General features: G+C 45.7%; 1 protein-coding gene across 1 annotated transcript; it reads right to left on the bottom strand.

Annotated features, from left to right (window-relative positions):
- Positions 1 to 18,184: 18,184 nt before the first annotated feature.
- On the bottom strand, positions 18,185 to 64,852 carry LOC309557322 (RING finger protein 112-like). The gene is made up of 14 exons (XM_082259985.1): positions 64,781 to 64,852; positions 53,645 to 53,699; positions 50,673 to 50,955; positions 42,757 to 42,951; positions 39,639 to 39,776; positions 37,084 to 37,188; positions 36,930 to 36,980; positions 35,492 to 35,548; positions 31,767 to 31,853; positions 30,613 to 30,742; positions 26,836 to 26,966; positions 25,889 to 25,942; positions 22,540 to 22,614; positions 18,185 to 19,008 (listed from the first exon to the last, which is right to left on the bottom strand). The coding sequence occupies exons 2-14, from the start codon at positions 53,665 to 53,667 to the stop codon at positions 18,484 to 18,486; spliced, it is 1,854 nt and encodes a 617-aa protein (XP_082116111.1). The 5' UTR covers positions 53,668 to 53,699; positions 64,781 to 64,852; the 3' UTR covers positions 18,185 to 18,483.
- Positions 64,853 to 72,089: the final 7,237 nt, after the last annotated feature.

Raw genomic sequence — 72,089 nt, 5'->3', positions numbered from 1 at the left:
TGAGCTGCAGTTTTACCCCAACCTGGCTGCCCACCTATATTTTAACATAACAGCTGAACAGGGCTGTACACCTACCATCACCTGTCAAAAGCCCACTGAAGTCAATAGAACCGCACTATAAATGTGCCATGCCTATTCCATCACCTGTGCCATGCCTGTACCATCTGTGCCATGCCTATTCCATCACCTGTGCCATGCATATACCATCATCTGTGCCATGCCTATTCTATCACCTGTGCCATGCCTGTACCATCTGTGCCATGCCTATTCCATCACCTGTGCCATGCATATACCATCACCTGTTCAATGCCTGTACCATCTGTGCCATGCCTATTCCATCACCTGTGCCATGCATATACCATCACCTGTGCCATGCCTATTCCATCACCTGCGCCATGCCTGTACCATCTGTGCCATGCCTATTCCATCACCTGTGCCATGACCTTACCATCACCTGTGCCATGCCTATTCCATCACCTGTGCCATGCCTGTACCATCTGTGCCATGCATATTCCATCACCTGTACCATGCCTATACCATCTTTTCCCAGCCTATTCCATCACCTGTGCCATGCCTGTACCATCTGTGCCATGCCTATACCATCACCTGTGCCATGCCTGTACCATCTGTGCCATGCCTATTCCATCACCTGTGCCATGCCTATACCATCATCTGTGCCATGCCTATTCTATCACCTGTGCCATGCCTGTACCATCTGTGCCATGCCTATTCCATCACCTGTGCCATGACCTTACCATCACCTGTGCCATGCCTATTCCATCACCTGTGCCATGCCTGTACCATCTGTGCCATGCATATTCCATCACCTGTGCCATGCCTATTCCATCACCTGTGCCATGCCTGTACCATCTCTGCCATGCCTATTCCATCACCTGTGCCATGCCTGTACCATCTGTGTAATGCCTATTCCATCACCTGTGCCATGCCTATACCATCTGTGCCATGCCTATTCCATCACCTGTGCCATGCCTGTACCATCTGTGCCCTGCCTATACCATCACCTGTGCCATGCCTGTACCATCACCTGTGCCATGCCTGTACCATCTGTGCCATGCCTATTCCATCACCTGTGCCATGCCTATACCATTTGTGCCATGCCTATTCCATCACCTGTGCCATGCCTGTACCATCACCTGTGCCATGCCTGTACCATCACTTGTGCCATGCCTGTACCATCACCTGTGCAATGCCTATTCCATCACTTGTGCCATGCCTATTCCATCACCTGTGCCATGCCTATACCATCACCTGTGCCATGCCTATTCCATCACCTGTGCCATGCCTATTCCATCATCTGTGCCATGCCTATACCATCATCTGTGCCATGCCTATTCCATCTCCTGTGCCATGCCTATACCATCTGTGCCATGCCTATACCATCACCTGTGCCATGCCTGTACCATCACCTGTGCCATGCCTGTACCATCACCTGTGCAATGCCTATTCCATCACTTTTGCCATGCCTATTCCATCACCTGTGCCATGCCTATACCATCACCGGTGCCATGCCTATTCCATCACCTGTGACATGCCTATTCCATCACCTGTGCCATGCCTATACCATCATCTGCGCCATGCCTATTCCATCACCTGTGCCATGCCTATACCATCTGTGCCATGCCTATTCCATCACCTGTGCCATGCATATACCATCATCTGTGCCATGCCTATTCTTTCACCTGTGCCATGCCTGTACCATCTGTGCCATGCCTATTCCATCACCTGTGCCATGACCTTACCATCACCTGTGCCATGCCTATTCCATCACCTGTGCCATGCCTGTACCATCTGTGCCATGCCTATTCCATCACCTGTGCCATGCCTATACCACCTGTGCCATGCCTATTCCATCACCTGTGCCATGCCTATACCATCACATGTGCCATGCCTATTCCATCACCTGTGCCATGCCTGTACCATCATCTGTGCCATGCCTATTCTATCACCTGTACCATGCCTATACCATCACATGTGCCATGCCTATTCCATCACCTGTGCCATGACCTTACCATCACCTGTGCCATGCCTATTCCATCACCTGTGCCATGCCTGTACCATCTGTGCTGTGCCTATTCCATCACCTGTGCCATGCCTATACCATCTGTGCCATGCCTATTCCATCACCTGTGCCATGCCTGTACCATCTGTGCCATGCCTATACCATCACCTGTGCCATGCCTGTACCATCTGTGCCATGCCTATTCCATCACCTGTGCCATGCCTGTACCATCACCTGTGCCATGCCTGTACCATCACCTGTGCAATGCCTATTCCATCACTTGTGCCATGCCTATTCCATCACCTGTGCCATGCCTATACCATCACCTGTACCATGCCTATTCCATCACCTGTGCCATGCCTATACCATCATCTGTGCCATGCCTAATCCATCACCTGTGCCATGCCTATACCATCTGTGCCATGCCTATACCATCACCTGTGCCATGCCTATACCATCACCTGTGCCATGCCTAATCCATCACCTGTGCCATGCCTATACCATCTGTGCCATGTCTATACCATCACCTGTGCCATACCTATACCATCACCTGTGCCATGCCTGTACCATCACCTGTGCCATGCTGTGCCATGCCTGTACCATCACCTGTGCAATGCCTATTCCATCACTTGTGCCATGCCTATTCCATCACCTGTGCCATGCCTATACCATCATCTGTGCCATGCCTGTACCATCACCTGTGCCATGCCTATACCATCTGTGCCATGCCTGTACCATGACCTCAAAGTCACGCAATTTTTTACTGCGTTTTTTGCCGCGAAGCAATACCTATTACATTTTTCTTTTTGCGCCCCCCCCCCAAAAAATTTTGAGTACCAGCCGCCACTGCCGCCCACCCCTGTGAAGGTGCAGTTATTCCTTCAGTGTTCATCTTGCCATGGCGGTTGGGGTCTTTGGAGCCGTTTTAAAATCTGCTGTGATTATTATATATGGGTACCCATCTGAAGTATGGAGTCCTCTGTGGAAGGACAGTTAACGGTGGGTTAACTGGTAAGCTACACTGAGAGGTATCTGCAAAATGTTGAGGTTGTCCCCGAGCCGGTGCGGTGCGGCTGGGGAACGTGGAAGTAGTTACGCAGATACCAAAGTGGATAATTGATAATTGGGGCCTCCAAAGATCAGCAACCTTATGTTTATTGTTATTTCTTATTGTTATTGGATTATTTAACCCCTTTACCACCGGAGGATTTTGCTGTCTTACGTCCAGGCCACTTTTTGCGATTCGGCGCTGTGCGACTTTAACTGACAATTGCGTGATCGTGCGACGCTGTACCCAAACGAAATTTACATTCTTTTTTTTCCCATAAACAGAGCTTTCTTTTGGTGGTATTTGATCACCTGTGCGATTTTTACTTTTTGCGCTATAAACAAAAATAGCGTTTATTTTGAAAAAATAACAATATTTTTCACATTTTTATATATGAAATTCCCCCCAAAAAAATGTAAAAATCAAATTTTTTAAAAAATTTTGGCCAATTTGTTTTCTGCTACCTATGTTTGGTAAAAAAAAATCACAATAAGCGTATTTTGATTGGTTTGCGCAAAAGTTATTGCGTTTACTAACTAAGGGAAAGATTTCTGTCATTTTTGGTGTTTTTTTTTTTTAACGGGTAATGGCGGCGATTTGCAATTTTTTTTTTTTTTTTTTTGAGGACTGCGACATTGGGGCGGACAGATCGGACCCTTGACTGGCATTTTTAACACTTTGGGGGGTACCAGTGACATTACTGCAGTAATCAGTGCTATATATATGCACTGTTACTGTAAAAATGACACTGGCAGGGAAGGGGTTAATTTTATTGGGGAGGAAGGGGTTAATGTATGCCTGGTGCTTACTGACGTGTGTGGGGGGAGGTGACTGAGTGACACAAGGACAGATCGCATGTTCAGCTATGCTGAACCCTGCAATCTGTCACTGTTTGTCACTTAGGAGATCCGCCCGCTTGTGTAAATCTCCAGACTCGATTCCTCGACGATCGGGGAAGAGCAGCGGCGATCGCCCCCGCTCCTCCCCTGGCCCGACTCTCGCTGTGACTGGAAACAGCGGGAGCACGCCTACAAGGGGAGGAGTCTAGCGACGTAGGTCTACGTCGCTGGACGGAATCGAGCCACTTTGCCGCAGTACAGTCAACATGACTGGTCGGCAAGTGGTTAATGTTGTTCCTGTTTTTAACCACTTACCGCAAAGTGATGTATCCCTAAGTCGGCAAACTTTGCGGTATTCTACCGGGGTGATGCCTCTAGCTAGAGGCACCATCCCGTTACCGTTGTTTAGAGCCGACGGTCAGCTTTCCGTCGGTAACGACCGATGCGGCTCGGGAGCCGCTCAATCGTTACCCGGGTGAGCGGGAGGGGATGCCCCTCCTGCCCCTTTCCGTGACTTCGCCCGGGCCTCCCGTCCCACCGGGACGCCGGCTGAATGGAGTCCCGATCAAAGCCGGAAATGGCTTAGATCGGGTCTCCGATGACGTCACTTCCGGGTTACTGTGCTGCAAAAGGCGGCAGATTTAAAAAACGGCTGTATACAAAAATTCAGTTTTCGGCGTTTTGCATACATGGAAGTGTAGTGGAGGGGTTTGGGGTCTTTTAGACCCTCGATCCCTCCATAAAGAGTACCTGTCACTGCATATTGGTGTCACAAGGGATGTTTACATTGCTTGTGACAGCAATAGAAATGATCAGATTTTTTTTTTTAAAACTGTAATAAAGTTAAAAAAAAAAATTAAATAAATAGGAAAAAAAAAAAATGTAGCCGCCCCGTCACTGTTAGCTTGCGCACGAAAGAAAACGTATGCGGAAGTCGAGCCGCGAATGAAACCACTGTTCAAACCACACATGTGAGGTATCGCCGCGATCGCCAGAGCGTGAGCAATAATTAAAAAAAAAGAGCTACACTCTAACTCTAAACTGGAAACCGTTTTAAAAATTTTAAAGCGTCGCCTATTGAGATTTCTATTGACCGTAGTTTGTCGCCATTCCACGGGTGTGCGCAATTTTAAACCGTAACATGTTTGGTATCTATTTACTCGGCGTGACATCATCTTTCACAATATACAAAAAAAATGGGCTAACTTTACTGTTTAGTATTTTTTAAATGCAGTGAAATGTGATTTTTCGTAATTTTTCCAAAAAAATGGCGTTTTAAAGACCTCTGCGCAAATACCGCGTGACAAAAAAATATTGCAATGACCGACATTTTATTCTCCAGAGTTTTTGATAAAAAAATATATATAATGTTTGGGGGTTCTAAGTAGTTTTCTAGGAAAAAATACTGATTTTAACTTGTTAACAAAAAGTGTCCGAAATAGGGCTGGGGCTTAAAGCGGAGTTCAACCCTAAAATAAAAGTTCTGTCCATCTTCTCGCTCTGGGTCACCTGAAAAACAAATGTATATTCGCAATTTTTTTTTTTTTTTACTTACCTTGTTTAGAAGATAATATACTTACCTTACTTCCTCCTTCTCCCCTCGGCGGCCACGGCGAGTCGTCACTTCCTGGCTTGCAATGATTTCTGGGAGCTGAACGTCATCGCTCCCAGGAATCAATGCGCCTGCATCGGCCCCGACGTCACTTCCGGTTCAGGCGCCGTCATACCTTGCTAAACAGCTTCTGACCTCAATCCAATAGCAAACCTCTGAGACATTATGTTTTGGTCCATCCGACGCTGCCAGGTTGCACTTCAGTCTGTATAGGAGTTCAGTGATGTCCTGATCCCTATCTGGAAGGAAATACCCCAGGACACCATTCGTCGTCTCATTAAGAGGACGCCCAACATTATCAGGCATGCATACAAGCACGCTGGGTCATACAAACTGCTGAGTACCATTTTGAGTTGCTGCAATGAAATTTCAGCAAAATGGACTAGTCTGCTGCATCATTTTATCACTTTGATTTTCAGGGTGTCTTTGAAATCAGCCCTCTGTAGGTTTATCATTTTCATTTCCATCAAACAATGTGGCATCCTTTCAATTCTAACACATTACCCAGTCCATATTAGTATAGATATCCAGCATGAGATTTTTCCCCATTGAGATCTGATGTGTTTTCAAAGTGTTCCTTTCATTTTTTTGAGCAGTGTATATGCATCATATGCTTGTTCTACCCTGTTATGTTCTCACATGTTTTTCTGATTTCTTTAACTCGCATGCAGATATTCTACAATCTGTTTCATTTCTGTAATGTTGGTTCTGGCATGTATGCAATTACATTGTACCTTACCCCTAAAACCCCTAATAAAAAAAAAATTAAAAAAAAGACTCAAACCAGAGCCAGTAATGGCCCTCCTCTTACTAGGGCCCCTTTCACACTGTGGGGTTTGTTAGTTTTTCAGGTGACCGGATCTGACCATCCATTGCTCTCTATGCAGCAGCAGGTGACAATGGACATATGTCGGTGGACATCTGCCGACATAGGACCTGATCCTGTCCGCTAAAAACAGACGGGTGGGGATCTGCTCCCCATCTGTTCGGTGGATCAGTTTGGAGGACTATCAGATGGAAACAGGCAGGCAGTCAGTTTCCACCCAACAACCCATAGAGGACAACAGGCCTTGTCTGCTCTGCATCAGTGAAGCAGACATGGACCGATCATCCACCTCCTCAACGGGGTTCAGCAGAGAGATCCCATCAGGGGAGGACTGGGCCAGGGGGGCAATTTCCCCCTGGGCCACTCTGATGCCCTGTAAAATGGCTGCGCTGCTTTTTCCACAGACATGCCTAAAGGATTTCTGGTGAAGAGAAGTAAAAGGTCCCTGCCGCTGCCCTACTGAGTGCGGATTGAAGACAAGGACAGAGCGCAGGCCTCCCTCCAGCATGGATGGTGTAAACTGTGTCTGAGCAGAGGCCGGTTCTATGCCCCACTGGAGACTCTTCTCCCACCCCCCCGCCAGCCCCAACCAAGCTGTCCAAGCTCCCCCCAACCGCCCCCTGCTGGCCAGGTCGGGAACCTGGATTCAGCCGGTAGGTAGAGAGTATCTGGAGCAGGGCTTCAGCTTGGAAAAGGGATCAGGAACAGGATGGGAAGAGGGAGAGTGGGAGGGGGGCTGAGTCGCTGCACCATGAGCCTCTGGTTTGTACTTGCCCCCTGGGCTGAAAATCCCCAGTCTGCCCCTGGATCCACTGGCTGACTCCACCAGTGTGAAAGTGCCCTAAATTATGAGTGTTGGCCTAAACAACATCTTCCTGTTATCATCCATTGCATGGTCGCAGCCTAGAAATCTATAACATCTAATTAGAAGCAGGTAGAGTCTCCTGATTTTACATCTTTTATAGTCAACCTCAACACCAAGATCCAATTTGAACTTTTATTTTTCAATGAACACGGCAAAGGCCAATCCTTTTGGGCACAATGGGCAGCTTGGTTACAACATTCGTCCTGCACAGCACGTCCGTAATGATGGCACAACACCACCCATCGTCTTTCTCTGGGAAGCCATCCTTTATGTTACACAGGATTTTCTCTTCCCTCACTATTTAGGAGCTTCCAGCTGGGTTTTTCTTCTTCTTAATTTCAGTAAGACGCATATCCTTATTTGCATACCAGCATATTTTATGCATCCTATTTCTTAGCACACATGAGCAGCCTTATTAAGCTGTGAATTCTTTTTCTTTATATAGTACCTTTCACTAGCGTGGCTTATTTTTACATCCTGACCACTCCACATTCTATAACAATTGATACCCTTTGTATGGGTCACTGTTCCCATTGCCTTGTTGATATTCTGCCATTTATCTGGCTCTCAAGTCTTGGTATACAATCTTTGTTATCTCTTGGGATCTTTGTTAATGCTTAATTTAAGTGAAAATATTCACTTTGCTCATTTTTGTATCTGTAGTAGTTTTAAAGAGGAGTTCCAGTTCCCCTAGTCAATTTTCTTTTTTTTTTTTTTTAATACTCCGCTGTAATTTGGCCCACTTTATATGCAACATTCAGATAGTATTATTAATGTAGTCCTTTTCATTTAGGTTTAAATAGAGTAAAGCTCCCTGGATCTCAGAAGCAGGCAGGGTCCATGTCCACTGTGGCCATCTGAAGCCCTCTTGTATCGATTTCTGGGATTCGGTGCAGCTGGCTACCCAGCATGCACCTACCGATCTCACGCCTGCGCAGTATTGCCTGCATCACCTATTTCGTGCCCGCATCATCTCCTGCCATTGTCCCAAACTGAGAGACTCTTTTTCCTGCCTTTAGATACTCCTTGAAAATTTCGTCAAACTCCTCCCATTTGTGACTTCTTGGATACATGACGCCAATATCCCAGGTGTCCATGGAAAGCGCCTAATTATGCCATTGACTATTTACCAACGAAATAAGGCATGGGTATTGGATTTATTGAAGTGAATAAAACCTAATAAAAACAATCAAAATTAAAAAAAAAAAAAAAATGTATATACTGTATAACTGTGTATGAAAGTATTCGGCCCCCTTTAACTTTGCGACCTTTTGCCACATTTCAGGCTTCAAACAAAGATATAAAACTGTATTTTTTTTATGAAGAATCAACAACAAGTGGGACACAATCATGAAGTGGAACGAAATTTATTGAATATTTCAAACTTTTTTAACAAATAAAAAACTGAAAAATTGGGCGTGCAAAATTATTCAGCTCCCTTACGTTAATACTTTGTAGCGCCACCTTTTGCTGCGATTACAGCTGTAAGTCACTTGGGGTATGTCTCTATCAGTTTTGCACATCGAGAGACTGAAATTTTTGCCCATTCCTCCTTGCAAAACAGCTCGAGCTCAGTGAGGTTGGATGGAGAGCGTTTGTGAACAGCAGTTTTCAGTAGGGATGATCGAACTTTTGAAAAGTTCGGTTCGACCAGAACACCCGAACTTCACGAAAGTTCGGTTCGGATTTCAGAACCCCATTGAAATCAATGGGACCCGAACTTCTGTAATCAAAAAACACCATTTTTAAGCCCTAAAACCCAATAAATGCCCCTAAAAAGTGCCTAGGGTTCTGGGTCATGCCCCAGGGACTATTAATCACACAAAAAAAAGTTCTTAAAAATTGTCGTTTTTGATAGATAGCCAATTATTGAAAAAATTAAAAAAAAAAAAAAAAAAGAGATTTCTTTGGATTTAGTGTCTGGGGGGTCTAAAAGTTGTACCTGTGAAGTTTCAGCTCTGTAGCATGTCCAGAACCAGAATTACAGCATACCAAACCTTCAAAAATGACTTTTTTGCTTAACCGCACCTTTCTTTTGCTCCTAATCAACGGCTCAGCCAATGTGTATGATGGGGACATAATGCAGTGCACTGGGAACAAGATTAGAGGTTTTTTTGGAAAAAGGTGCTGTCTCTTTAAATGTGCATATAATTAACGGGTGTATTTCCACAATGGGGCTTTTATTACCAAATGTTTCAAGAAGTCCAAAGATGTATGTAATTGCACTTTATTTCATGTAAAATGGTGTTTGGTGCACTTTAACTTGAAATCTCACAAGAAACAGACATATATGCACGGATACATTGAGGGTTAGGGGTAGGGGCCACAATGTAGTGCAGAGTGAACAAGATTAGAGATGTTTTGGATGAATACTGTTGTCTCTTGACTTTGAATAGAAGTAAAGGATGCTTAAAAATTGGGCATTTGGTGGTGCGGACGATGCCTTGACACCATATCCCTATGAAAGTGCTGGTAATGAAAGCAATAATTGCCTTTGTAAGGAAAAAAATTACAATGATATGCATCTGTGTGACAGGTGCGCAAAAATTGTTGTTTGGGTGTTGGAGGAGCCATACCACTGTAAGCCCAAAGAGCTGGTGTTGAAGAAGGCGTAAAAATTATGAAGGTGTGCACCTGTGGAACAGGTGCGCAAACATGGTAGTTTTGGTGTTGGCGGAGCCTCCCCACCATAACCCCAAAGAGCTGGCTTTGAAGGAGGCCCAAAAATTGTAAAGGTGTGCACCTGTGGAACAGGTTCGCAAACATGGTAGTTTTTGTTTAGCATAGCCTCCCCACCTTAACCCCAAAGAGCTGGTGTTGAAGGAGGCCCAAAAATTGTAAAGGTGTGCACCTGTGGAACAGGTTCGCAAACATGGTAGTTTTTGTTTAGCATAGCCTCCCCACCTTAACCCCAAAGAGCTGGTGTTGAAGGAGGCCCAAAAATTGTAAAGGTGTGCACCTGTGGAACAGGTGCGCAAACATTGTCGTTTTTGTTTTAGCATAGCCTCCCCACCTTAACCCCAAAGAGCTGGTGTTGAAGGAGGCCCAAAAATTGTAAAGGTGTGCACCTGTGGAACAGGTTCGCAAACATGGTAGTTTTTGTTTAGCATAGCCTCCCCACCTTAACCCCAAAGAGCTGGTGTTGAAGGAGGCCCAAAAATTGTAAAGGTGTGCACCTGTGGAACAGGTGCGCAAACATTGTCGTTTTTGTGTTAGCATAGCCTCCCCACCTTAACCCCAAAGAGCTGGTGTTGAAGGAGGCCCAAAAATTGTAAAGGTGTGCACCTGTGGAACAGGTTCGCAAACATGGTAGTTTTTGTTTAGCATAGCCTCCCCACCTTAACCCCAAAGAGCTGGTGTTGAAGGAGGCCCAAAAATTGTAAAGGTGTGCACCTGTGGAACAGGTGCGCAAACATTGTCGTTTTTGTTTTAGCATAGCCTCCCCACCTTAACCCCAAAGAGCTGGTGTTGAAGGAGGCCCAAAAATTGTAAAGGTGTGCACCTGTGGAACAGGTTCGCAAACATGGTAGTTTTTGTTTAGCATAGCCTCCCCACCTTAACCCCAAAGAGCTGGTGTTGAAGGAGGCCCAAAAATTGTAAAGGTGTGCACCTGTGGAACAGGTGCGCAAACATTGTCGTTTTTGTGTTAGCATAGCCTCCCCACCTTAACCCCAAAGAGCTGGTGTTGAAGGAGGCCCAAAAATTGTAAAGGTGTGCACCTGTGGAACAGGTTCGCAAACATGGTAGTTTTTGTTTAGCATAGCCTCCCCACCTTAACCCCAAAGAGCTGGTGTTGAAGGAGGCCCAAAAATTGTAAAGGTGTGCACCTGTGGAACAGGTTCGCAAACATGGTAGTTTTTGTTTAGCATAGCCTCCCCACCTTAACCCCAAAGAGCTGGTGTTGAAGGAGGCCCAAAAATTGTAAAGGTGTGCACCTGTGGAACAGGTTCGCAAACATGGTAGTTTTTGTTTAGCATAGCCTCCCCACCTTAACCCCAAAGAGCTGGTGTTGAAGGAGGCCCAAAAATTGTAAAGGTGTGCACCTGTGGAACAGGTGCGCAAACATTGTCGTTTTTGTTTAGCATAGCCTCCCCACCTTAACCCCAAAGAGCTGGTGTTGAAGGAGGCCCAAAAATTGTAAAGGTGTGCACCTGTGGAACAGGTGCGCAAACATTGTCGTTTTTGTTTTAGCATAGCCTCCCCACCTTAACCCCAAAGAGCTGGTGTTGAAGGAGGCCCAAAAATTGTAAAGGTGTGCACCTGTGGAACAGGTGCGCAAACATTGTTGTTTTTGTTTTAGCATAGCCTCCCCACCTTAACCCCAAAGAGCTGGTGTTGAAGGAGGCCCAAAAATTGTAAAGGTGTGCACCTGTGGAACAGGTGCGCAAACATTGTCGTTTTTGTCATAACCAAAATGAGGTTCTGTGAACGTAAAGAGAATGAGAGGAGGGTTTGAGGGTGGCACCATGGTCCAGGCTTAAACTGAGGCTCAACTGCCACATCACAACGATAGCCTAGTCTACAAGGTCTGCATCAGGTGCATCAAAGCTTGATATCCACGACTGATTCATCTTAATGAATGTCAAACGGTCGACTGAGTCGGTGGAGAGTCTAGTTCGATGGTCTGTGACGAATCCTCCTGCTGCGCTGAATGCCCGTTCCGATAGGACACTGGAAGCAGGGCAGGCCAACAACTCCATGGCATACTGGGCCAGTTCTGGCCAGTGGTCTAATCTTAAGACCCAGTATGCCAGTGGATCGGATTCGTCACATGAAAAGCCCTCTGTGTCACTTTGTGCCCTCACGTAATCGTCCACCATGTGATGCAGACGCTGTCGATGCGATGTGGCAGCTGAGAGGCCTGGGCGGTGAGGACTAAAAAAAGACCGAAAGGCATCCGTCAACCGCACGCCTTCTCCAACGCTCCTCTCGTGACCACCAGTAGAATCCATGGTAGGTTGTCCCCGCCCCTGCACCCTACGGGAGTCGGGGAACATGTTCACCAGATTCCTCTTGAGACTGTCCTCAAGGGATTTGATCCTGTGGACTCTATGGGTGGATGGGAAAAGCTCCGAGACTTTACACTTGTACCGGGGGTCGGTCAAGTAGGGTGGCCAACCAATAGTGGTTAGTCTCTTTAATGGCCTTGATTCTGGGGTCCTTTCGCAGGCTCTGGAGCATGATGTTTCCCATGCGTCGCAAATTAGCGAAGGCCTGAGAAGCTGACTCCTCGGGGTCACTCATAACGACATTATCTTCAACGGGCTCCTCCTCCTCCCAGCCACGTACTACTCCAAAGTGTCCCGAGGGAGTCAAACTAGGCCTTGCAGATTGCCGCATGTCTTCCTCCTCCTCCTCCTCAAACCCTGCAAAAGTTCCCGCAGAATCGTCCTCCTCCTCCTCTTCCATCCCTGGATCCTGCTCGGGCCTCTGGGAGCTAGGCATAATGGGGTCAGGATTCTCAGGATAAAGGGGGCCTTGAGAGGCAAGGAAGTCCTCCTCTTCCTCCTGCTGCTCTGCCTCCAGTGCCCTGTCCATAATGCCACGCAGAGTGTGCTCCAACAAAAACAGTACCGGTAGGGTGTCACTGATGCATGCGCTGTCCCGGCTGACCATCCTTGTGGCCTCCTCAAATGGCGAGAGGACAGCGCATGCATCCTTAATCAAAAGCCACTGCCGTGGTGAAAAGAAGCCCAGGCGCGCAGAGCCAGTGCTGGTGCCGTACTCGCATAGGTATTCATTGAGGGCCCTCTGCTGCGTGTACAGGCGCTGCAGCATAGCCAAGGTGGAGTTCCAGCGGGTGGGCATGTCACAGATGAGGCGGTGTACCGGCAGGTGAAACTCGCGCTGCACTTCGGCCAAACGTGCAGTGGCACTGTACGACCGCCTGAAGTGACTGCACACCCTTCTTGCCATCCTTAGCACATCCTGCATTCCCGGGTACGAGTTCAAAAACCGCTGTACCACGAGATTCAGGACATGCGCCAGGCATGGCACATGGGTTAACTTTCCCTGACGAAGGGCGGCCAGGAGGTTTGACCCATTATCAGTAACCACCATCCCTGGCTGCAGCTGGCGTGGCGTCAACCACCTCTGGGCCTGTGCCTGCAGAGCCCCAAGAATCTGAGGGGCAGTGTGCTGCCTGTCCCCTAGACACACAAGCTGCAGCACTGCGTGACACCTTTTGGCCTGAGACATAGAATAGCCCTTTGAACGTTTACGTGGTATCTCATCATATTCAAAGGACCATTCTGCAGAGGAGGGCATGGAGGAGGTAGAGGAGAAGGAGCAGGAGGGGGTAGAAGTGATCGATCTACCCGGATCAGCGACACCACCAGCTGTTTGCAGACGTGGGGGCAACACTGGCTGCAGCACCGAGCCCTGGCTACAATCCCTTCCACTGGCAAGCAGTGTCACCCAGTGAGCAGTGACAGAAATGTACCGTCCCTGCCCATGTTTGCTTGACCAAGTGTCAGCCGTCAAGTGTATCTTACGGCTGACTGACTTGGCCAGGGATGACACTACATTGCCTTCCACATGTTGGTATAGGGATGGCAGGGCCTTACGGGAAAAGTAATGCCGACTTGGCACCTGCCACTGTGGAACTGCACATTTTGCGAAGTCACGGAAGGGAGCAGACTCTACCAGGTTAAATGGTAATAGTTGCAGAGCCAGTAGTTTAGCCAAACTACTGTTTAGACGCTGGGCATGTGGGTGGCGGGGAGTATAAATTTTTTTTCGTTCCAGCATGTGTGGAATCGAAATTTGGCGTCTAGATGATACAGCTGGTGGTGTGCTGGAGGTAGATGCGACACTGCCTGCTATATTATCATCCCTGCCAGTGGAGGCTGCCAACAGGTGACGAGTGACTATAGCAGGGCCAGGAACAGACTGATGTGCAGGTGGAGCAGGTGGAGCAGATGGAGCATGAGGAGGAGCGCGAGGAGAACTAGGAGGCCGACTGACCAATCTTTGGCCCTTTTGTGGGTTCTTTAAATGCTCCTGCCAACGGGCCGAGTGGTGGGTTGTCAAATGCCTGTTTAGGCAGCTTGTACCCAGGTGGTTGACATTTTTGCCACGTTTTATACCCTTCTTACAAATCTTGCAGATCGCAACTGTTTTATCTGCATGGGATGTCTCAAAAAAGGCCCAGCAAGATGAGGTGTGTATAGTGGCCCGGGAGACAACAGGTGCGGCCTTAGATGGAGTAGGCCGTCTGCTCTCCCCTCTTGCTTGCTCTGCCTCCTCCTCAACCTCAGACCCAACATCTGACTCCATCAAAGACTGAGCATCAGGCCTGGCCTGGGAGACAACAGGTGCGGCCTTAGATGGAGCGGGCCGTCTGCTCTCCCCTCTTGTTTGCTCTGCCTCCTCCTCAACCTCAGACCCAACATCTGATTCTATCAAAGACTGAGCATCAGGCCTGGCCTGGGAGACAACAGGTGCGGCCTTAGATGGAGCGGGCCGTCTGCTCTCCCCTCTTGTTTGCTCTGCCTCCTCCTCAAACTCAGACCCAACATCAGACTCCATAAAGGACTGAGCATCAGGCTGGAGTAGATGGCCGACACTGTGGTCAAACAGCTCAGCTGACTCCTCTGCCATGTCTGAAATTGGGTCTAAGGGAGGACATGAGGTGGACATGGACTCATCTGTATTTGTTCTGACAACTGCAGAAGACTGACCACTTTTCTCTGCCTGGGTCACTGTAGTTGCAGATGATGCCGATGATGAGGGTTTGTTCATATAGTCCACCACCTCCTGTACATACTGTGGACGTATAGCTTGGCCACTGCCGGAGAACAATCCAAATGGTGGCCTGGCTGAGGACTGACCACCACGTCCACCCCTGCCTCTAGACACCCTAGAAGCTGTGCCCCTTTCCGCAGCAGGGCCACGTATGCCTTTTCTTGGTCTACCAGGCATATTTGTCACTGATGCGTTGGCAACTGTGTGCGGTGAAAAACGCACACTGCTATGCGACCCACAGTTGTCGCTGGATACAGCACAGCAGTTGCGGTTCACGCACAGTAGCAAAGCCTTTTGCACAGTGGACCTAACGCTTTGAACAACAGGCGTTAGGTTGTCACTGATGCGTTGGCAACTGTGTGCGGTGAAAAACGCACACTGCTATGCGACCCACAGTTGTCGCTGGATACAGCACAGCAGTTGCGTGTCACGCACAGTTGCAAAGGCTTTTGTACAGTGCACCTAACGCTTTGAACAACAGGCGTTAAGTTGTCACTGATGCGTTGGCAACTGTGTGCGGTGAAAAACGCACACTGCTATGCGACCCACAGTTGTCGCTGGATACAGCACAGCAGTTGCGGTTCACGCACAGTAGCAAAGCCTTTTGCACAGTGGACCTAACGCTTTGAACAACAGGCGTTAGGTTGTCACTGATGCGTTGGCAACTGTGTGCGGTGAAAAACGCACACTGCTATGCGACCCACAGTTGTCGCTGGATACAGCACAGCAGTTGCGGTTCACGCACAGTAGCAAAGCCTTTTGCACAGTGGACCTAACGCTTTGAACAACAGGCGTTAGGTTGTCACTGATGCGTTGGCAACTGTGTGCGGTGAAAAACGCACACTGCTATGCGACCCACAGTTGTCGCTGGATACAGCACAGCAGTTGCGTGTCACGCACAGTTGCAAAGGCTTTTGTACAGTGCACCTAACGCTTTGAACAACAGGCGTTAAGTTGTCACTGTATTTTGCTGCCTAGCAAGCACGTATACCTGCTGTGATACAGCAGCACTGTGCCACGTGCTCACTAAACAGAACCCTCACACTTTCCCTACAGAAACTAAATTTTCAAATCTAACTAATGTAGTACAAAGTTCCCTAACTACACTAGATATCCCTTTCCACTAAATAGAAAGCTCCATACAGCAGAAGACTGACACTGTCCCTTAAGTTTTTTTTTTTTTTTTTTTTTTTTTTTTTTTTAACTCTAAGAACCAGCACAATCGCTGTATCTAACTACACTGGCTGTAAGCTAAATACAATTCTGCTATATGGAGCTTTAGAACCACTCGATATGTAGGAAATGTAGTGTAGCAAGCAGGAGTCAGACAGAACTGCTTCAACTCTCTTCAACAGGCTCTGGATAACTGTGCTAGGGGTTAGGCGGGGCCATCTTATATAGTGTGGGGCGTATTCACTCCTGATTGGCCTCTGGTCCCCGTAGTCACTCCAATCACGTTCCTAGGAGACTCCTGCCCCCTCATTGGCTTTTGCAGACGTTTCTGGGCCAATCACGGGCTTTTAAAGCCCAGTTCCTGTCCCAGTGCATTTTGGGCGGTTCTGGTGGCCGAATACCGAACTTTTGCCGCAAAAAGTTCGGTATTCGGCCGAATATCGAACATCCAATGTTCGGGTCGAACCGATGGTCGACCCGAACCGTTCGATCATCCCTAGTTTTCAGTTCTTTCCACAGATTCTCGATTAGATTCAGGTCTGGACTTTGACTTGGCCATTCTAACACCTGGATATGTTTATTTGTGAACCATTCCATTGTAGATTTTGCTTTATGTTTTGGATCATTGTCTTGTTGGAAGACAAATCTCTGTCCCAGTCTCAGGTCTTTTGCAGACTCCATCAGGTTTTCTTCCAGAATGGTCCTGTATTTGGCTCCATCCATCTTCCCATCAATTTTAACCATCTTCCCTGTCCCTGCTGAAGAGAAGGAGGCCCAAACCATGATGCTGCCACCACCATGTTTGACAGTGGGATGGTGTGTTCAGGGTGATGAGCTGTGTTGCTTTTACGCCAAACATAACGTTTTGCATTGTTGCCAAAAAGTTTGATTTTGGTTTCATCTGACCAGAGCACCTTCTTCCACATGTTTGGTGTCTCCCAGGTGGCTTGTGGCAAACTTTAAACAACACTTTTTATGGATATCTTTAATAAATGGCTTTCTTCTTGCCACTCTTCCATAAAGGCCAGATTTGTGCAGTACACGACTGATTGTTGTCCTATGGACAGAGTCTCCCACCTCAGCTGTAGATCTCTGCAGTTCATCCAGAGTGATCATGGGCCTCTTGGCTGCATCTCTGATCAGTCTTCTCCTTGTATGAGCTGAAAGTTTAGAGGGACGGCCAGGTCTTCGTAGATTTGCTGTCGTCTGATACTCCTTCCATTTCAATATTATCGCTTGCACAGTGCTCCTTGGGATGTTTAAAGCTTGGGAAATCTTTTTGTATCCAAATCCAGCTTTAAACTTCTCCACAACAGTATCTCGGACCTGCCTGGTGTGTTCCTTGTTCTTCATGATGCTCTCTGCACTTTAAACGGACCTCTGAGACTATCACAGTGCAGGTGCATTTATACGGAGACTTGATTACACACAGGTGGATTCTATTTATCATCATTAGTCATTTAGGTCAACATTGGGTCATTCAGAGATCCTCTCTGAACTTCTGGAGAGAGTTTGCTGCACTGAAAGTAAAGGGGCTGAATAATTTATTTGTTAAAAAAGTTTGAAATATCCAATAAATTTCGTTCCACTTCATGATTGTGTCCCACTTGTTGTTGATTCTTCACAAAAAATTACAGTTTTATATCTTTATGTTTGAAGCCTGAAATGTGGCAAAAGGTTGAAAAGTTCAAGGGGGGCGAATACTTTCGCAAGGCACTGTATATATATTCACACACATATACATATATACGCACACACACACATTTAGAAAGGCACAAATTGAACAGAAAAGATAATTAGGAACCATTAATTTATTGGAAAAATTAAGTTAGATGCAGAACAAGGCTTGCCTTTAATGGACCTGAGGGACATTGGTGCATTTAGAGATGTCCCATACATGGGCCTGTGACGATGGGCAGTTTGCCTTCAGGTGGATTTCACTTGCACTTGAGATGAGTTTAGAAGCTTCATTCATGGTTCATGAGTTTAGAGGTCATTCACGGTTCATTAACAGGTACAGGTAAACTTTTAAGAATCATCAACCTGCTCTGAACTGCTTTTGACTTGTATAAAGGAAAACAAGCAGTTCTGATGCAAACAAAATCTGGTTGGCACAGGCCCTGTATCTGGTTTCTAAAATGCATTGTAATTTTTTTTTTCCCTGAAAGAAATGTAATGTAAATACGAAATCCATTTTCAAATGAATCAAAAAATAATTACAAAAAAGTTTAAAGCTAATAAATGTTAAATACACATATAAAGATATCTGGTAAAAGAATGAGCCACCATTATATTAAATAGTTCATAAGTAAAGAACGTCAAGAGTCCTTCCAGAGATATTTCCAGGAATGATGTCAGTCTTTTTTGTCCACCAGATGTTGGGTGTCTTCTGTGGACGTCTCTTTACTGCGCTCAGCTTTTGTGTCTTTTTTCTTTTCCACGTGTCCAATAACCCCACCAACGCCCGCGCCAACACCTGTGCCAATAGCTCCGAGGGCGACGGAGCCTCCGAGCGCCCCTGTGACCACCGCTGCGGTCGTACTGCCCAGTAAACCAACAGCCTCAACAGCGAGCACGGTCCCAGCCACAGCTGCCCCTACCACCCCACCGGCCAGGCTCAAGACTCCGCCTCCTATGGCACAGCCAATGCCCACTGCGCACTTGGTAAAGCGCTTTGAATATTCCGCACAGAAACTCTCTTGTTTGTCTTTCAACAGAGATGTCATCTCCTCCATGAGCATCTCCTTCTCCGCAGCATTATCTCCTCTCAGGATACCCTCATACGTATCTAGAAGAACAGCAGCCTGCTTGCTGACCCTGGTCCTCATCTCCGATGTCCTCACCCCAAGGACCTTAAATGGAGAAGCGTTGGCAGGGAGCTGTAGGAGAAAAGTAGAGTGAAAGTTAAATGAAATGTTGAACTTGCCCAGGTTGGTATGAAACTAGAACATCTGGTGCTACATACCACACCACTTTCAATAAAACATGGAAATTGTATATCTGTAAAGGAACATGCTAGTTTGGTTAAATATCTGGGCAATTTTTACAAATATTCTCTTAAGGAGACAATTAACATAAACTTCAAAAGTACATTTCTAGCAGTCTCCTTTTCTTTAGCTTGGATAGAAAAATATTACACATTTTTCACCAGCTATGGAAAAATAAGTGATATTATGTAACACTGCCCCCTAGAGGACTGCTGAGAATTGCACTTTCTGGATTCCCCTGGGTTAACCTTAGCAACTGATAGCAGACAAATAGCATTAAAAGTCCTTGGCTCAGTCAATAATCAATTCAGGGGGACGTTGGTTTTTGTGTTTTTATTTAGAACTGGGATAGAAGAAGGGATCACTCCAACTATGAACTATGCACAATCTTGAGGACAACTAGCTGTAGTATGTGGCAAGGCCGCTGCTTCACCTTGCCACAGAAGTGAAGATAGATAATGTGATCCTGTTTAAGTTATTCGTCAGGGTTCTAACTTGGCTCCCCCTTTCTTACTTGCTGTGTGTGCTAGCTCCTGTCCACTGACTCTCCACTGGAGTGGTCCCCTTTCCTGGGCAGACCCCTGGCAAGCTTCCTGGTACTGACGGACACTGTTTTTCCCAAGGTTGCTCTGCCTTCAGCTCCATTTGTCAGCTTCCTGGACCTCCTGGCTCAGCACCACATTCTTGGCTCACTAGGCCGACTGACTGTGACCACCTTCCACAAGAGACAGGAGAGACAGCCGTCACCCTCCTCCTGGGACATGGCTTCCCGCCCAAAGACACCCTGTCACATGTGCCCTTGGCTTTTATTACATATCCTAGGATGCACCACTGTTTGTGCCAACCCACTGGGATAGTCATAAAAGCCTGTTTGACACTGGCTGGGTTTCCTCCACTGTCCAACAGGCTCCCCTATTGGATACAGTGGGGACACTCTCTCAGACCAGATGAATCACACATGGACACATGCAACAGGCAGAACTACTGATCAGGCCCCTCTGATAAGCAGATGGAGCAGACTATGATTTACCTGCTACTCCCCTGTTAAGCAGGCAGAGCAAACTATTCTCCCTGCCTAGCACCTATCTAGGAGGGTGCTACAATTATAACTACATTTAGTAGCTCCATCAGTCAAGTCACTGGATCTCCACAGGGGAAAGTTGTAGATGGCAACCTTGTTTGAGCACAGGAGAGGAGCGCTCCCTCTACTTCTATCCCCTACTCAAATTCCTTCCTTTGGTCTCTGTTCTGCTTTCTCCTTTGCTTCTTACTACCCTTTCCACTTTCTCTTTTGCTTCTTACCCCTTCGTACTACTAACGCAGAAGGATTTTTGTCTTAATGCATTCTATGCATTAGGATAAAAAAAACCTGTGTGCAGCAGCCCCCCTAATACTTGCCTGAGTCCATCTTGATCCAATGATGTTACCCAAGAGTCTAGGCCAGGGATATCCAAACTACGGCCCTCCAGCTGTTGCGGAACTACACGTCCCATGAGGCATTGTAAATTTCTGACAATCACAGACATAACAAGGCATGATGGGAACTGTAGTTCCTGAACAGCTGGAGGGCCATAGTTTGGACACCCCTGGTCTAGGCTTTCCGGGACTGTCCCTCCTCATTGGCTAAAACAGTAGCGGGGCGCCATTGGCTCCCACTGGTGTCAAGTCAGTGACCCAGTGAGGAGAGAGAGGTGACTAAGAGTGCTTTGTGTCTGAATGGACACACAGAGCAGCGGCTTGGCTCGGCTGCCTCCATAGCAAGCGGCTTGCTGTGGGGGCATTCGGCAGGAGGGAGGGACCTGAGAAAAGGAAGAGCGGGGCTGCTCTGTGCAAAACCATTACACAGAACAGGCAAGTATGACATGTTTGTTATTTTTAATCAAAAAAGCCAAGACTTTAATATTACTTTAAGGAAGCAATCTATATACAAATGCATCAAGCTCGGCTTACCAGAAAGCCATATCTCTCTCCTCTCCTGACCTCCTTCTGAACTGCAGCCAATGACAACCAGTGATGGGAATAACGGCGTTAAAGTAAACAGTGTTACTTAACGCTGTTACTTTTGCGGGTAACTAGTAATCAAATTGATTACTTTTCCCCCCTGTGGTAATGCTGTTCCCATTACTTAAGCGGCGTTACCGCAATTACATCTACCGCCACTAGATGGCAGTAGTGTACTTCCTCCTCACTCCTCTATGACCTTGCCGGCGCTGTCTGCGGTTCGTGTGACATGAAGGAGAGTGGAGAGGGAGAGCGGACTGGCCGAGACGAACCGTGAGAGCGGTGAGAGCCCTGCACTGAACCTGTACATCCACCAACCCCCCCCCCCCCCATATACATCTACCTACCCACCTTATATACCCACTGACCCCTATATACACCTACCTACCCACCCTATACACCCACTGACCCCTATATACACCAACCTATCCATCCACTGACCCTTCTATACACCTACCCACCCACCCTATACACCCACTGACCCCTTTATACACCTACCCACCCACCCTATACACCGGCAGTGTACCACGCAGGTACCAGTGTACCACGCAGCCAGCACCACTCATACAAATTATTTGACATATTTGATTATTTTTTTAAAGTAACGCAATAGTTACTTTCCCTGGTAATTTGTTACTTTTTTACTGATGTAACTCAGTTAGTAACTCAGTTACTTTTTGTGAGAAGTAACTAGTAACTATAACTAATTACTTTTTTTAAGTGACATGACCTACACCGATGACAACAATAGACCATGCCTGAGCAAGGTGTGTAGTCATAGCAGCTTGTAATCTCCAGAGGAGCATGTGACATGGTGACACAGCTGGGAACCAGGTTGCAAATTTAACATTTTTTAAAACTATTTTAGAAATTAATTTAACATATTAAAATGTATAAAGTTTCAGCGATTGGATTTACATTCTGCTTTATTTTTACAATCAATTACGTTTTAAAATGTTTCATTCAGTAATGATTTTCCAGGCATTATGATGCTGTATAGCCTTTTCTAAAAACACCAGCTACAGGAAGTGCCTGAAGAACCTTCGATGCAAGATTATCAGATATTTTAACAAAGGCTGCAGAATAATAATTAAAAAAAAAAAAAGTTTTAAAACAATTTTTTTAAAATGTATTTATTTAATAGGGGAAAATTCCTACTATTTTATATTTTGCTATCAATTGCTTTTTAATTCAGTTATGATTTTACAAGCAATTACAGATTAGGATAGCATGCATTTCCGAAAAAAAGAAAATGTAACATTTAATTTCAGATAACATCGGTTTTATCTTTCACTATCAATTTTTATTCAATACAGAAGAATGCAGCTCGGATGTGTTAATTTTCCCCATATAAATGTTGAAATGTCATATATAAAAAGACATATCGGAGTATCAGTTAATGAGGGGTTTCAGTATTGTTACCTGCTGGTCCAAGAAATCCTGAAATCTTTGTAAGATAGTAGTGATGTGTTTCCGGTTTTCAAGTGAATAAAACATCTGTTGAGAGAATTGGACACAATGGGTTTGATTAAAAGTAGAACTCCAGCGCAAAAAAAAAAAAAAAAAAAAACACACGCAAAAGACAAAAGCCTGTTATAAGATAAAATAAGACAAATAATATTTTTAAATATATGGAAAAGGGTGCACTGCTATTGTAAAGTGAACGTCATCAGATGTAAAAATAATTTGTAATGTGAATTGCTGCTCCCACCGTGTTCAAGTACTCATACACTTGAAACAATCAATGTGTAAATGTGGTGCGCTATTCATATGTAGGTGCTATGTAACTATCCGTCTTAAAAAATATGTACTGTAATTCTAATACAGTACATAGAAGTGTCTATTGTTAACAATAAACTAATACTGACACCATAAATAATAGTTCAATAGCAATGCTCTAAAAAAGTCTGTGTCTTAATGCATGCAGTGCTTCTTCATTATGGATAATAATATGCTGCGCCTAGCATAAAAAGTTAATCATTAAAATCAGTGAACACTCCTGACAATGTCATATCGCGACGAAATGCGTAGGGAGGAGCCAACGACGTATGACGCACATACAGACGGGGGACATGGTGGCCATCTTGTCGGTTTGAAACAAGTTTTTGTGGATTCACTGTGATTGCTCTGGATGTGTTGGATATGCTGGAAAGCTTTTATCTTAATGTAAGTTACTACTATCTGAAATAAATGATCTGATGATTTATACACTATGAGAGGTGTCCTGCTTATCTCCGCATTACCCTATTGGATTATTGAGACCAAGAGAGAGGAATATTGGGGAAGAACACAGAGGATCTCACCGCCATTTGCGCCTTGTATAGGATCTGCTGCCCACATTGACCTTTGTAATGAGGGTCGATGTGATTTAGTAAGAGGCTGTGTGATTGGGTGTCGGTGGTGGTCCTCACAGCACTAATAGAAGATTATATCAGCTGAAGATTCCTTTGAAGCTCTCTCCTTAGATATGGACACTGTCTCTATTAACTGATTAGTGCTACACTTATTCCCACTGCTTCTTCATTACAATGGAGTGACTGTTGCAACAAGGTACTTCTTCATTCAATTAAAAAGTGCTTAGTGCCAAATCCTTCCATCTCCAGGTGCACCTTTGTGTGCAATGGACTGTCACCTGCAGCATGTCTTTATGGAGCTGGCTGTGTACACAGATGCACAGTAATGCTGGAACAGAAAAGGGTCTTCTCCAAATTGTTGCCCAAATTTGGAAAAGCGCTATTGGCTATAAAGTCTTTGTATGTTGTAGCCTTAACAGCAGTGCTGTGTTTTGGCCTAGGCCGACAAGGCCCAGGCCTAGGGCGGCACTTTGCAGGGGGGCAGCAAAAAAGCCGCCCCCCTCCACCTGAGACTTTATTGGCCACTGGTTGCTAGAACCGCCTCTCTCACCCCCCTCTCACTCACCCCCGTCTCTCTCACTCACCCCCCCTCTCTTTCTCCCCCCTCTCTCCCTCCCCCTCTCTTTCTCCCCCACTCTCTCACCCACCCCCTCCCTCTCTCTCTCACCCCCTCCTCTCTCTCTCTCACCCCTCCCCTCTCTCTCTCACCCCTCCCCTCTCTCTCTCACTTACTCACCCCCCTCTCTCTCTCACCCCCCTCTCTCTCACTTACTCACCCCCCCTCTCTCTCTCACCCCTCCCCTCTCTCTCTTCCAACCCTCCCCCTCTCATCCCCCCTCTCTCTCTCTCTCTCACCCCCTTCTCCCTCACCCCCTCTCTCTCGCCCCCTTCTCTCTCATCCCCCTCTCGCTCTCTCATCTCCCCTCGCTCTCTCATCCCCCCCCCCCCTCTCTCTCTCTTTCTCGCCCCCTTCTCTCTCATCCCCCTCTCGCTCTCTCACCCCCCCCCCTCTCTCTCCCACCCCCTCTCACCCCACCCCTCGTGAGATCTCAGGGGTTTATGCTGGGACTTGTAGTCCTTCAGTTTTGGAAGGAGTCACATCCATTAAAAAGGAAGGAGTGGGGCAAATTTGCATAGGAGGGGGGTGCCCAATTTTAGTCGTGCCTAGGGCAGCACAAAACTAAAATACACCACTGCTTAACAGTACCCATCACTGGATACACCTGAGCTTATGAGATGACCCTAATGTAGGTATGATGGTCAGATGTCCACTGAAATAAGAGGAAGGTTTTAGAGGAAGGTTTTAGTGAAAGCTGAAGAGTCCCTTAGGTGGAGGAATATTGACTTTTTTTTGCACAAACCCTTTGTGCTGCAGGTGAGCGTGGACTGCACACAAAAGGTGCCCTAGCAGGTGGAAGGATTCGGCACTAAGCACTTTGTTTTAATGAAGAAGCACCTTTTTGCAACAGTCACTCAACTGTATTTGGTCTTAATGAAGAAACACTGCATGCATTAAGACACAGACTTTATTATAGATCATCACTATTGAACTATTATTTATGGTGTCAGTTTTAGTTTGCTAAGAAGACACTTCTATGTATTAGAATTACATATATTTTTTAAGACGGATAGTTACATAGCACCTACAGGGCAGCCATCAGGGGGGTATAGCCCATACACATGTAGGTGGCCCGGGCGTTCCGAGGGGCCCCAGCCACCCAGGCCCCAACCAACGAGACTGAGTTTTTGCTGCTGTAGTAGCTAGCAATTTCTAAAGCAGGGCAGCTGCAGAGTAAGCCGATGCAGCTGAAGGGATGTCTCTTTGCTGGATTGCGTTGCCTATTTGCTGAAAATATGAGGCCGTCTCTTTGCTGGACTGGGATGTCTCTTTGCTGAATATATGAGGCCGTCTCTTTACTGGATTGGGATGTCTCTTTGCTGAATATATGAGGCCGTCTCCTGGTTGGATTGGGATGTCTCTTTGCAGAATATATAAGGCTGTCTCTTTACTGGATTGGGATGTTTCTTTGCTGAATATATAAGGCTATCTCTTTACTGGATTGAGATGTCTCTTTGCTGAATATATGAGGCTCTTTGCTGGTCTGGGAGGTCTCTTTTCTGAATATATGGAGATGTCTCTTTGCTGGATTAGATTCATTTTTATGTATTAATGGGATGGCCAGTGGATGGATTCAGTGGGACGGCCAGAGGGCGGGTCCTGCGGAACGTTGGGTGGTCAGGCCCAAAGGGGCCCAGGCTTATAGCTGTGTAAGGGGCCCCAAAATTTCTGATGGCTGCCCTGAGCACCTACATATGAATAGCGCACCACTATCACATTTAAGCAAATAATATTTTACATACAGGCCATCAGGAGTGTCCATTATTTAAAAAAATGTCCAATTTAATATAATAAATACCTGCAAAGGGGAAGTAAAGCTGTACGATCTCCTCTGTAGCATGACGACAAATTCCTATAAAATAAGATAGTGTGTCATTGTCTGAATTCAAACTGGAACTTCATTCTTTTTTTTTTTATTTATAAGCCCCTCTTCCACCTCGTGTGTGTGTGTATATATATATATATATATATATATATATATATATATAGTATGTATATATAAAGTAAAAAATAGTTCCAAGTTTTAACTTCTCTACATTACTACTTCCTTGTACTGCAAGCCCAGCCTGTGGTTTACATGCTGCCACTAGGTGGCGTTTCATTATACAGGCTGAGCTCATAATACTCCAAGTCTGAGCGGCACTCATGCACAATTACATAAGGATTCCTAGAGCAGGGGTAGGCAACATTGGCACTCTGGCTGTTATAGAACTGCAAATCCTATGAGGCGCTGTAAGACTGACAGCCACAAGCATGCCACCCCAAGGCAGAGGCATGATGGGATTTGTCGTGTCAGCACAGCTGGAGGGCCAAGGTTGCCTACCGATGATTGACCCCCCCCCCCCCCCTTTCCTCTGGAACATTGCCAGCCTAGCCTAAATAATTTGAGCAAGTTTATTTTTAAAGAAAGCTGAAAGAAAAGGTGCCCACTTTAAAACCTCAACCCAATAGGAATTAATATATTCCTCCTGGGTGGGCTTATGGTTATGAAAAACACTTTAAATATTACAGTATAATCAGTACAGGTAAACTCCAAGGATAATAGCAACACCCCCCTCCCATTCTAAAGGTTATGAAAACAAAAAAAAAAAAAAAAAGATCCAATCAATCAACCAATTAGATTTAATCTTGCTGCAGTATGACATCATTAATCCTGATTGATTGCTATGACTCATTACACTTTTCCCATTGCATTGGTTGTCTATGTTCTAATAGTATGACCAGTTGTCTTTGGGACGGACTAACCTTCAGTACTCGCCCCACATGGCTGCATTTGATCTTCTCTCCACTGATATCGGTTTTCTGGTGGAGCCAAACTCCTGCTGCCAGATCGGAGATGTATTTTGTGAGGTGATCTTTGAAATCTGCATCCATGTCTGTGAATAGAGAAGAAGGACTGTGATTGGATGGAAAGACACACAATGTCAGCAGAGGATTTTGTTCATTTGCTCTAAAAGTCCCAATGAAGAAATGCCACCATTGGAGCCATTGTGTGTACAATATAGGAGGTGAAGTGGGAAGAGTTTAGCTGGCTGGAACCCACAGGGCGTGTGCTTAACCACTTAAGCCCCGGAAGATTTTACCCCCTTCCTGACCAGGGTTTTTTTTGCAATTTTTTGCTGCGTGACTTTAACGGACAATTGCGCGGTCGTGCGACGCCGTACCTAAACGAATTTCACGTCCTTTTTTTCCCACAAATAGAGCTTTCTTTTGGTGGTATTTGATCACCTGTGCGATTTTTTGATCATGCGCTATAAACAAAAAAAGAGATTAAATTTTGCAAAAATAACAATATTTTTCACATTTTTTTTATATGAAATTCCCCAATAAAAAAAAAATATAAAAATCAAAATTTTTTAACATTTTCGGCCAATTTGTTTTATGCTACCTATGTTCGGTAAAAAAAAAACGCAAAAAGCGTATTTTGATTGGTTTGCGCAAAAGTTATCGCGTTTACTAACAAAGGGAAAGATTTTTGTCATTTTTGGTGTTTTTTTTAACGAGTAATGGCGGCGATCTGCGATTTTTTTTTGCGGTACTGTGACATTGCGGCGGACAGATCGAACCCTTGACTGACATTTTTGACACTTTTGGGGTTACCAGTGACATTACTGCAGTAATCAGTGCTATACATATGCACTGTTACTGTAAAAATGACACTGGCAGGGAAGGGGTTAACTGCATTGGAGAGGGAGGGGTTAAGTGTGTCCTAGGGGCGTGCTTCTAACTGTGATTGGACATGGCTACTATTGTAAAAACAGAGATCAACGGTCCTACATAGTAGAACCGTCTGATCTCCATTTTTACACAGGGGAGAATGACAGGCGGCTTGTTTACATCAGCCGCCTGCCTTTCTCCCGCTCTACCGACGATCGTAGTGTGACCGGCGGACATCGGGTCTGCCGGTCACACGCGCGGACTCTTCAGTGAACGAGTCAGGGCGGGCGCGCGCTCGCCCGCTATTGGCTCACAAACCGGTCACAGGCTAGTGACGTATATATACGTCACTTTGCCTGGCCGGGGCTGACCGCCGCAGTATATCTACTTGCGTCGGTCGGCAAGCGGTTAAAGTGTTTGTAAACCCTCACATATACCCAGTGAAGTGAGTAGCCTCAGTTGATACACAGAGATGAAACAAATCTTCCTAAATAAGCATAATTGAAAGATAATGTATGCAAGCATAGTTGCATATATTATTTTCATTATGGTTATTTGTCTGTTATAACTGTTATTAATCTCTTTAGAGAGAAATGTGTTTGCTCTCTAATACACCTGAAGAAGCGGACATTTCTGTGAAACATGTGGAGAAGATTTGGATTCATGTTACGCGATAGGTTTGTATCAGCCTTTTGCCATCACTGCATTATTATCATCCATTTAATAGAGAGCGCCCCTAGTGCCCTATTGTGGCACAACTCATTTTTTTCATGCATGTTTTTATTCAATTGCTGTAATAAAAAACACCTTTTATAGCCAATATAAGTGTTGATGTCCTTGTATGGTACCATTAAAGTCCATACTTGCCTCCAAAACGATACACTTCTGTACAGAGTCTATGGCCATGGGAGGAAATGTTCATTATCTGTACACAGCCAATTCATGTTTCAGCAGCAATGGTATGGTGCAAACAAAGACTATGTAATGAAAAACTAGGTATGCAGCTCTTGATACAAACAATCAACAGAAATTAAACTATGGTGATAGTCACTCCATGCAAAGATGGCGTCATGTGTTAAAAATATAAAAGTCCAAAGACAGAGGGGCCTCCAAAACTGTCCCATACACCAGGTATTGCTGTGATGTTGAAACCTCCACCAGACACCAGTATGTGTGGCCTCTTACCAGCTGAAGCTGATCCTCATTACAAGGATCCACAAACGCTTCTTATGGGTAATCCTCACTACTGCAGATAGGTGGTTGGATGGATGGCCCCTCCTGCTGATCAGACCATCCATCCATCCACCTATCTGCAGTAGTGAGGATTGCCAATAAGAAGCGTTTGTGGATCCTTGTAATGAGGATCAGCTTCAGCTGGTAAGAGGCCACGCATACTGGTGTCTGTTGGAGGTTTCAACATCACTGCAATACCTGGTGCATGGGATGGTTTTGGAGGCCCCTCTGTCTTTGGACTTTTATATTTTCTTTTATATTTTTAACTAGGGATGCACCGAAATGAAAATTTTGGGCCGAAACCGAAACCGAAAATGCAGGATGCCCTTGGCCGAAAACCGAAACCGAAAATGACTTTTTCCCCCAAATAATTTTAAAATAGATAGAAGAGGGGCATACACCAAAAACAGGCAGCGACGTACACCTGTCGCTGCCACCCTGACACAGTATATGTACTGTGACGGGTTGGCAAGTGGTTAATTTAATTACCAATGGTATTTGTATTATGCAGCATGAGGGGGTTAATGTATTGCCACTGCTGGTCACTGATGCATTAGTGACCTACCAGTGGCAGTTAATTAACCCCTTTGTGCTGCATTAGTGCAACCAGTATCAGTGTTAATTAACACTGGTTGCACTTATACTGGTTGCACTAATGCAGCACAAAGGGGTTAATTAACTGCCACTGGTTGGTCACTAATGCATCAGTGACCAGCAGTGACAATACCTTAACCCCATCATGCTGCATAATTAATACTAATACCATTGGTAAAGCTCCCCCCCCCCCCCCCCAGCGTCCTCTCCTACTCACTCAGCTCCTCCGGTGTCCTTCATTCAAAAGACGCGCCTCTGGCCGACGGCCCGCCTCCCGGTGATGTCACTACTACTACGATCTGTGCATGAATGAAGTGACACACCAGGCGGGAGGGCGGGGCTAGCGGCGGCTAATAGCTGTAACTATGCGAGAGCTTCACTTCCCTGTCAGCGGACGATGTGCATGAATGAACTGACCTGACATACCGGGCGGGAGGGCGGGGGGAGCGGCCGCTTATAGCTATAACTATGTGAGCCTTCACTTCCCTGTCAGAGGAGATACCCGCATGATAGGGAAGTGAAGCTCTCACATAGTTACAGCTATTAGCGGCCGCTCGCCCGACCTCCCACCTGGTATGTCACTTCATTCATGCACAGATCGTAGTAGTAGTGACATCATTGAGAGGCGGGCGGCCGGCCAGAGGCGCGTCTTTTCAAACCTGCGATGAGCCCTCCTCCCTTCTCACGGCGGCCATTAATTTCGGTATTTTTAACCCATTTTCGGCCGAAAATTTCGTTGGCCGAAATTTCGGTGCATCCCTATTTTTAACACATGACGCCATCTTTGCATGGAGTGACTATCACCCTTATTTAATTTCTGTTGATTGTTCATATTAAGCGCTGCATACCTTGTTTTTCATTTCTGTTTCGGTTGAGGTTCCACAACTGTTTTTATACCTGCTGCTGATACACTATTTTTTTAGTTATATCGATCTAGCGCAGTGTATTATTGTGTTTATTAATGACTATGTAATGAATGTAGATAATTTGTCTTTGAAAACTGTCTACACAGGAACAGTACATGAGGGTCTAAATTACCTGCCAGTGTCCCCGGACTTGATCTCAGGAACCTTTTCCCGGGGTGGGGCAACAGGAAGCCATTGATAGATGGACTTCTAAGAGTGTCCAGCAAAAGACGGTATTCTGAACCTTTCCGCAGCCTCAGTTTCTGTAACAATAACAAGTTACATTTATATTTACTATACAGTATATGGCCAAAGATTGTAGACATCTAACATGCCAGTATGAATTTGTTGGGCATTTTATTCCAAACACATGGCCATTAATATGGTTTTGGGTCTCAATTGTGGCCACTCCTCTGGGAAGGATTTCCACAAGATTTTGGAGTGTTTCTGTGGCAATTTATTTTAAATTGAAATCATGTAATGACGTTGGACAAGAAGGCTTGGCTTTCATTTGGGGTAATAATTCATACCCAAGGTGTTCAGTAGGGTTGAGGTAAGGGCTCTGTACAGGCTACTCAAGTTCCTCCACACTAAATTCATCACACCATATCTTTATGGAGCTGGCTGTGTACACTGGTGCACAATAAAGCTGGAACAGAAAAGGGTCTTCTCTAAATTTGTTGCCCAAATTTGGAAGAGCGCTATTGGCTAAAAAGTCTTTGTATGTTGTAGCTTATGAAGATTCCTTTGAAGCTCTCTCTCTTGGATATGGACACTGTCTCTATGAACTGATTAGCGCTACACTTACTCCCACTGCTTCTTCATTAAGACCAAATACAATGGAGTGACTGTGGCAACAAGGTGCTTCTTCATTCAATTAAAAAGTGCTTAGTGCCAAATCCTTCCATCTCCAGGTGCACCTTTGTGTGCAGTGCACGGTCACCTGCAGCATGTCTTTATGGAGCTGGCTGTGTACACAGGTGCACAGTAATGCTGGAACAGAAAAGGGTCTTCTCCAAATTGTTGCCCAAATTTGGAAGAGCGCTATTGGCTAAAAAGTCTTTGTATGTTGTAGCCTTAACAGTACCCATCACTGGATACACCTGAACTTATGAGATGACTCTAATGTAGGTATGATGGTCAGGTGTCCACTGACATTTAGCTACAAGCATATCAGAAACCTCCTAGGGTAAATAAAGCAATATATTTTTAAACCTCTGGTGATAATTGTAGAAAAAAAAAAAAAACACCCTAATTTCTGAGCCCTCCTCACATTTACCATCATACCTCACTCTCATGCTGTAGGTAGGTACGAGCAGCTTCACGGCCACAGCGGTCAGGATCCTGCCAGTCTCTCACTAGAATATCCAAGTGCTGAAGAATAGTAAAAAAAAAAAAAATGATACAACAACTTCTCCAGAGACGCAACTTTTTTCTGTATTTTTAGTTAGAGTATTTAGAGATTTAGCCTAACAGTTTTTAATTATTGTTTTATTGAAAGAAAAAGAAATTCAGTGGTAGAAATATTTACAGAAAATTTGTTACAAACAGTAAAATAAAAGGATTTTAAAAGTGAAAAAGTTCTTCAGCGGAAATGTCTGGTCTTTGGGTCTGTATCAAGTCAGATCACTTGTAGCACAGTAATCCAATCTAATATTGCAGAGTCATTGGCCCTCATAAATGGCTCTCAGTATCCCAAGCAGTTTTATTTGTAAAATGAGAGCTCCCAGCTGCCAAATGGGTTTTCTTGTATCTGGAGAGGGCGTTGCAGAGCATATATCCACTGCTATTTGTACTCCAACTCAGAGACTCTCAAAACTATAGAGATTGGACCCCCAGTATACAGAGGAGCCTTGATGTGGGCACTGCGGCTTTCACATATATTTGTAAATGAGTGCAATAAAACTCTCTGTTTTTAATTTGAATTAAATTGTTAGACTTGGTCAATTTGGTTTGTTTGCAGGCTGGCTGGTTAGTGTGCTGGGAAATTTTTGTTTGCTTGTGATGTGCGTTGCCCTTCCATGTGCACTTTATGGCAAAGGCTAGTGATATATTGGGGTGGTTGCCATCTTTTTGTATAGTTTGTTCGCTGATTTGGTGTGGGGCACATTGAATGCCTTCAGCTGCCATTGTGCTATTGCTGGGCATTCAACATGTCCCTGTGTCTTTAACCACTTAAGGACCAAGCCTGTTTCTGACACATGTTTTTTACAAGTTAAAATCAGTATTTTTTGCTAAAAAATTACTTAGAAACCCCAAACATTATATATATATATATATATATATTTTTTTTTTTTTTTTTAGCAAAGACTTTGGAGAAGTCTTTGGTTACGCGTTATTTGCGCAGCCGTCATTCAAATGCAATTTTTGGGTAAAAAAATACATTTCACTGCATTTAAAAAAATTTCATTGCATTAAAAAAAAAAAAAAGCTGAAAACAGTAAAGTTAGTCCAATTTTTTTGTATCTTGTGAAAGAAGATGACACACCGAGTAAATAGATACCTAACATGTTACGGTTTAAGATTGCGCACACTCGTGGATTGGTGACAAACGACGGTACTTAAAGATCTCCATAGGCGACGCTTTAAAAAATTTTAACGGTTACCAGTTTAAAGTAACAGAGGAGGTCTTTTTCTAGAATTATTGCTCTTGCTCTGGCAATCGCGGTGATACCTCAAATGTGTGGCTGGAACACTGTTTTCATTTGCGGGCGTGACTTACGTATGCGTTTTCTTTAGTACGCAAGCTCACGGCGACAGGGGCGCTTTAAAAATGGTTTTATTTTTTTTTCCTATTTATTTTATTTTATTTTTTATTTTTAGCACAGTTTAAAATAAATAAATAAATAATTAATCTGATCACTTTTAATGCTGTCACAAGGAATGTAAACATCCCTTGTGATAGTAATAGGCAGTGACAGGTACTCTTTATGGAGGGATTGGGGGGTCTCAAAGACCCCAGACCCCTCCACTGCACTTCAAAATATTCAAAATGCTGAAATCGGCATTCTTTAATACGGACAGTTTTTTTTTTTAAATCGGCGCCATTAGCAGCCGAGTAAACGGGAAATTATGTTGTGATGTCGCTTCCTGTTTACTACATCGGAGACCCGATCAAAGCCGAATCCAGCTTTGTTCGGGACTCCAACCAGCCGGCAAACATGGCAGCTGGTTGCTCAGGTCTCCTGCCGGGTCCCCTCCCACTTGCTGGAATAACAGCCAGCGGCTGCTGAGCCGCATCGGCTGTTCTCCTGAAAGCGGACTGTTGGCTCTAAAAACGGTACCAGGTTGATGCCTGTAGCTGCAGGCATTATCCCGTTACAACAACTTCTTCAAGCGACCTATAGGTACGTTGGTTTGCAGGAAGTGGTTAAGGAGGAGAGGGTTCCCTCCAGGCAAGCCTGCACTTGATTTATCCACTGCTATATGTGCTTCAACTTGGTCTTGGTAGACTTCCAAAACTATAGCGATAGGACCGCAGAATATAGAGGAGCCTTGACGTGGGCACTGTGGCTTCCGCATACATTTGCAAATGAGTGCAACAAAATCCTCTGTTTTTTTACGTGAATTGTTAGACTGGGTCAATTTGGTTTGTTTGCAGGCTAGCTGGTAAGTGTGTGGGAAATGTTTGCGATGTGCGCTGCCCTTCCATGTGCACCTGACTGCAAAGTCTAGATGACTAGTAGCCATCTTGTTGTATAGCTTGTTGCAATGTTAGCTCCACCCAACAAAAGGGTTTGAGGTGGGATGGAGTATTTTATTATAGCCAGCAGACATACCCTCGATGTAAACTATCCTGGGAACATCTGTATTTCCATAATAAAACAGTTTTACAATCTAAAAAAGGCATATCATTTAGCAGACTAATGTTCCAATGTGTTAGATACCAAATATGATACAGATCGGATGAGATTATTAGCCTCCTGGACCTTGTAAAATAGGCATATTTGGTGTTAAAATGTTCATCAACATTAGTGTAGCCAAAGAAGGTAACTTCATCACTGTAGGAGTTATAGAATTTGAATTAAAGTTGATGGTATAAGTGTCAGCTGTAGGTCAATATGCCAGATGCACAGATGTGTTCTCCTTAGGTTTATGAATTGGTAATTTATGACAGGAACTCATCAGAAGTCCTTTGAAGACCCTGGCAAAGTACGTTTTAATACTCTCTGTATTTCTACAAAGCTGGACTGTGTTTTGTGAAAATTGTCACCCTAAATGACTGCCTAGAACAAGGGTTTCTCAACCAGGGTTGCATGGAACCCTAAAGCTTCCCCCAGAGCAGGGATCCTCAAACTATGGCCCACCAGCTTTTGTGGAACTACACATCCCATGAGGCATGACATTCACAGACATGACAAGGAATGATGGGAATTGTAGTTCCTGAAAAACTGGAGGGCCATAGTTTGAAGACCCCTGCCCCCAGAGGTTACTAGGGGTTCCTAGAGGAAAGAGAAATTTCTACTGATAAGTTCCCACTCACACCATTGATCTTTTTTGCTATCTATAGGGGGTTAGTCTTCCTAATGACCACAAGTGTATGGAGCATTCTTTCCACTGACCATCACACTAATGTATCAGGAGTTATAGATATAGTCATTTTATTAGGGGTTCCCTGAGACCAGAACGTTATTTCAAGGGTTCCTCTGTGTTGAAAAGGTTGGGGAAAGCTTGAACTAAAATATACATGACATTTAAATCTGACCACTTTTGTTACGGATGTTTTAGTTTTGAGGGCAATGCGAGTGGCACTGTGTTCAATACTACTCCCTAATTCTCTCTATACAGTTTTGGCTGGATCAGATCTCACTATATTCACTTTTGTCATAGCTCTGCACTCTGCCTTGAAACAACTGGCAGCTGTTCATCCCATCACATGACCCTTTCCACTAGCTGTCCTATGTCTGTAGCAGTTAACAGATAAGGTACATGTGGATACGTTTCGTTTGATTAAAAGAGAGGAAGTTTAGTCCCTGGTAAAAGTTATCCATGAGAAAAACTCTTTCAGTCACCTGGAGATATTGTAGTGAAAATGATGTTCCTGTCAATTCGGACACATGAAGATACATCTGGAAAAGAACAAAAGACAAAAAAAGAAGGTTGTATCAATAAGATTCTCCAACCTAAGGGCTCTTTCACACGGGCGATCCGATCAGATCCGCCTGTCAGTTTTTTAGGCGGATCTGATCGGATCCTCCATGCAGCTCTATGGGGCAGCGGGTGTCAGCGGAGACACCTCCGCTGACACCCGCTGCCATCCGCATCCGATCCTGTGCTTGAAATCTGGACGGATGGAAACCCTATTTTTCCATCCGTTCAGTAATCGGATCGGATCTGATGAGAGCGGACAAGTGGTCCGCTCTCATCCGATCCCCCATAGAGGGCAGCGGGGGCTGAGACACCTCCCTCTCCGCTCTGCAAGCGGAGACGGAGCTGTCATCCGCCCGCGGATCGATCCCCGCTGAGCAACACGGATCCGCCTACGGAGGCGGACCGTGTGAAAGAGCCCTAATGGAATGTTGTCCCTTTCACTATGGCTAACCAAGTCTTATATTGTCCACCAAAGTAAACATGGCCTCATGGTTTTCTAGCAGGCCTAGAGTGAGATTCACAGACAACAAATGGAGAGGTAAGGACTGGAGTAATCGTTTTACAGAATCTTTCCAAAACACGGGAGGTGTCCAACAATGGTGGCCTTGTAGTGAAATACTTGTCAGTCTGCACCATGTAGGCTTTTATGTTGGTCTTGGAATATATCTAGACTCATAAAAGACCTATTGTTGACTTTGCATGACCTTTTCACAGTTTTTTTACCTCTTTATACACAATTAGTAAATAATATGGATGAATGGATTATGCTGACCAATAATGAAGGCTCTTCTAGGCTATGGAGTCTAAGGTATGTCAACGTTTCATCAAGAACCATTGTAAAGAGTTATTGTCATGGATGGGTAAGGTGCCATCACCTTTGCCACAAAATCATAACTAAAGTATTCTGAAGCCAGTCCTGGGTACTAAGGAGAATAACAGCAATAGTCACAAAAAATAGGACACCAAAATGCCACAAAAGACTAGAAGTTTGCTTAGGGATTATACCAGTGCACTGAGAAAACTGTATGTGGATGTCCTAAATGTGCCTTTGCTGCATGCAGAATGGGGACACATACCTGGTCTAATATGGAAAATATTAGGAGCTAACCACATAGAGCAGGGGTGTCCAAACTATGGCCCTCCAGCTGTTCAGGAACTACAATCCCCATCATGACTAGTTATGTCTGTAAATGTCAGAGATTTACAATGCCTCATGGGAATAGTAGTTCCTGAACAGCTGGGGGGCCGTAGTTTGGGCACAGTTTGGGCACCCCTGACATAGAGGGAGGACTGTTAGCTATCCATCGAAGTCACCTGATTTGTATTATATATTAGAACATAGGATCTCAAACTACCTACCTCCAGATAATCCAGTTCTGTGGTTTTCAGACATGCATTCACATTAAAAATCTGCAGAATACATCAAAATTGACACATTCTTATTAACTTATGAATACATAAGAACATTACTAGAGCATTTAATATAAAATGGCAGAATTCAAGAAACAAATACCAGATGTGAGCTGAGTAGCATAGACAGTGCAGAAAGTTTAAGGCAGGTCTCCCGGTCACCCTCGATATCCAGCGAACCCTCCGTGTCCAGAACAAATACCACCATCTGTGAGGAGAAGGTAAATGGTCACCAAAGCAAGCAATGAACCAATCTCAAAGGACACTCTTTGGGCTATATCAGGCTTTGAATAGATGGTTTGACTTAAAAAAAAAAAAAAAAAAAAAAGACATACTGTACATACATAATGTCCAACCTATCATATCTAATCTATCGTGTCCAAACTGGGGAATGGTGTGATTGACTCTTTGGGACTGGTTACCCAACTAACTCAGGCACAGACCAATTGGAGGTCTGGTACCTGGTTAGTCTACCTTTGGGGGGAAGATATGTGATGGTACAAACCGTCTCTGGTAATGAAAGACTGATACATAATGGTTTGGATTGCTTCAAGTTGGACAGTAATATTTGTCAGCAATATCTCTCAAGAAATATGAGTATTTAATCCCACTTTACACTGTTAGACCTGTAGCCTGTTGCCATGAAGTCCGACTCCTAAATAATCATAGCAATACATAGATGTGTATTCCATGTACTTCAATGTAGGAGACGGACAGACTCATTTGCAGTCTTGTCCTATTGTCTATATATTGAAGTGGAATTGTGTGAAGTCTGCCTGTCCCATTGTTAAATGTTAATGAGCCCACATTGTTCTGTCCTGATGGCTAGATAATTAGTTCAGGTTAATTCTGTTTCTGTATACAATTTCATCTGCATATGAGAATGTAAGCAGGCATCCCCTGACCTGTGTGTGGTAGTTTGATCAGGAGGGGGATGTGCCCATGCTGTATATAAATTCTGTGTGACTGTTCAATAAAGTGTGATTCCAGTACAACCTAAGTTGTCGGCTAGCTTTGTATGAGGGCGGCGGGGAAAATCTGGTATATATGTTCATGAATTCAAGGAAGCCGTATACTGACGGTAGACCACAAACACAGTGTGGGTCGGCGGTTCCATTACAAATGGTAATTTTAATTTGACCAAAGCCTATTTGTGGTGTGTCTATGAAGATCCTTTTTCATCCAGGTCATGGTATAGTCAATAGCAGATAGTCATATTAAACTGAAACTCTTTTGTGATAGTAAATAAATATTACTACTAATCCAAGTGGCTTCCTCATTTCTAACGAGTATCAGGAACATACCCCAGCCTTTTTTACAGTTGTCTAAATTTGAAAAAGAAAAATAATTATGTTATGTAATGTGTTACTATACCCACAACAGTAAAATTAGTCTGTATATGCAGTAAAGCACTCACTGTGGAAGCTAAGGGGTTAATCCTCCCCATTGTGTAAAAAGGCTGTTTGATCCTGTCTTCTCTAATTCTCCCCTTCTTCAACAGCCCCCAATCCCTTTTTTCTTCTGAGAGTGCATGTGATCAGCACAGGGCCAACCAGCACTGTCCAGACACAGGGTCATGCAACCTCATAGGACAGTCAGAGGAGAATGAAAACTCCTCCTACAAGTTTTAACCAGCGCTAATTTATCCTGTCTTCTCTAATCCTTCCCTTCTTCCACAGTCCCCAATCAATTTTTTTGGGGAGAGTGCATGTGATCAACACAGGGCCAATCAGCACTGTCCAGACAGAGGGCTAGGGGTCATGCAGCCTCATAGGAAAGTCAGAGGAGAATGAAAACTTCTCCAAGCTATAACCAGCGCTCGGCCGGACATCGATTGAAGTCACAAGACTGCTATATACTGCTGATGGAAAAAGGTATTTAGCAGTTTATAATTACTAAAATAATTGCATTTCTGTGTACTGTGGGAGACCAGATAGGGTCCTGGGCTTAGTAATAATTTAAATGTCAATATACTCTACTCCTGGGGGGATGTGGTGGGTAGGGCTAGTTTTCTCACTTATAATCTAGAGCTGGAAGAATCTGAGGCAGAGGGTGATGGGAAAGTCTACACCTAGTATACTGCCGTGTTAGCTTGTAGCCTTAGGAAATGAACCCTTCAGGGAAGGCCTGGTACAGGCTCAGTTGCAGAACCCACCTATGGGGAACTATGGTGAGGACATTGGAAGAGTTGGGTGGCCATCCTATGTTTATGTTGGACTTGCACTGTGCAAAGTTATTAATGTCGGGACTAAAGAGGCAGAGGTGAAGGGTTGTTGGCCAAGAGCTGTACATAATGTTATTGCTTCAGTAAAAAAAGAATTGAAAATCTGAAGGTGTGGACATTCCTGGTCTTTTGGAGGAGGGCTTCAGGCCAGGAGAATGTGAGTAATCAGAGATGGTGGAGTTTCTCCATGTTATAGGTGTGTGTGTGTACCCCATCTCATTCCTGAGCAGGGGGACAGTGGGAGGTGCCCTTGGCCATCATGTTTCTTCGCTGATGGAGAATCAGGGCTCTGCTAGAAGGTCTACTTTCTCAACGCTACCTTGGCTAAAGGAAGGGATAAGCTATAATGAAGTGTAATCCCCTACATTTTTTCTATCTTTATACATGATAAGATATCATTCTGTATATTTTAACAGAAAATGTCTCCATCAAACCTTCTCATCATTCCTCCTTAGGATGAAGGGTTTACTCCAAATCCAGATCCCCTTTGTTACAGTGTCAATACCACTTTTCCATTCAAACCCTGTGAGGGGCTCATCGTCCTGCCCCAGACTGACCGGCTGCTGTCTCTCCTACAAAAGGAAATTCATCATCAGTTCCATACACTCAATTAGTAAACAAAACAACATAAAAAGCTCCATAAACCAGCTTCATGTATAGGTTATGTAATAAGATACAGCGCCAAAAATAACATGTACTGGAAAAACACAGATTATGCAAAGTCCATAAGATCCTGTGAAACCAGTTGCTGAGGTGTAGAAAAGAATGCAGGAAAGTCCAACACCATAGACAAGAACACAATCCCGACGGTCACCACATGCTCAAATGAGGTAATACTCTTACCAGAACTGTAGACCCCCTGTTAAGGAAGGTCAACCAAGTCAGGTTATAGGTATAGGTTAAAGGCAAACTCCAGGCAGATATGAAAGACACAGCTCTAAATTCCTTATTAAAACATTGGTTGAATGATAAAAAGGCTGCGTTGCTTGGGCAGTAAAGCACGGCACGGTTTAGGAGATATTTGCAGTGCATACTAGCTCATTCTGCCTTTGTCTTGCAGGTTTTTTTTTTTTTTTTTTTTTCGGGTTTACAACCGCTTTAAAAGCAGGGTCTAGGAAGGAGAGATGAGAGATTGTCATTTTCTGCTGCAAGGTCCACTTTAATTGAGGCAAAGAAAAAACAGTTTTACTCCTTTGCCGATTTGGGGCAGAGCTGTGTATCGCAGGACTGGATGGACAGAAAGAAGAATCCTTTGGCAGGTAAAACATACAATGTATTTCATGAGTGTGTTTAGATTTGAAATAAATCTTCATGAAAAGCCTATCTGCCACACTGTCAAGCTGCAGATATGCTTTTTACATTAAAGTGATGGAAGCCCCAATTTGAGCAGCTCAGGCTATGGAACCAAGTAAACCAAACAGTAAAGATATTGGAACAGTGGGGTTGTAGTTAAACTGAATGTGCCTAGCAAAAGTACTGTGAGTAGGAAAGGTTGAAATATAAATACATGTGGGTCCAATTCAGATGTGGACATCCTGGAGTGTTGACTTAATGTATTTAAAAAGCCTAGAAATGCACCAAACTGTGCAAAAAAAAAAAATAGATATGCACCAATATTGGCACAGAAGTAAAATACTGGACTATGTGGTGTGCTGCATGGTAGGTGCATTAAAGATACATTGCCTTGGTGAGTTTAAGCGCCATTCAAAATGAAGGATAGAGATGGGTTTATCCACCAGGCAGTGAAGGGCTTTTTAGGATATGATATGGATGGGATTACTCACCAGAAAGCGAAGAGCTCTCTGGATATAATATGGATGGGATTACTAACCAGGCAGTGAAGAGCTCTCAAGATATGACAAGGATGGGATTTCTCACCAGGCAGTGAAGGGCTCTCAGGATAGGATATGGATGGCTTTACCCACCAGGCAATAAAGGGCTCTCAGGATATGATCTGGATGGCTTTACCCACCAGGCAGTAAAGGGCTCTCAGGATAGGATATGGATGGCTTTACCCACCAGGCAGTAAAGGGCTCTCAGGATAGGATATGGATGGCTTTACCCACCAGGCAGTAAAGGGCTATCAGGATATGAAATGGATGGCTTTACCCACCAGGCAGTAAAGGGCTATCAGGATATGAAATGGATGGCTTTACCCACCAGGCAGTAAAGGGCTATCAGGATAGGATATGGATGGCTTTACCCACCAGGCAGTGAAGGGCTCTCAGGATAGGATATGGATGGCTTTACCCACCAGGCAGTGAAGGGCTCTCAGGATAGGATATGGATGGCTTTACCCACCAGGCAGTAAAGGGCTCTCAGGATATGATCTGGATGGCTTTACCCACCAGGCAGTGAAGGGCTCTCAGGATAGGATATGGATGGCTTTACCCACCAGGCAGTGAAGGGCTCTCAGGATAGGATATGGATGGCTTTACCCACCAGGCAGTGAAGGGCTCTCAGGATAGGATATGGATGGCTTTACCCACCAGGCAGTGAAGGGCTCTCAGGATATGATATTGATGGCTTTACCCACCAGGCAGTGAAGGACTCTCAGGATATGATATGGATGGCTTTACCCACCAGGCAGTGAAGGGCTCTCAGGATATGATATTGATGGCTTTACCCACCAGGCAGTGAAGGACTCTCAGGATAGGATATGGATGGTTTTATTTTATTTTTTTTTCAGAACATTTTATTGAAATAAAACAGAGTACATAGAAAACATAACAGGTATACAAAAGAAAACAGTGAAATGTACAGACTTGAGCCATATCGTACAGTTAGGATTGTAGTAATAAACATAACAATGTAGACTAATCTAACTGTACCCATAAGTGGGAGTATGGCGGCATGAAAATCTGTACAGGAATTTTAGGGAGGGATGCAACACTGGAGGGTCAAGTAATTAAAGTATCTGTGCAATTATGGAGAACTGGGGGAAGAAGGCTAAATCTGTGTGTCAGCGGTGCTCCCCGAACCCCGACACCTCCAACAGGGAACTTGCTGTATCAGGGGACAGGGGGCACACACCAAGTATACGCGAGACCCAGTCAGGAGCAGTTTGTGTTGGGGATACCTGAGTAAGTTGTCAGTGGAAGGGTAGGGACCATAAGACGGTAGTCGAGGGACCATGTAGGAGGGGGTGCAGAGAGGGGGGATAGGGGGAGAAGGGGGGAAGGGGGGAAAGAGGGGAGAGGGAAAAACAAGAGGGAGGAGGAGGAGGAGGGGGGAGGGGGTATAGAGGAAGAGAGGGGGATATAATCATGAAGAAGTGAAGCAGGAGAGCCAAAAAGCCTTCTCAAGAATACGTAAGAGGCATGGGGTAGTCACCAAATGTGAGGTATATGCGGACGGGGAGGATATCAGTGATTATGGATGGTTTTATTAACCAGGCAGTGAATAGCTCTCAGAATTTGATATGGATGGGTTTACCAACAAGGCAGGGAGAAGCTCTCAGTATATGATAGGCCTCTCAGGTAATGGTAGGGTTAACGTTTAGCACCAGGCAATGAAGGGCTTTCAGGATATGATATGGGTAGGTTTACTCACCAGGCAGTGAAGGGCTCTCAGGATGTAATTCAGTAGGGTGGACTTTCCTCTCCGCTTCTCCCCAATCACACAGATAAGGCACAGAGGGTTTTCGGACACCTCTGTGTCCAAGAAGCATCTCTGTACCACCGACTCATCCAGCTGCAATCTTCCATCACTATCTGTATAAACCAGTTGAAGGGCTGAAGGTGGAATCTAATAAGATAAAAAACAAAATCACCAATGACATGGGGCTGTTCCTTTCTTATGGAGACTGCTCAGGTGGTGAGTCTAGATCTTCCTATGAGTCACAGTAAAGGCACCATATGTTAAGTCTTAAAGTAGAGCTAATCCTAACCGGACGATGTGTGGTTTGCAATTGTTTTTTTCTACAAAATATGGTTTTTACTTTTTTATTTTTACCGATTATTCCTATCTTAGTGTTGCAGACCTTATGCAGCTCTGTTCAACCACTTCCTGTCCACCACACTCACTCCAGCATCAGCTGCACATTATTGCTCTATGATATTTTCCTGATAGTAACAATGGTGTACCATGCCTGAGCAATGTGTGTCAGCACAGCCAGGGGAACATGTGAGAGAGTGACAAAACAGGAGCACAGTTGAAAATTGTCACCCTATAACAGGAAATGCTTGAGTAAGGACCTTCAGTGCAGGATTGCAAAGGATTATTTCATATTGTTTATTTAAAAAGGCAAAATATTGGATTTTTGACTTACTAGTAAAAAAAACATTTCTTCAGAGGAGCTTTAGTCTTTAACCATGGGTTATTTGCAGCTACTTTCAGGTAATTGCAAGTATGAATTCTGAAAATCTACTGAAGCCAGAAAATTTCCCGGAAAGGAGAAAAGACAATAGCTGACCTGGCTGACTCCATGTAGAACCTTTGAACCGTGAGGAACAAACCAAGAGTTTTCAGGCCCAGAAGGATCCAAAATCCTCCATTTGGCTTGGGAATTGTGCACAGGTTTGAGTAGAAACCCAAAAAGGTGTTCCTCATTCAGAAGGGTATCTAATAGAAAGGCCAAGGCCTAGATATGCCCTTTGAGAGTACTCAAGGCTTGATCCAGACTAGACTGGAGGAAGGACAAGATGTATCCGACAGTACTTGCTACCATGAAATTCCCTGGTCTCCCACAATGCAAAATAGGCTTTCCAGCTGAGATGGTAGGACTTTGGGCAAAGTCAATTTCCTAGCCTTCAAGTGAGTAGGGGTAACCAAATTTGATAACCAACATCCCTTAGTACCTGGGCTTCAACAGCCAAGTCATTAAAGACAGTGACTGAGAAGAAAGATCGTGGACTGGCCCTTGGGACAGAAGGTCCAGACCATCTGGAAGGGCCAACAGAGAGTCTGCCAGTAGTCTGAGCATGTCCAAGTACCACACCCTCCAGAATCATTTTGGTGTGATGGGACTCACCATAATGCTCTTCATCATGATCCTGTCATACAGATAAGGGTGTATCTGCAAAGGTGGAAAGGCATAGATCAGATTTAACCAATCCCACTGTGAAGGCCCTGGACCTGGTGACAAACCTGTCCAGTTTGTTGGTAAATCTGGACACTGGAAGATCCACATCCAATGTCCAAATGTTCATGCCTGGAAAGTGGAGGGGCAGACAGGTCCAGAATGTGCAATTCTTTCCACAAGAGGATCAAGTCAGTTTCCCTTTGAGTAGCGTGACTTCTAGTGACTCCCTCCTTGATGTAGGCCACAGTCATGGCATTGCCCAAGTGGATTCTTGTCAGGTGACCTTGCAATTGAAGGGTCCAGAAGTGAAGAGACAACTGTCAAGCATTGAAGGGACTTCCCATATTGATGGGAAGATGAGCTTCCCCCAATGACCAAGTCCCCTGCATTAAAAAGACATCTAGGACTCCCTCCCAGCCTGACAGACTGGCATCAGTCATGAGAATGTTCCACATCTTTGAGGGAAAGGGTTTCCCAACTCAAGTACCAAGTTAAATATCCACCACACCAGGGAGAGTCTGGCCTTGCAGGTAGGATGCACAGGGCGGTCCAATGACCAAAACTGTTTATCACACACTGCCAGAATGTTGAGTTGCAAATATCTGGAGTGAAACTAGGAATACAATACAGCACTGTCTTCAAGGGCATAAAGGACCAGGGTAAGGCCCCTCATGCAGACACATATTGAGGGTCGAACCTAAAACAGAAAAAAACAACAAGCACGAGAGAGGGGGAACAGAAGTTTATCCCAAGGTAGGAAGATTCTAGACAATGACTGACATCGCCGATCCCATGTAAAACTTTTGAATCTGCAGAAACAAATTAGGAGCCTTCAGATCCAGAATGGGCCAAACTCCTCCATTTGGCTAAGGAATTGTGGACAGGTTCATAAAAAACCCTAAAATCTTCCTCATTTGGAGTTGGAAAGAAGAGCTGCCCATCTTTGCTGAGAGACAGGCAAATTTAAGAGCATGAGCCAAAAGTCAAAAATGACAGTTTGTAGCCCCTGCCAATTATGCTATGGATTCAGACATCTTAAATTTTCTGAAAACAGAAGGGCAAAAAGCAGACAGACATCTGACAAGTGAGGGTGGCTGATCACTGACAAGAGGGCTTAGAGTCACAAGTGTTTGGCTTGGAGGACCATGTCTTCTAATGAAAATTGCGATGACTCCTATGAGGGTGACACTGATTTCGGGGCATAGCCCTAGACACATCATCACCTTGACCGAGATCTTAGATGCGGGACTGTCCTGATAAATCCATTTATTTGTTTTATTTATTTATTTCATCCAGTAATATTTGACATATTTCATTATTGATTACTGAAGCTGACACCTGGTTACATAGTTACATAGTAGGTGAGGTTGAATAAAGACAATAGTCCATCCAGTTCAACCTGTGTAGGTGTGTGTGGCTGTAATCATCTCACATACCCCTGAATGTTCTGATCCTTGAGATGTAAGTCTAAGAGTCTTTTGAAAGTCACCATACTACCCGCAGAAACCACCTCTTGTGGTAGAGAATTCCACAATCTTGTAGCCCTAACAGTAAAGAACCCCCCACGTTGCCTGAGGTTAAAACGCTTCTCCTCTAATCGCATTGTATGCCCTCGAGTCCTCATGCAATCCCTTCGAATGAACAGCTTTTTTTCTAAGCTGGGATCCCCATTAAGATATTTATAAATTGCTATCATGTCCCCCCTCAGACGTCTCTTCTCCAGGGAGAATAAATCGAGCGATTGTAGACGCTCTTCATAGTCAAGGTCCTCCAATCCCCTAATTAGTTTAGTTGCCCTTCTCTGGACTCTCTCCAGCTCCAACACATCCCTCCTGAGGACTGGCGACCAGAACTGGACAGAATACTCCAGATGCGGTCGGACCAGAGTTTTATAAAGTGGAAGGATTATAGTCTTATCTTTAGGTTAGGATATCTTTTTTTCATGTACGATAGCATGTGGTCTATGTTTATATACACATATATAATTTTGGACATTCAGATGTAAATTTGGGGGCAGAAGTCATACTGAATATGTTTCGGATGTATATACAGGTTATTTTGCTTTTAAAAGTACTGATGTTTATATGGTTAAATCTCATCAGGGTTGTGGCTCTGTGGGACACAGTAGATTTGGTTGATTGCCAACACTTGTGTCTTATTTGCTTTACACAGGAGGTGGCAATTTAGAGGTTAGTTAGACCTTGCATTTACACCATATGTACAGTGCCTTGCAAAAGTATTCGGCCCCCTTGAACTTTGCGACCTTTTGCCACATTTCAGGCTTCAAACATAAAGATATAAAACTGTAATTTTTTGTGAAGAATCAACAACAAGTGGGACACAGTCATGAAATGGAACGAAATTTATTGGATATTTCAAACTTTTTTAACAAATAAAAAATTGAAAAATTGGGTGTGCAAAATTATTCAGCCCCCTTAAGTTAATACTTTGTAGCGCCACCTTTTGCTGCGATTACAGCTGTAAGTCGCTTGGGGTATGTCTCTATCAGTTTTGCACATCGAGAGACTGAAATGTTTGCCCATTCCTCCTTGCAAAACAGCTCGAGCTCAGGGAGGTTGGATGGAGAGAGTTTGTGAACAGCAGTTTTCAGTTCTTTCCACAGATTCTCGATTGGATTCAGGTCTGGATTTTGACTTGGCCATTCTAACACCTGGATATGTTTATTTGTGAACCATTCCATTGTAGATTTTGCTTTATGTTTTGGATCATTGTCTTGTTGGAAGACAAATCTCCGTCCCAGTCTCAGGTCTTTTGCAGACTCCATCAGGTTTTCTTCCAGAATGGTCCTGTATTTGGCTCCATACATCTTCCCATCAATTTTAACCATCTTCCCTGTCCCTGCTGAAGAAAAGCAGGCCCAAACCATGATGCTGCCACCACCATGTTTGACAGCGGGGATGGTGTGTTCAGGGTGATGAGCTGTGTTGCTTTTACGCCAAACATAACGTTTTGCATTGTTGCCAAAAAGTTTGATTTTGGTTTCATCTGACCAGAGCACCTTCTTCCACATGTTTGGTGTCTCCCAGGTGGCTTGTGGCAAACTTTAAACGACACTTTTTATGGATATCTTTAAGAAATGGCTTTCTTCTTGCCATTCTTCCATAAAGGCCAGATTTGTGCAGTATACGACTGATTGTTGTCCTATGGACAGAGTCTCCCACCTCAGCTGTAGATCTCTGCAGTTCATCCAGAGTGATCTTGGGCCTCTTGGCTGCATCTCTGATCAGTCTTCTCCTTGTATGAGCTGAAAGTTTAGAGGGACAGCCAGGTCTTCGTAGATTTGCAGTGGTCTGATACTCCTTCCATTTCAATATTATCGCTTGCACAGTGCTCCTTGGGATGTTTAAAGCTTGGGAAATCTTTTTGTATCCAAATCCGGCTTTAAACTTCTCCACAACAGTATCTCGGACCTGCCTGGTGTGTTCCTTGTTCTTCATGATGCTCTCTGCGCTTTAAACGGACCTCTGAGACTATCACAGTGCAGGTGCATTTATACGGAGACTTGATTACACACAGGTGGATTCTATTTATCATCATTAGTCATTTAGGTCAACATTGGATCATTCAGAGATCCTCATTGAACTTCTGGAGAGAGTTTGCTGCACTGAAAGTAAAGGGGCTGAATAATTTTGCACGCCCAATTTTTCAGTTTTTTATTTGTTAACAAAGTTTGAAATATCCAATAAATTTCGTTCCACTTCATGATTGTGTCCCACTTGTTGTTGATTCTTCACAAAAAAATTACAGTTTTATATCTTTGTTTGAAGCCTGAAATGTGGCAAAAGGTCGCAAAGTTCAAGGGGCCGAATACTTTCGCAAGGCACTGTATATACCTGCATGGAGCCATATCTTTTGAGCTGTGATAAAGCGCCCAAGTTGGCATGAAACACGTTAGCTGGTGGCTATATTCCCTCATCTGTGGTATTGTGGATTGTAGTTGTGAATTATGAATCAATAATGGTGATTTTATGGAAAAGCGGCCAACAAGACTTTTCTTCACAGCACGATAAATCCAGGACAGTTGGCATCCTTGCTGTGTGTATCCCAGTTGTGTAATCCTCCAAGGGGAACAAGTGTTCTAGTAACTACTGTTGAAGATGGGCGTTTTATTTACTTTGAGAGAACTTCCCTCAATGTTCTGTTCCATCTCCAGGATAGGAAATGAAAGGTTATCTCCCCAACAAGACAGGGGTAGCAATACAAATAAACTGGCAGGGGTTATACCCTTCCGTACTCTATGTAAAAGGCAAAACCTTTTTTAGTTTTAGATAAACTGGCTGGGTTTGTTGGGTAGCCGAACACTTGTCTGGTAAGGCAATTGGGTTAAGGTGAGCAGGTTTGGAGGCTCAAAGTATACCGGTTACTGGAACTGAATGTTATATTGAACAAGTTAATTTGGCTTAGGATTAATTATATTTGTTAATAAAGAGAGGAAAATCTGGGGGCACATCCTAATGTCCAAAGTTTTAAAACTTATTAGTTTAGACAAGTGATCTCCAAACTGGCCATTTGCTTGCCCTTATCTGGCCCTTGGGGCACCATTACTCCCACTAACACCAATGATGGGGACCCATACCTGACACTTACACCAATTATTGGGTAGCATTCCTTCCAATGACCCTAATAATAGGTCACCATTAATCCCTTAAATACTGAAAATATTCCATTGCATGCACAGATACCAACAAAGGGGCACAATTCCTCCCACTCATAGCAATGATGAGGCACTATTCCTTCCACTGATACCAATGATGGGGCACTATTCCTTCCTCTGACATCAACCATGGGGCACCATTCCTCCCACTGACAACAATGATGGGACACTATTCCTCCCACTGACAACAATGATGGGACACTATTCCTCCCACTGACACCAATAATGGGACACTATTCCTCCCACTGACACCAATAATGGGACACTATTCCTCCCACTGACACCAATAATGGGGCACTATTCCTCCCACTGACACCAATAATGGGGCACTATTCCTCCCACTGACACCAATAATGGGGCGCTATTCCACCCACTGACACCAATAATGGGGCACTATTCCTCCCACTGACACCAATAATGGGGCACTATTCCTCCCACTGACACCAAAAATGGGGCACTATTCCTCCCACTGACACCAATAATGGGGCGCTATTCCACCCACTGACACCAATGATGGGGCACTATTCCTCCCACTGACACCAATAATGGGGCACTATTCCTCCCACTGACACCAAAAATGGGGCACTATTCCTCCCACTGACACCAATAATGGGGCAGTATTCCTCCCACTGACACCAATAATGGGGCACTATTCCACCCACTGACACCAATGATGGGGCACTATTCCTCCCACTGACACCAATAATGGGGCACTATTCCTCCCACTGACACCAATGATGGGGCACTATTCCTCCCACTGACACCAATGATGGGACACTATTCCTCCCACTGACACCAATAATGGGGCACTATTCCTCCCACTGACACCAATGATGGGGCACTATTCCTCCCACTGACACCAATGATGGGACACTATTCCTCCCACTGACACCAATGATGGGACACTATTCCTCCCACTGATACCAATGATGCAACACTATTCCTCCCACTGACACCAATGATGGGGCACTATTCCTCCCACTGACACCAATGATGGGGCACTATTCCTTCCACTGACGCTAGGGCATTTTCTACTCCCACTGGCCAAAGTCTGGCCCTCCTAAAGCCTGAAGGACAGTAAATTGGCCATATGTTTAAAAGGTTGGAGACCCCTGATTTAGGACAAGCAACATCAAGCCCCACCTGGAACCTCCTCCTCTGTTGCATTTCACCCAACTGGGCTTAATTGTAGCAATAGATTTTTAGGACTAGTTGTGTAAAATGTTAGAGAAGGTATTGTGTTGTGTTGCTCTTCCTGGACTAATAAGGTTTTATAGGCACAGGACTTTACACTGTGCTACCTTTGGATGTTTGCACCTGATCAGCCAAATGATTGATTCACTATAGAGAACTTGGAAGTAGGTTGAAAGCTTTATCTAGGTTTGCTAATAAAGCCTTGTCATTCCTTCTTCCAAATAAATTTGATTGTGTGTGTGTGAGGGTAAGGTTACAGCTGTAATGGGATTTAAAATACATACTGTACGCTGCTCAGCAGTCAAGAAGGATCACGTTGGAATATACGCCTCCCGTCCCATATGGAAGGAAAATATATTTCCAATATACTTAGGGAAAAAATTTTAGAAATATATTGAATATGGCCAAAATTATAGCATTACAAATAAGATTTCCAATATATTTGGGAAAAATAATTTAAAAATGTTTTTATTTTAAATATATTTTAAATATATTTTTCTTCCATCTGGGGTCCTGATAGGAACATTTCCTTTCTGGTATACACCCTATACATAGTAGAATGTTCCACACTCTCACCTGTTTGCTCTGCTCTTCCTTCACGGCCAGTTGGACCTTGGTCACCACATTCTTCAGCCTGTAGGCAGGGATGAGCTGGTTTTTGGGGCAGATTTTCCTGCATTCGGGACAGCGGTAACCATGGAGCCCCGGGTCATCCCAATATTTGGTTATACAGCCTCTGCAGAAGGTATGACCACAGGTGATGGAGACTGGATCTGAGAGCTCATGGAGACAAATGGAACATGTAATATCTTCTTCTAACTTGTAAAATTGAGCAGAAGCTTCCTGAGGCATGGTACTCCTGGGAGAAATAAAACAAATGTTAGATCTAAATAGAGAAGACAGAGCATGTCCAGTCTGAAATTCATAGAAAGCTTGGAATGTTCATAGAAGATCAAATACCATAAAGTACAAGAAGCTAACGGCAAACTGGGAGCAGGACAGGACTTTGTATTGTACATAGCAGGTTGCTCATTATACTGTATGATAACACGCTAAAGAAGAACTAATCAGGTACAGCAAATAAGGGAAGGATCAGACAAACAACAGGAAGAATCTAACACAGGTAGTTACTTTACCAGGAAGAACATTGGAGGCTCAGTGTCCTCTGTACAACACTAAGGCCCCGTTCACACTGGGGCGACGCTACTTTGCCGGGCGACCTCACAGGTCGCGGCGCGCTGCTCGCACCGCGACCTCGGAGCGGCCGGCACGGACTTCATAACATTGAAGTCTATGCAGGTCGCTCCGGGTCGCCCCAAAGAAGCTCCGGACCCTTTTTCTAAGTCGGAGCGACTTGTGTCACTCCTATTAGAACGGGTCCGCAGCTTCTCTATGGCAGGCGACCTACGGCGACCTGTCAGGCGACCAGGTCGCCTCACAGGTCGCCTTAGTGTGAACGGGGGCTTAGGATCATGTCAGAGCTATATAAATGTATAATAATAATAATAATAATAATAATACCAAGCACTGTCTCATGATTTTGTGGTAAAACGTGCACCCTATTGTTGCCCTACTGTACTGTTCACATTGTTTGTACACCATGTTGTTTCTCAATAAAAATATTAAAAGTAATAAAAATAATAATAATAATAATACATAATATTAATAATATGTTTTTTCCTGTGGGCGGACATTAGAGTGTAAGCTCCTCTGGTACAGGGCCTGAGGTGACTGGCTCTGTGTTCTCTGTACAGCGCTGCAGTATATGCAATAGCTATATAAATACAGGGCTTTTTTTATCAGGTGCAGGAACCCACACACCCCAGTCAACTCCCCGCCTCCATTCTCGCCTCCACTCCTGGCATTCTTCGTGAAAGAGAAGTGTTGCCAAATTATGGATAAGGTCAAGGCTCAGTTTCTCCAGTCTGTCCACAGCTCTGCCCCCCAGTCCATAGATCACCTCTCATCTGATCCACAGCTCACTATCCCCCCCCCCCCCGCCAACCTCCTTCCATCCCCAGCTCTCCCCTCCCTCCGCAAGTCACCCTCTCTTCACTGGTCCACATCTCCCCCTCTCACCATCTGTCCACAAGCCAACCCCCCCCCCCATCTCTCCTTTGGTCCACAGCTTCCCCTCTCACTCCCCCTCCAGGGCTCAACCTGTACCCCCACCACAAATCACCTTCTGCCTCCCCGTTCACACCTTACCTCCCCCTGCCCCCCCACCATCCAGAGCTCTCCACTCCCGCCACAGGTCAACTTCTCTTCCCTGGTCCACAGCTCTCCATCTCACCACCTGTCCACAGCCCCCCCCCCCTCACCTCCTCCCCACTCCCCACCATACACAGCTCTCCACTCCCTCCACAGGTCAACTTCTCTTCCCTGGTCCACAGCCCCCCCCTCACCTTCTCCCCGCCCCCCACCATACACAGCTCTCGACTCCCTCCACAGGTCAACTTCTCTTCCCTGGTCCACAGCCCCCCCTCACCTTCTCCCCGCCCCCCACCATACACAGCTCTCGACTCCCTGCACAGGTCAACTTCTCTTCCCTGGTCCACAGCTCTCCATCTCACCACCTGTCCACAGCCCCCCCCCCCCCCTCACCTCCTCCCCACTCCCCACCATACACAGCTCTCCACTCCCTCCACAGGTCAACTTCTCTTCCCTGGTCCACAGCTCTCCCGCTCACCACCTGTCCACAGCCCCCCCCCCCCTCACCTCCTCCCCACTCCCCACCATACACAGCTCTCCACAGGTCACCTTCTCTTCCCTGGTCCACAGCTCCCCATCTCACCACCTGTCCACAGCCCCCCCCCACCTTCTCCCCGCCCCCCACCATCCACAGCTCTCGACTCCCTCCACAGGTCAACTTCTTTTCCCTGGTCCACAGCCCCCCCCCTCACCTTCTCCCCGCCCCCCACCATCCACAGCTCTCGACCCCCTCCACAGGTCAACTTCTCTTCCCTGGTCCACAGCTCCCCATCTCACCACAGCCCCCCCCCCCCCATCTATAGGTCACCCCCTCTCCCCCTCAAAAGCTAAACCTGCCCCCCCTCCATAAATCACCTTTTCCCTCCCCATCCACACCTCATCCAACCCCCAATCCACAGCTCACCTTCTCCCCCCCCCCCACCTTCCCATTATACAATTCACCTTAGCATGTGCCCCCTATCCACAACTCCCCTTTTTACTCCCCCCATTCACAGGTTATCCCCCCTCCACATTTTACTGCTGCACTATCTTCAGATCACCCCAAAATCACAGCTCTCAACCTCTGCAACGCCCCATCTTTCACCTCTGCACCCCCAGCTCCCCCCACAGCACTCTGTACAAATCCCTGTGCCCACAGCTCTCACTTTGCACAATATACCATCCCCCCCCCCCCCAGCTATGACCTCTGCAGAACATTTACAAGTTCTCCACAACGGTCACTCTGCATAACCGACTGGCTCAGTCTCCTCTGTACAGCACTGCGGTATATGTCAGAGCTATAACACTGAATAAAGTTCATACTCACACACACAAATATTTGAATCTGATAAACTTACGTTTTGCTGGTGCTCTTCCCCATGAGACTCTCGGGGGTTCCTCACTTTGTGGGATCTGCAAATTAAACTTTGTTACTAAAAGTTAAAGAAATGAAAAAGAATGTCGATATTTCAAAGAAACGAAACTCAAAAGACTAGAAAATCCAGAACTTCTCACTGAGAGATAAAAAGGGGAGGAGAACTGCAGTGCGTATACTGTGCATACACCAATCTACCATTGTATGTATGTTAGGTATCTATTTACTCATACACATACATATATACACACAAAAAAGAATTAAAAATAAATATACACAATATAATATATATATATATATATATATATATATATATATATATATATATATATATACATACACACACACACACATACATATATATATATATATATATATATATATATATGTATGTGTGTGTGTGTGTATGTATATATATATATATATATATATATATATATATATATATATATATATATATACACACACATATATACATACATATAATAAACAAGCAAAAAATTGGGGGAGTATATATATATATATATACACACACATATATAATTTTTTTTTTTCCTGCAAATATAATGCAAGATAAAACTACATCCTAATACCCACAACAACCCCCCCACTCCCACCCTGAAGAGGTGCATTAAGAAAGACTGTAGATCCATTCTACCTTTCCCCCCGAGAGTGACCCCAAAAATATCCTGCCGTAAAAAAAAAAATCATACTCTGGAATTGTCCCCAGGGGAATTTTACTATGAGGGACAGATTACAACTTGTCAGTGGAATTGCCTCCATTTATAATGCAAACGTTCTGCTCCACTTTTATGTATTTTTTTGTGTTGTATTGAACTGCTTTGGGTTGTTCTTGCTTTCTGTTATGCCGACATCTAGAGAAAGTTTAGGGAATAAAATGTAACTTTTTATGACAACACAGTATTTGTGCAGCAATTTTTGAAACATGATTTTTTTGGGGGGGGGAAAAAAAACAGTTTCATGAATAAAAAAAAAAAAACGAAAAAGTTAGCCCGATTGTTTTGTAGAATGTGAAAGATGATGTTACGCCTGAGTAAATAGATACCGGACATGTCACACTTTAAAATTGCGCACACTCGTGGGATGGTGCCAAACTTTGGTACCTCAAAATCTCCATAGGCTACACTTTACAAATTTTTACAGGTTACCCATTTAGAGTTACAGAGAAGGTCTTCTACTAGAAATGTTGCTCTCGCTCTAACGTGCACAGCGATACCTCACATGTGTGGTTTGAGCACCATTTACATATGCGGGTGAGGCATACGTAGGCACTTCTGCGTGCGGGCATGCAGGGACAGGGGCTCTTTAATTTTTTTTTTTATGGGAAGCCATATTATTTGCCATTATTAAATAAACATCTCCCGTGTTAGATAAAAAATTAAAAAAAAAAAAAAAAAAAAAAAAATTATTATTTTTTTACACTTTCCCTTATCACTTTTATTCCTATTACAAGGAATGTAAACATCCGTTGTAATAAGAATAGGGGATGACCGGTCCTCTTTATGGAGAGATGTGGAGTAAGCCTGAGATAAAAAAAAAAAAAAAAAAATTATATATATATATATATATATATATATATAAAATCTCAGCCTTCCAGCCGAATACACGGCAGTGTTTATAACTGCCGGGGCCAGACGTGATGTCATAACATCGCGCCCGGCCTACGAGAGTCATAGAGATGACTGGGGACTAGCTAGTCCTCAGTTAGCTTTATGGTAAACTTCCACTGCCGGCAGATTCGTTCTCCAGCTCGCCGATTACATGGGTGAGCTGATAGAAGCACACGAGGGCCGCAGGAGGGGGTTGCCTGTAAAAAAAACAATCAAGCGGCTGAACAGCTGTTAGGATTGTTTTTACGGTGCGGGGAATCGCTGGCACAAGAGAAGATATCTGAATGATGCTGCACCCATCATCCAGGTATCTCCACTCAAAGTCCATGACATCATATGACGTCCTACGGATGGGAAGTGGTTAAGCAATAGCGGATATTGCAAGTTGTTGTGTATTTACCATACATATACAGTACATTCAGGGCCTGTGATTTCAGGATTTTAGGGGAACAGGCTGACCGGCAACAAGTCATTCCTGTTTCCCTTCATGCCTGAGCACATAGGTCACATTCGAGTCATTTAAGTTGTTTGAGATTGCACTGGTTATAATTTGCAAGTGTCTTTGTGCCATATTGCTCAATAACACACATAGTAGTGTCCTCTGCTCCCCCCCCCTCACACACACCCAGTAGTGTCCTCTGCCCCCCCCCCCCCACACACACACATAGTAGTGTCCTCTGCTCCCCCCCCCCCACACACACACAGTAGTGTCCTCTGCTCCCCCCCCCCCCACACACACACACACAGCCGTGTCCTCTGCTCCCCCCCAGCACCCCCCCTACACACACACAGTAGTGTCCTCTGCCCCCCCCCCCACACACACACACACACAGTAGTGTCCTCTGCTCCCCCCCTCACACACACACACACACAGTAGTGTCCTCTGCTCCCCCCCCACTCAGTCGTGTCCTCTACTCCCCCCCAGCACCCCCCCCCTACACACACACACACACACACACATATTAGTGTCCTCTGCTCCCCCCCCCACACACAGTGGTGTCCTCTGCTTCCCCCCCCCCACACACACAGTAGTGTCCTCTGCTCCCCCCACACACGGTGGTGTCCTCTGCCCCCCCCCCACACACAGTAGTGTCCCCTGCGCCCCCCCCCACACACACACACACACAGTAGTGTCCTCTGCTCCCCCCTCCCACACACACACACAGTAGTGTCCTCTGCTCCTCCCTCACACACACAGTAGTATCCTCTGCCCCCCCCCTCCCACACACAGTAGTGTCCTCTGCTCCCCCCTCACATACACAGTAGTGTCCTCTGCCCCCCCCCCCCACACACACACAGTAGTATCCTCTGAACCCCCCTCACACACACAGTAGTGTCCTCTGCTCCCCCCCTACACACACACAGTAGTATCCTCTGCCCCCCCCCCACACGCAGTAGTATCCTCTGCTCCCCCCTCACACACATAGTAGTGTCCCCTGCCCCCCCCCCACACACAGTAGTGTCCTCTGCTCCCCCCCCCACACACACAGTAGTATCCTCTGAACCCCCCTCACACACACAGTAGTATCCTCTGGTCCCCCCTCCTTCACAGTAGTGTCCTCTGCTCCCTCTCTATAGTGGTGTCCTCTGCCCCCCCCCCCCCCCCACACACACACACACACAGTAGTGTTCTGTGCTGTGCCCCCCCCCCCCCTCATGCACACACAGTAGTTCCCTCTGCTTCCCCCCACACACAGTAGTGTCCTCTGCCCCCCCCCCACACACACACAGTAGTGTCCTCTGCTCCCCCCCTCACACACAGTAGTGTCCTCTGCTCCCCCCCTCACACACAGTAGTGTCCTCTTCTCCCCCCTATAGTAGTGTCCACTGACCCCCTCCCCCTCACATAGTTGTGTCCTCTGCCCCCCCCCCCCCACACACACAGTAGTGTCCTCTGCTCCCCCCCCCTCACACACAGTAGTGTCCTCTGCTCCCCCCCCCCCACACACACATAGTCGTGTCCTCTACTCCCCCCCAGCACCCCCACCCCTACACACACACAGTAGTGTCCTCTGCCCCCCCCCCCCACACACACAGTAGTGTCCTCTGCTCCCCCCCTCACACACACACAGTAGTGTCCTCTGCTCCCCCCCCCACACAGTCGTGTCCTCTACTCCCCCCGAGCAGCCCCCCCCTACACACACACACAGTAGTGTGCTCTGCTCCCCCCCCCACACACACAGTGGTGTCCTCTGCTTCCCCCCCCCCACACACACACAGTAGTGTCCTCTGCTCCCCCCCACACACAGTAGTGTCCTCTGCTCCCCCCCCCCCTACACACACAGTAGTGTCCTCTGCTCCCCCCCCCCCCACACACACACACACACACACACAGTAGTGTCCTCTGCTCCCCCCCCCACACACACACACACAGTAGTGTCCTCTGCTCCCCCCTCCCACACACACACAGTAGTGTCCTCTGCTCCCCCCTCCCACACACACACAGTAGTATCCTCTGAACCCCCCTCACACACACAGTAGTATCCTCTGGTCCCCCCTCCTTCACAGTAGTGTCCTCTGCTCCCTCTCTATAGTGGTGTCCTCTGCCCCTCCCCCCCACACACACACACACAGTAGTGTTCTGTGCTGTGCCCCCCCCCCCTCATGCACACACAGTAGTTCCCTCTGCTTCCCCCCACACACAGTAGTGTCCTCTGCCCCCCCCCCCACACACACACACAGTAGTGTCCTCTGCTCCCCCCCTCACACACAGTAGTGTCCTCTGCTCCCCCCCTCACACACAGTAGTGTCCTCTTCTCCCCCCTATAGTAGTGTCCACTGACCCCCTCCCCCTCACATAGTTGTGTCCTCTGCCCCCCCCCCCCCCCACACACACAGTAGTGTCCTCTGCTCCCCCCCCCCCACACACACACACAGTAGTGTCCTCTGCTCCCCCCCCCCACACACACACAGTCGTGTCCTCTACTCCCCCCCAGCACCCCCACCCCTACACACACACACAGTAGTGTCCTCTGCCCCCCCCCCACACACACAGTAGTGTCCTCTGCTCCCCCCCTCACACACACACAGTAGTGTCCTCTGCTCCCCCCCCCACACAGTCGTGTCCTCTACTCCCCCCGAGCAGCCCCCCCCTACACACACACAGTAGTGTGCTCTGCTCCCCCCCCCACACACACAGTGATGTCCTCTGCTTCCCCCCCCCCCCACACACACAGTAGTGTCCTCTGCTCCCCCCCCACACACAGTAGTGTCCTCTGCTCCCCCCCACACACACACACACACAGTAGTGTCCTCTGCTCCCCCCCCCACACACACACACACACAGTAGTGTCCACTGCTCCCCCCCCCACACACACACACACACAGTAGTGTCCACTGCTCCCCCCTCCCACACACACACACAGTAGTGTCCTCTGCTCCTCCCTCACACACACAGTAGTATCCTCTGCCCCCCCCCCCACACACACACACAGTAGTGTCCCCTGCCCCCCCTCACACAGTAGTATCCTCTGCCCCCCCCCCCACCTCACACACAGTAGTGTCCTCTGCCCCCCCCCCCCACACACACACACACAGTAGTGTCCTCTGCTCCCCCCCTCACACACAGTAGTGTCCTCTTCTCCCCCCCTATTGTAGTGTCCACTGACCCCCTCCCCCTCACATAATTGTGTCCTCTGCCCCTTCCCCACACACACACACAGTAGTGTCCTGTGCCCCCCCCACACACACACACACACACAGTAGTGTCCTTTGCTCCCCCCCACACACAGTAGAGGCTGTAATGATATCCCGTACTGGACACATGAAAAGCTGCAGCAAGCAGCCATGTTGTTCAGTCATTATAGGTCAGCCATGACAGTCTTGCAGAACAGTTATACACGCAGAGATATTATCTGCCTCCTTTAATTCATGGAATGCATGGGTTTTACACTTCAAAAGAGCTAAGAGACATAAAACCCATCACTGAGGCCTGGCAGAGCTGTAAACCACTAATTGAGTCCTGGCAGGATGTCGGTTTCTTTTGTCCAGGCCTGTCGTAAAACTTTGGCCAAATCCATTAAGGATAACCAGGACTAATGGGGATCGTAAAAGGCAATCAGAGAGCTCTGCCAATTCAAAAACGTAATACACACACGATTCATAAACGCAGACAGGAACATGACACATTAATAAAAATAAGTATATATTTGGATGAGAAATGCCATACTGAACAAATTAAGGTCATGCATGACCACATTAGCACATAAAGAATGGAAGATAGCTATCAGATATTCCCTGTGTGACAAGTTTATCTGAGATATCCCACATCTAGTATCCCTGGATGCGAAATTACATGCTGAACCATAAACTATCCGTTCAAAGAATGTAACCAATACACATTTCAAGATATGAATAGTGGTATAAAACTGTCCAAAGAGGAGGGTCCTGATATTGTCATAAACTCAGGACAGCCCATGGCCACTCCATTTTATTGGTCAGGGGCATCTGTCAACACCCTTTTGATCCCAGAAAAAAAAGGGAGACCCCTAACGAGTGGGCAGTTCTCATGGTAACATCAAAGCAGGAACATCTATCAAGTTTGAGAACCGATTACACCTGGCTCATCGATTGAACTCTAATAACACCCAGGACATTGAATGCAAGTATTCTTCCTCCACAATTCTGCCTTATTTTTCTAATTGCTGAATTATGTCTCCATTTCTTTGAAACACATTTTTTCTGTAAATATTTTATTTGCACCAACTTTGACCTTTTTATTATTAAAAGCGCGCTCCTGCCCCCGATCGTCAGCAGGGAAGCCGGTGCGTGCATCAGGCGGCTCCGATTGCCGCCTGAAACTGGCGATCGCTTCCCGCTGAGAGAGAAGGACGGTTGGCTGTGGTAAACACAGCTGACCGTCCTTCTCCCTTGGATAATCATAGAGCCCATGTTATCCTTCTATATAGGATCACATGTCTCTATGATCATTTCACAAGCCACACTCCCCACAGTTAGAATCACTCCCCTAGGCTTACATTTAACCACTTGCCGACCGTCGCAAGTACATTTACATAGCAGGATCGTATGTCTCTGTGGTTACATCACAAGCCACGCCCCTTGACAGTTAGAAGCACGCCCCTAGGGACACACTTAACCCCTGGATCTCTAATAAAGTTAACCCCTTCCCTGTCAGTGTCATTTTTATAGTAACAGTGCATATTTATAGCACTGATTACTGTAGTAAAGTCACTGTTACTCTCAAAAGTGTCAAAAATGTCAGTCAGGGGTCCGATCTGTCTGCCACAATGTTGCAAAAAAAAAAAAAAAAAAAATCGCAGATCGCTGCCATTACTCGTTAAAAAAAAACAATAAAAATGAAATAAATCTTTCCCGTAGTTATTAAACGAAATAACTTTTGCACAAACCAATCAAAATGCGCTTATTGCAATTTTTTTTACCAAAAATATGTAGCAGAAAACAAATTGGCATAAGGTGTTAAAAAAAATTTGATATATTTTTTTTTTTTTGAGAATTTCATATAAAAAAAAAATTTGAAAAATATTGTTATTTTTTCAAAATTGTCGCTCTCTTTTTGTTTATAGCGCAAAAAATAAAAGTCGCACAGGTGATCAAATGCCACCAAAAGAAAGCTCTGTTTGTGGGAAAAAAAAGGACGTCAATTTTTTTATTTTGGTACAGCGTCGCACGACTGCGCAATTGTCCGTCAAAGTCACACAGTGCCGAATCGCAAAATAGGCCCTGGTCTTTGAGCAGCCAAATCCTCTGGGGCTTAAGTGGTTAACCCCTTGATCATCAACAGTGTTAACCCCTTCCCTGCCTATGGCATTATTGCAGTGACAGTGCATATTTTTAGCACTGAATACTGTAGTAATGTCACTGGTCCCCCCAAAAGTGTAAAAAGGTCAGTTAGGGGTCTGATCTGTCCGCCGCAGTCTCGCTAAAAATCGCAGATCGCCGCCATTACTAGTTAAAAAAAAAAACACACACTAAAAATTACATAAATCTTTCCCCTAGTTTGTAGACGTGATAACGTTTGCGCAAACCAATCAAAATACGCATATTGCAATTTTTTTTACCAAAAATATGTAGCAGAAAACAAATTGGCCGAAAATGTTAAAAAGTTTTGATTTTTAATTTTATTTTTCCAGGAATGTTATAAAGCAGAATGTGAAATATATATATTTTCAAAATTGTCGCTCTTTTTGGTGTATAGCGCAAAAAAAAAAAAAAAAAAAAAAAAAAAAAACACACAGGTGATCAAATACCACCAAAAGAAAGTTCTATTTGTGGGAAAAAAAAGGACGTCAATTTTATTTGGGTACAGCATCGCATGACCGCGCAATTGTCCGTTAAAGCAATGCAGTGCCGAATCGCAAAATATGGCCTGGTCATTAAGGGGGGAAATCTTCCGGTCCAGAAGTGGTTTTTGAGACACTGGAAATCACCCCTCGTTCCTTCATTAGAGGAAGCGGTGAACTTGACACAACAATATTGTTCCTATGAAGGAATATTTGCATCTGCCTCAAACAACTGCAATAAATAGGTGGGGTCCATGGGTGGAGTGGCACAATAGACACAATTGTAACAATATAGTTAAACTTCACTTCCTGAAATGATACCAACTACATATGGAATGCTTTGACTCCTTTTATTTATTTACTTGCTTTGTTTTCCTTTGTTTATATTGTTTGTAGTCCCTTTTCCTTCCTTTTTATGTACAACTTGATTGTAACAACTAATGTCTGGTAATTGACAAACTAGGTTTTCCAGATGCGGGCTAACACCTCTGTGTGGTCACCTGGAAGTCTATCGTTACCAATGTAATGACAATGTTTGTTCACTTGTGATGAAAAAGTAAAAAAAAAAATCTATTGAAACTAAAATTACGAGCTTCCTCCCACTCGGACCAAATGGAGGTGGTGGCAGTTGATGGGTTAATTGGCAGTTGATGGGTTAATTGCTTAGATAGCCCAGTGATAATCGCTCTCAGCCTGCTGGCACCTATAGATTGTGGTCCCGCACGCTGGAAAATCTTTGTGCAGGGTGCAGCTGAGAGTGGCATTGCTACGTAAGTCCCCCCCCCCTCCACACACACACAGTAGTGTCCTCAGCAGCCCCCCCCCCTCCGCCACACACAGACCGTAGTGTCCTCTGCTCTCCCCCTCCTCCCCTCACACATAGTGTCCTCTGCCCCCCCCCCCCCATCCACACACACAGTAGTGTCCTCTGCACCCCCTCAAGCACACGCAGTAGTGTCCTCTGCCCCCCCCCCCCTCACATAGTGTCCTCTGCTCCATCCCCCCCACCACACACACACACAGTAGTGTCCTCGGCCCCCCCACCTCACACAGTGTCCTCTGCTCCATCCCCCCCACCACACACACACAGTAGTGTCCTCTGCTCCACCCCCCCCACCACCACACACACACAGTAGTGTCCTCTGCTCCACCCCCCCCCCCCCACCACACACACACAGTAGTGTCCTCTGCTTCCCCCCCCCACACACACACACACAGCAGTAGTGTCCTCTGCCCCCCCCATCCCCCACCAACACAGAGTTGTGTCCTCTCCCCCCTCACACACACACACCCCCCTCACACACACACACACACACACAGTAGTGTCCTCTGCACCCTCTCAAGCACACGCAGTAGTGTCCTCTGCCCCCCCCCTCACATAGTGTCCTCTGCTCCATCCCCCCCACCACACACACACACAGTAGTGTCCTCTGCCCCCCCACCTCACACAGTGTCCTCTGCTCCATCCCCCCCACCACACACACACAGTAGTGTCCTCTGCTCCACCCCCCCCACCACACACACACAGTAGTGTCCTCTGCCCCCCCCCTCACATAGTGTCCTCTGCTCCATCCCCCCCACCACACACACACACAGTAGTGTCCTAGGCCCCCCCACCTCACACAGTGTCCTCTGCTCCATCCCCCCCACCACACACACACAGTAGTGTCCTCTGCTCCACCCCCCCCCCCCCACCACACACACACAGTAGTGTCCTCTGCTCCCCCCCCCCCCACCACCACACACACAGTTGTGTCCTCTCCCCCCTGACACACAAAGTAGTGTTCTCTGCCCCCCCACATACACTCACAGTGTCCCCTCCTCTCTCCCCCCCCCCCCCCACCACCACACACACAGTTGTGTCCTCTCAACCCTGACACACAAAGTAGTGTTCTCTGCCCCCCCCCCACATACACTCACAGTGTCCCCTCCTCTCTCCCCCCCCCACCACACACAGTAGTGTCCTCTGCTCTACTCTCTCATCCCCCCCCCCCCTTCCACCACACACACAGTAGTGTCCTCTGCGCCCCCCCCCACACACACACACACACTAATGTTAACCAGCTGATGATTGTTTGGACCTCCTAGCAACCAACCACATGCTGGTTAATTTGCAAAGGTAACTAAATCAGCTCCTGTGCTCCCGCCCTCCATCCAGCACAGCCCTGTTCCTGATTTACCTGTCAGGTTCCCTGATCCCGGCCCCAGACTGACTGAGCCAAAAGAGACTGACTGTGTGCCTGGCTGAGGGTGCAACTACGAGAAAAGAACCTGGGGACCTAAAACAGCGGCTCTTACAGGAGTGACGCTACATATAGAGGAAGAGTTACTCTACCAACACGTGACATCTCAACCACAAAACGTACATTAATAAAAACCTTATGACCATTTCTGCGTTCCATTCAGTACAGGCCTCGTATGTTGGTGAAGATAGTGGGGAGACATGCAAAGAGCCAACAGGAGATCAATCCTGGAAGGTCATTTTCTAATATTGGAGTACAAAATCTGCAACTCCCTCCAATCACAAAATACTAATCGTCTTCTTCCCCCATCAATGTGACGTTCTACAGAGGAGGAAGATGGATAATGGCTCAGACACGTCCCTCACCCCCTGAATGATCCCACACGTCCCTCACCCCCTGAATGATCCCACACGTCCCTCACCCCGACACCCCCTGAATGATCCCACACGTCCCTCACCCCCTGAATGATCACACACAGCCCTCACCCCCTGAATGATCCCACACAGCCCTCACCCCCTGAATGATCCCACACAGCCCTCACCCCCTGAATGATCCCACGCAGCCCTCACCCCCTGAATGATCCCACACATCCCTCACCCCGACACCCCCTGAATAATCCCACACGTCCCTCACCCCCTGAATGATCCCACGCGTCCCTCACCCCCTGAATGATTCCACGCGTCCCTCACCCCCTGAATGATCACACGCGTCCCTCACCCCCTGAATGATCACACGCGTCCCTCACCCCCTGAATGATCACACACAGCCCTCACCCCCTGAATGATCACACACAGCCCTCACCCCCTGAATGATCCCACACAGCCCTCACCCCCTGAATGATCCCACACAGCCCTCAACCCCTGAATGATCCCACACGTCCCTCACCCCGACACCCCCTGAATGATCACACACAGCCCTCACCCCCTGAATTATCCACGTCTGAGCACGTCAGGGGACTTTAATCTCCAGATTCCAGAATACTCACCACATGCCCCCATAGAAACTGTTGGCGCTATATAAATCCTGTATAATAATAATAATAATCCCGGGATCTTCCTCCGAGCCAAACTACGTACAACCAGGAAGAGAGAGAAACGAAAGTGAAAGTATCATATCTCCCAGCCTCCTCTGATTGGCTGGCGCGGACACATTAGAGGCGAATGCACCGCCCCGTCTCATCCTATCCTATACAAAGTGACAGCGTTGGGTGACACCAGAGGATAAAAATACAGGAGGGGGGGGGGGGGGAATTATTCAACTCCCTTCCTGGGGATGAGGTCATGTCTGACTCTGCATTCTTCTCCTACAAAACACGACTAAAGCTGGCCGTACACCAGGAGGAATTCACTTTACATTTCTCAGAATGTTCCTTTCATTTAGTTTTATTGTTACTGGTGTAAAGACGACGATCGTTTGACTGTATAATCAAGAAGATCATTTCACGGAGCTGAGTAACACATTTATTTTTTCCAACTAATAAATTTCTAAAGCGGTTCATACACTATTAGAGGTTTTCTGAACCACTTGCTTACTGGGCTCATGATATACCCCTTCCTGCTCAGGTCAATTTTCACAGTAGACTTCACTATTATTATTATTATTATTATTATTATTATTATTATTATTATTATTATTATTATTATAATACAGGATTTATATAGCACCAACAGTTTGCACAGCGCTTTACAATATGAAGAAGACAATACAGTTACAATACAAGAGGAATTAGACTACAACTAGAACACATACTAAAATACGTAAAAAAGAGACCAAACATACAAAAAAAAAAAAAAAAAAACACACACAACACCACAAACCGGAATTGACTCCTAAAATTCAGGTTGAAAAAACAAAAAAAAAAAAAAAACACAACACAATAATGTTTTATAAATGGTAACAGTTGAAGGGAAAACAAAAACAAACAAACATTTGAGAGAGTGTGCTGCTAAAACCAATAATGTCATAAGTACTAAACATGGAAAAAAAAAAAAAACACAACACACAAACTAGAGAGAATGTACTGCCAAAACCAATGATGCAATATAATTACTAATAAAATAAAAAACACAATAAAGCCATAAAAGTGCTAACATTAAACTACAAATTGTTTTTTTTTTTTTTTTTTCAACTTAGACTGTGCTGATAAAACCAATAATGTCACAGAACTACTAACATGAAAAAAAAAAAAAAAAAACAACACACAAACTGGAGAGACTGTGCTGCCAAAACCAAGAAAGCAATATAATTACTAACATGAAAAATAAAAACTTAAAAAAAAAAAAAAAGTTTATAAAAGTTTCCCCTATGTCTCCCCAGCATGTTCTCCTATGTCTCCCCTCCATGTTCCCCTATGTCTCCCCTCCATGTTCTCCTATGTCTCCCCGGCATGTTCTCCTATGTCTCCCTGGCATGTTCTCCTATGTCTCCCCTCCATGTTCTCCTATGTCTCCCCTCCATGTTCTCCTATGTCTCCCCTCCATGTTCTCCTATGTCTCCCCTCCATGTTCTCCTATGTCTCCCCTCCATGTTCTCCTATGTCTCCCCGGCATGTTCTCCTATGTCTCCCCGGCATGTTCTCCTATGTCTCCCCAGCATGTTCTCCTATGTCTCCCTGGCATGTTCTCCTATGTCTCCCCTCCATGTTCTCCTATGTCTCCCTGGCATGTTCTCCTATGTCTCCCCTCCATGTTCCCCTATGTCTCCCTGGCATGTTCTCCTATGTCTCCCCTCCATGTTCTCCTATGTCTCCCCAGCATGTTCTCCTATGTCTCCCCAGCATGTTCTCCTATGTCTCCCCAGCATGTTCCCCTATGTCTCCCCTGCATGTTCTATGTCTTCCCGGCATGTTCTCCTATGTCTCCCCGGCATGTTCTCCTATGTCTCCCCGGCATGTTCTCCTATGTCTCCCTGGCATGTTCTCCTATGTCTCCCTGGCATGTTCTCCTATGTCTCCCCTCCATGTTCCCCTATGTCTCCCCGGCATGTTCCCCTATGTCTCCCTGGCATGTTCTCCTATGTCTCCCCTCCATGTTCTCCTATGTCTCCCCTCCATGTTCTCCTATGTCTCCCCTCCATGTTCCCCTATGTCTCCCTGGCATGTTCTCCTATGTCTCCCCTCCATGTTCTCCTATGTCTCCCCAGCATGTTCTCCTATGTCTCCCCAGCATGTTCCCCTATGTCTCCCCTGCATGTTCTATGTCTTCCCGGCATGTTCTCCTATGTCTCCCCGGCATGTTCTCCTATGTCTCCCCGGCATGTTCTCCTATGTCTCCCTGGCATGTTCTCCTATGTCTCCCTGGCATGTTCTCCTATGTCTCCCCTCCATGTTCCCCTATGTCTCCCCGGCATGTTCCCCTATGTCTCCCTGGCATGTTCTCCTATGTCTCCCCTCCATGTTCTCCTATGTCTCCCCTCCATGTTCTCCTATGTCTCCCCTCCATGTTCCCCTATGTCTCCCTGGCATGTTCTCCTATGTCTCCCCTCCATGTTCTCCTATGTCTCCCCAGCATGTTCTCCTATGTCTCCCCAGCATGTTCCCCTATGTCTCCCCTGCATGTTCTATGTCTTCCCGGCATGTTCTCCTATGTCTCCCCGGCATGTTCTCCTATGTCTCCCCGGCATGTTCTCCTATGTCTCCCCGGCATGTTCCCCTATGTCTCCCCGGCATGTTCCCCTATGTCTCCCCGGCATGTTCCCCTATGTCTCCCCGGCATGTTCCCCTATGTCTCCCCTCCATGTTCCCCTATGTCTCCCCGGCATGTTCTCCTATGTCTCCCCTCCATGTTCCCCTATGTCTCCCCGGCATGTTCTCCTATGTCTCCCCGGCATGTTCTCCTATGTCTCCCCTCCATGTTCTCCTATGTCTCCCTGGCATGTTCTCCTATGTCTCCCTGGCATGTTCTCCTATGTCTCCCTGGCATGTTCTCCTATGTCTCCCCAGCATGTTCTCCTATGTCTCCCCAGCATGTTCCCCTATGTCTCCCCTGCATGTTCTATGTCTTCCCGGCATGTTCTCCTATGTCTCCCCGGCATGTTCTCCTATGTCTCCCCGGCATGTTCTCCTATGTCTCCCCGGCATGTTCCCCTATGTCTCCCCGGCATGTTCCCCTATGTCTCCCCGGCATGTTCCCCTATGTCTCCCCGGCATGTTCCCCTATGTCTCCCCGGCATGTTCCCCTATGTCTCCCCGGCATGTTCCCCTATGTCTCCCCGGCATGTTCTCCTATGTCTCCCCGGCATGTTCCCCTATGTCTCCCCGGCATGTTCTCCTATGTCTCCCCGGCATGTTCTCCTATGTCTCCCCGGCATGTTCCCCTATGTCTCCCCGGCATGTTCTCCTATGTCTCCCCGGCATGTTCCCCTATGTCTCCCCGGCATGTTCTCCTATGTCTCCCCGGCATGTTCCCCTATGTCTCCCCGGCATGTTCTCCTATGTCTCCCCGGCATGTTCCCCTATGTCTCCCCGGCATGTGCTCCTATGTCTCCCCAGCATGTTCCCCTATGTCTCCCAGGCATGTTCCCCTATGTCTCCTCTGCATGTTCCCCTATGTCTCCCTGGCATGTTCCCCTATGTCTCCCCGGCATGTTCCCCTATGTCTCCCCGGCATGTTCTCCGTGTCCTTGAATTCAGCCCTCTGTAGGGTGATCATTTTCATTTCCATCAAACGATGTGGCTAAATTACATATTTGCCGACCCCTTCCCCCACTCTCTATCCACCTGTGTAGTCGCAGCAGCTGGCAGGAAAGGGAAGCCATTGGCGCTACGGGGGAATCACATGTGGGCAGCACAAGGGAGGGAGATCGGTGCGGCCGGACAGGAGGACAATTACAGACTGATGCCCTGTATGTTTCTTCATCAGCTCCTGAAAGCCAGCGGGAGAGAGAGGGTAAGACACTAGCTTTCAGCTTCTGGAGGAAGAGACACAGGGCATCATTCTGTGATTGTCCTGCCATCCCACCACACTGATCCCCTGCTGTCCAGGCCCCCTACAGAAGGCCCGGTGGTACCCCCCTATCAGAAGCCCTGATGTCACGCCTCTGGCGGGTGTAGTCTGCACCCCTAAAGAGATGCCGCTGATCAACACAGCTGAAATTTCCCCTGAAGGGATGGAAAACATGCACTGTCATAAAGTCCTGAGGGTAGGTTTGGTGAGGAACACAACAAGACTCAGTGTGGCCTTCCATCCAAAGCCGCTGCTAAGACAAGAATAACCCTGATGGAAAGGTTACATGGAAAACATGAACTATTGGTAAGGCTTGTAGACCAATCTGGAAGATGATTCATAGAAGCCTCCTCTAATTCATCCCACAAGATCCAATCTCCCCCATACAGCTGAATGGCTTAAATATAGAACTCAGTGCACCTGAGATTCTACCTGAAGGGATGGAAAACATGGCCTTCCATAGAGTCCTGAAGGTAAGTTTGTTGAGAAACAGTAAAGCCTCGTACACATGCAATGAATTTCCGCCGACCGGTCGTCCGTCTTTTGTCCAGAGTGGTGACTGTTGGTTGGAATGCGCTCTAGACTGCACACAAATTTTCCCGTACGACAGAATTCTACTTCAGAAGTGATGTCATGTGTTGGATTGCTTTCTATGTGTTCTTTCTTCTCTGAGCATGCCTAGTCTTGCTCATAAGATTTTTCCCCATCGAAATCTGGCCTAATGAGACGAAAATCGGACGTGTTTTGACGGAGGACAAAAATTTTAATGCCTGCACAACAGGATTTTGTCAGTCGAAAAGTCGGAGTCGGTTGTCAGAAGCACCATACTAACAAGCCGAAAATCGTCAGATCGGTCGTCGGGCGAAAATTCCTGGCCGAATTTCTTCTCGTGTGTACGAGGCTTTAGACTCGACATGCCTTTCCATCCATAGCAGCTGCTGGGACAAGAAAACCCCCAATGGAAAGGCTACATGGGAGACATGAACCATTGGTAAGGCTTGTAAACCAATCTGGAGGATGGTGTTCTATAGAAGCCTCCTCTAATCCACCCCACAAGATCTAATCTACCTCCACACCACTGAATGGCTTGATGTTCCAGATCAGTGCAACTGAGATTAAAAATATCCCCCAATGTAAAGGCTATATGAAAAACATGAAAGTTTGTTGAGGAACAATAAGACTCAGCATGCCTTTCTATCCATAGCAGCTGCTGGGACCAGAAAAAACCCAATGGAAAGGCTACATGGAAAACATGAACCATTGCTAAAGCCTCGTACACACGCAACGATTATCGGCCGACCGATCGTCCGACTTTTGTCCAGAGTGGTGTTTTGTTGGTTGGAATGTGCCTAGACTGCACACAAATTTTCTCGGCCAACAAAAATCGACTTCAGAAGTGATGTCATGTGCTGGTTTACTTTCCGTGTGTTTTTTCTTCTCTGAGCATGCCCAGTCTTGCTCATCAGATTTTTGTCTGCCGAAATCTGTACTGACTGACGGAAAATCGGCCGTTGTGTTGACGGCCAACAAAAATTTTATAGCCTGCACACCAGATTTTTTTCGGCCGAAAAGTCGGAGTCGGTTGTCGGAAGCATCATACTAACAAGCCAAAAATCGGCAGATCGGTCATTGGCCGAAAATTCACGGCCAATAATCGACGTGTGTGTACGGGCCATTAGGCTTGTAAACCAATCTGGAGGATGGTGTTCTATAGGAGCCTCCTCTAATCCACCCCACAAGAACCAATCTACCTCCATACAACTGAATGGCTTGATGTTCCAGATCAGTGCCACTGAGATTAAAAACATCCCCAAATGTAAAGGCTACATGAAAAACATGAAAGTTTGTTGAGGAACAATAAGACTCAGCATGCCTTTCCATCCATAGCAGCTGCTGGGACAAGTAAAAACCCAATGGAAAGGCTACATGGAAGACATGAACCATTGCTAGGGCTTGTAAACCAATCTGGAGGATGGTGTTCTATAGGAGCCTCCTCTAATCCACCCCACAAGAACCAATCTACCGCCACACACCTGAATGGCTTGGTATTCCAGATCAGTGCAACTGAGATTAAAAATAACCCCCCCCCCCCTAAACATTTTGGAAAAAATAAAAATAAAATAACCCCCAATTAACATTTTGGAAAAAAATAAAATAACCCCCAATGTAAAGGCTACATGAAAAACATGAACTATTGGGGAGGCTTGCAGACCAACCTGGAAGATATTGTTCCCTAGAAGCCTCCTCCAATCCACCCCACAAGATCCAATCTCCCCCCACAGCTGAATGGCTTGATGTTAGAACTCAGTGCAGCTGAGATTCTCCCTGGAGGAATGGAAAACATGGCCTCCCATAGAGTCCTGAAGGTAGGTTTGGTAAGGAACAACAAGACTCAGCATGTCCTCCCAGTCAAAGCAGCCGATGACTGTAGAAGTCTTTAAAGGTGACGTAGTGATGTGGTTTTCTATAGACCTGAGGGTGAGGTTCTGGTTCCTATTTAGCACAGAAATGTACATTCATGGAAGGAACTGGTTGACCTGCATTCCCCGGGCTCAGTGCTAATAACTGCAGCTGACTTCTCGGGATTAGTGGTCAGAGCACGGTGAGAAAGAGGCACCTATGTACCGGCCGAGTGTGTCCTGGACCTTCCTTCTTCTGGGTGAGTGGTCCTGGTTGTTAGACCATGCCATGTACAAGGGTTAGGGGTGACCAGACTAGATGTCAGTGATGGGTGAGGGTAGAGCTAGGTGGACAGTCTATGGGCACCACACATGTTCAAGGACTATTGGAAGACTTCTTGTTTATCCACTTCACCTCACACCCCTATTTACCCCAGCAAGTTTTACTGCTAATGGTCTGTTTATTTGGCAGTCACTTTGGCAATACTTTAATTTCAAAAACAAAAAATGTAATATATTACAGCTTACCAATCCTTAAATATGGTGGCTGCATTTTAGCCTTTTTCTTTATTTTATTTTATTTATTTATTTATTTGCATTTATACTTTTTTTTTTTTTTTTTTATTTTTTTAAGCATTTTTTCTTTATTTTATTTATTTGCATTTATACTTAATTTTTTTTATTTTTTAAGCATTTTTTCTTTATTTTATTAATTTATTTGCATTTATACCTTTTTTTTATTTTTTTAAGCATTTTTTCTTTATTTTATTTATTTATTTGCATTTATACTTAATTTTTTTATTTTTTTTTAAGCATTTTTTCTTTATTTTATTTATTTATTTGCATTTATACTTAATTTTTTTTTATTTAAGCATTTGTTCTTTATTTAATTTGGTGACCCTGCCAGTAACACACCTCCTGTCATAAGGTGTCACCACTGTTCATTTCCCAC

The sequence above is a fragment of the Pelophylax lessonae genome (assembly GCF_965119305.1).
Source record: "Pelophylax lessonae genome assembly, chromosome: 6".
Lineage (NCBI taxonomy): Eukaryota > Metazoa > Chordata > Amphibia > Anura > Ranidae > Pelophylax > Pelophylax lessonae.
The sequence above is the reverse complement of the archived record's forward strand: the minus strand, read 5'-3'. Positions and strand labels throughout refer to the sequence as shown.

Bases quoted from the DNA above. Each gene is read 5' to 3' on its own strand.
- LOC309557322 (XM_082259985.1), bottom strand. From the start codon at position 53,667: ATGGGGAAGAGCACCAGCAAAAC. The intron at 35,549-36,929 runs GTAGGTAGTTTG...GTTCTTTTCCAG, and splicing joins CAGAACTGGATTATCTGGAG to ATGTATCTTCATGTGTCCGA. The intron at 30,743-31,766 runs GTATGATGGTAA...TTATTGTTACAG, and splicing joins ACCTACAGCATGAGAGTGAG to AAACTGAGGCTGCGGAAAGG.